The 72,089-nt window shown below is 41.6% G+C and overlaps 1 protein-coding gene across 1 annotated transcript; it reads right to left on the bottom strand.

Annotated features, from left to right (window-relative positions):
- Positions 1–48,065: 48,065 nt before the first annotated feature.
- LOC149280664 (homeobox protein HMX1-like) lies at positions 48,066–54,027 on the bottom strand. The gene is made up of 2 exons (XM_089500273.1): positions 53,681–54,027; positions 48,066–51,362 (listed from the first exon to the last, which is right to left on the bottom strand). The coding sequence occupies exons 1-2, from the start codon at positions 53,985–53,987 to the stop codon at positions 50,620–50,622; spliced, it is 1,050 nt and encodes a 349-aa protein (XP_089356399.1). The 5' UTR covers positions 53,988–54,027; the 3' UTR covers positions 48,066–50,619.
- Between the last annotated feature and the right edge of the window lie 18,062 nt (positions 54,028–72,089).

The raw sequence follows: 72,089 nt of genomic DNA, 5'->3' as shown, positions 1-72,089 counted from the left end.
AAAACATAACAGTGATGACACAGAAATAGTGATGACTGAAAGAACAGCAAGTGAAGTATTTGAAACAAGGTTGGGAAGAGATAATGCAAACATCACAAGACAGGGTTGATGACAAAAAGAATAGAAGTAAATGTTTAAATGTCTGGTTTAGAGGGTTAAAGGGAGGAAGAAAAAGGTGATACAGCATGTTAGATTTTATTATACAGTGGTTTAATATACTAAACCCAGAATTGGACCTAAGAAAGACAAATATTGGGAAAATCCAACTACTGGCTTTGCCAAGTGTTCACAGTAGAGAAAATTTGTTAGGATCAAGGAGGTAGAATCCTAAAAAAAATATCAAGGGACATCATAATGGATTGTGCATTGTTGTTGGTTGTTGCGTGCCTTCAATTGCTTTCCAACATATGGCAACCCTAAGGTGATCCTATCACTGAGTTTTCTGAGGCTGAGATTATGTGACTTGTCCAAGGTCACTCAGTAGGTATCCATGGCTAAACAAGGATTAAAATCCTGGTCTCCAGGGTTGTTTCCAGAGCTCAAATCCTACACTATAGAATGTGCATGCTTCCCCCAAAATGAAGTATCTACTAAGCTTTACAGTTGTTCCTCCATATTCACTAGGGTTAAGGGAACAAGACCCCCATGAATATGGAAAAACCGCAAATAACAAAAATACTGTTTTTACCTGAGAGGACACCTCTCTAGGAATCTCTAGGTCCTCCAGTGCAACTCTGTGGTCAATGTCCAACATACACTGACCATACAATGGTCTTTCCCCCAAGCTCTCTCCCATTCCTCTAACTGAATTGGATGGTCAATGTTCTGCACGCATTTTATCATGCACTCTTTCACCGTTTCTTGTTCAGTACCCAGTTTTAATAGCAATTTGTAGAATTTTGAGATAGCGCCTTTCTTAGTTTCATGCAAAATATTGTCTAATTCTGATTTGGTTCTGGAAATGCCTTCCGTTATGAGGTCTGTTCTAGTTCTTTCTCTTAATTGCATATATTCAAACCATTGACATTTTAATCCTTCTTCTAATTAATTCTCAGTTTTTATCCTTGGGTTTGATTCATCCCAGTTTAGCAAATATTGATATTTAAGCAATTTCTCATCTTTTCTTCTATTAATTTTCATAAATGCCTCATGTGGAGATGTCCAATTTGGTAGTTTTTCATAGAATTTATTTTTATATTCAAAAGGGATTGTTTAATTATGTGGTCATTGAAGTCTTTATTTACTTCTAGTTTATTATACAGTGGAACCTCGCCATACGCAGGGGATACGTTCCGGATCCCGCCGCGTATGGCGATTTCCGCCTATGCTCGAGCCCCATTGTAAACAATGGGGCTCGTGCACGGCGGCGCGGAGGTGCGCGGGGTGCAACGGGCGCGCACGCGGTGCAACAGGCACACGCGCCCATTCAACTGCAGGGGACGTGCCGGCCCTTCCGCCCCGCGCGCGCCCAGCGGCTTGAGCGCGTACGCTCAAAGCCGCTTTAAAAAAGTCCGCGTATGCGGAGGCCCCACTGTAACAAAGGTAACCATGCCACCCAAATCTCAGGTTAGTACTTTCTAGGTTAAATAAATTCATGTCTTCTGGTTGGACCCATTCTCTAATCCAGTCCATGAAATATGCATAGTAGTATATTTTGAGATCTGGAACACCCAGACCTCCTCTTTCTTTTGCATCTTTTAAGACTTGCCAGTGGATTCATGGCTTTTTTCCACCCCAGGTAAATTTTGAGATGTCTTTGTTCCACTGCTTGAAAGGCTGAGCATTAATTATTATCAGTAGGTTCTGGAACAAAAACACAAGTCTCAGTAATATATTCATCTTTATTGTTTCCATTCTTCCCATTAGGGACAAATTCAGGTTGGACCATCTTTCAGTCTCTTTCCTGATCTCGTTCCATAGAGTCTGATAGTGATTGTTGTATAGCTCCAAAATTTTTTTCGTCCAATATATTTCCAGATATTTTATTTTTCTCTGAATTGGAAAATCTGATTTCTCTTAAAGATCCTTCTCTTCTTCTTTAGTCATGTTTAAGGTCATCATTACTGATTTCTTCTTATTTACTTTAAATCCTGAATATTGTCCACATTCTTGCATCAGTTCTGTTAATTTAGTTATATTTTCAGATGGATCTTTCAGAAAAAATCATATATCATCAGCATAGGCTCTTATCTTTTAGTCACTTTTTTGAATTTTAATTCATTTTTTTGCTCTTCTTATTTTTTCATATAGTGTCTCTAAACAGAGAATGAACAGCAAAGGGGATAAAGGGCAGGCTTGTTGGGTACCTTTCATTATCTCACAGTTTCCTGTCTTCTCTCCATTATAATTTGGGCATTTTGTTTCGTATAAATTTGTTTGACCCAGTTTATAAAATTATCTCCTAATTCTCTTTTTTTCATTGTTTCAAACATGAAATCTCAATACTGTGTGAAATGCTTTCTCTGCCAAAAAAAAAATTAAGTTAAAATAAAACAACTTAACCAAACAAATAACATACATTCAAGCAAGCTGAACAATATTACAGCATTATTAATTCCATTACAGTTATCCATTCCAGATTATCTGTCATGCTCTCCAGACTATGTACTTGAATTAATATTGTACATTAAACATTAGTAATTGGTTTTGTTGTTGTCTGGGAGATATATTTTGTTAAGAAATTAAATTAGAAATTAGCAAAATAATATTTTATCAAAAACTTCCTTTTGTATTTTTGGTTGTATGATTTGTTTCTTTATCTTTCTCTAGTTCTGATTTTTGTCAGTTTCTTTTGTGTAACTTCAGTGTTTCTAGTGATTTTTAATTTCATTTTTGTTATCTACTAATGTCTGCTTTTGTTTGGCCTAGAAAATTATCTTGAGTTGCATTTAACACAGAGCTAGAGAACAGCCTTCACCAGAGCTAGATTTGAACAATTGAACTCAATGGTAAGGACGGTTTCAAAAAATACCTTATTATGAAAGATTATGTATCTGTGGAGCCCCAGCTATTGAGGATATGCCACATATCCTGGGGTTTTTTTTCTACAGAACTTCACATACAAGTTAGCTTCATCAGTTACTCAGCCCATAAAGGAGAATTAACAATATCACAGAAAAAGGAAGCACCAGCCCCAGACAAAAATCTCGATAGTATTAGTAATATCAAACTATATCAATGCTTATTTTTCCCGCAGTTTTGCTGTTTGTTTCCATTTTTCATCATACAGTTGAACTGTTCTGTTACTACCAAACATTGATAGCTTGTCTAATACAACTAGATCATTTAGTTTTTGATGCTTTTTCATTTAGCCAGCATGTCAATTTGTCTATTTCTATTACATCCATCAATTTTATTAGCCATTCATCTATATCAGAGGTGATTTTTGTTTTTTCGTTTCTGAGGTATGAATATCCTGGCCAGTGAAACCATATATAATATTTGTTTCCAATTCTTTTTCACAGATTGGTTTGGTAATGCATTTGTCATGTTAAGTAAGTTTATTTCAGGTTTCATATGACAGTTGTTTTTCGGTATTTAAATATCGTTAAGTGAATATATGTCCAGAATTTTTTTATTTGTGGGCAATTACTCTACATGTGGTACCAAGAATCATGGCTTTTTCACATCTCCAACATTTGTTCTTATAGGATTTATATATCTTGGCTAATTTTGCTGGAGTTAAATGCCATCTGAAAGCCATTTTAGATAATTTCCTCTGATGTTTTGGCATTTTATAAACTTAAATGTCTTTTTTCTTGCATCAGTCCAATTCTCTATGTCTGTTGATCTTCCTATATCATTTTATCATTGTTTATTTGATGACATCCTGTTTTAGCTTCCTTCTTAGTAGAATTTTATATAGCTTTGATGTTTGTTTCTTTTTGTTTCCTTCTAGTATTTTCCCTGGTTCATTTCTCAGTTTTTAAAAGCCTTCCTTCTTTTGGTCAGTTTTAAATTTATCTGATTCAAATCTATCTGATATTTAGCCAATGTTTTTTAATTTCTAGATTTTCTATTTCATCTGGATATTTCATTTCATATTGATTTTGATTATTCCTCTTCAAAATATATTTATATTTCAGCCACCTATTTGTCCCACTTCTTTTGCCATGGAAAACCTCTTGAGTTGAGACCCAGCCTGGAATTCCTCCGTAGAAATTGGTTTTAATTTGTGTTCACTTGTTTATTATTGCTTTGCATGTGTAGTGATGTTCAAACTCCTTCTGTATCTTAGACTTGCCACACCAGAGTGAAGGTTAAATTCTTCCAGGTTCAACAGTTGATTCTTTTCTTTTCTTTTTTAATTGATATTTTGACAACAATAAAGATATCATAAAACAAAAATAGTATTTAAATTATGCCACACATGTACTTAAATTATGCCCCTCGATTATTTTCTATTTTTATCCAATTAGTTAGCCAAGTCAGGATATTAGCCTGATAGCATAGTTCTAGGTCAGGAATGCTGACCTGGTGTTGATCACGTGGCTTTTCCCTTCCCATAGAAACTTCTTTAATTCATTGTGCCAGTATTCAAAAGATTTTCTCTTTGTTATTATTAGTAGGTTGGAGAATACAAAATTGAATTTAGGAAATAATGACATTCTTCTTGAAAAAGATAAATTGATTTTTAACCATTTTTCTAGGTCCTTTCTAAGTTCTTACCACATAATATTGTAGTTGTCAAACAGATGTGTGGTGTTGTGTGTGTGTGTGCAATTAATATTCCTAGGTTTTTCCACTTTTATCTCGATTCTACATTTTGTTTTTTCTATTAGTATATTTTGCTCAGCAATTAACAATTTTTTGTGATTTTTACTGACTTTTCTTTATTCATTTTGAATCCTGATGTTGTCATGAATCTTTGTAATGTTTCATTTAGCCTATCAATACTTTCCTAGGAGATTTTCTATAAACATTACTAAATCATCTGCATATGCTCTAAACTTGTAATATTTTTGATTGATCTTGTATTATTATATTGGTAAGCACTTCTAGTACAATTAAGAAGAGTAAGGGGAACAACAGACAGCATTGTCTTGCCCCTTTCTGAATTCTAATTGACTTGGGCTTTTTCCCTTCGTTTACAATTAGTTGAACCAATTGTTCTTTATAGATGTTTTTAGCCCAACCTATACATTTTGCTCCTGCTTCCATTCTTTCTAACATGCCCAGAATACAGTCCCATTTCACACTGTCAAAGGATATATCTGCATCAACAAAAAGCATTGCAGGTTATTTTTCTCATAATATTTGATTATATCAATCACTATTCTGATGTTCTCTTTCATTTGTCTGGACATTAAAAATCCAAACTTGGTCTGGATGAATCATGTCTTTTACTATGCTCTTTAGTCTTTCTGTTAAAATAAAGATGTATATTTATAGTCCAGGTTAAGTAGTGATGTTGGTTTTGGATGTGATGTTTTTAAAGAAAATTTATTATATATATATATATATATATATATATATATATATATATATACATACACACACACATACATACCTGGGGCCCTTCTTTTCCCCTCCCACTGAGTCTCACCCCACTCACACCATTTTGACAGAATTTTAAAGGGATGCAAGTGAACACCACTTTATGCCAGCATGACCGCAAACTAGGGCTGTGGTAGGGTGGAGTGTTCACACTCTCTCAAACCCTACTGCACACCCCGGGTGCCATCTTGGCACACACCTGTCCATATGGGGCACAGCATGGTGACACACGTGCATCACAGTGCCCAAACAGCGCTGGCCAGAAGGGGCATCATGATGGCACATGAGCGCCACTATGGCACCCCTTGCTCACGAGAGTAAGCGGATCATTGCCACGGCATGCGGTTGCAACCATCCGGGGCAAACAGGGCCAGCGTTTAGCTGCCCATCTGTCAAGCCCCTTAGTCTTCTTTGTAAGATATATAAAAATAGTTTCACTTATAAATAATTGTGCATAATAATACAGGTTCATCTTCTTAAAAATTGTAAGAAAATAAAGAGTACTACATGGTACGAGGATAGTTGGAGCATCTTACCTAGAGAGGATCTGATCACACATGCTTCATGGAGGACAGGCAGGGAAAAAGAGAGATGTGTGAAGGCAGATGAGTCCCTGGAGAACAAAGGAAGGCTACCTGATGCAGGAAGAGAGTGTGTGTGAACACACAAACAACCAGGAAGTTAACACAAATATGCTGTACCTAAACTAGAAAGTGATATGCAATCTAACTAAATATAGGCATGCAAAGACTGCTAGTGTAAACATAGCAAATATAACTCTTTGAATACTGGTGTCATCATTATCTTGCCATATCCAACATGATCAGTAAGTGATAAAAACTATGTCAGACTTACTATTCAAAACATAAGCAAGAGCAAGATGCAAAAATTAAAGAAGTTAATATAAATTTTAATATAGTTAATTTGGAGGCGACTGGTCAAGAGAAAGATTCTTCTTAAGCAATAGACTGAACAGCTTGTGATAAATTATTTGACCACTGTAAATTCTTATTTACAAAAATGAAATATGACTGATAATGAAAAATCAATGGGGTGGAGGATATTGTTAAAATAATGGCAACTATTTTTTTGAAACAGCTTTTCTATCACAGTGATCTATTTATTATATCAATATGTCAGTATGATAGCTATTCTGCTTCCCAACAGACACATTGCCAGCTGAAAAGAAATAGCAGTTAAGTGTGTGTTTCTCCTCTGGGTGGTGCAGGAATACCCTGCTCAATGAAAAAGGTAATGAACAGTGAAGCAGCTGCTAAATATGGCACAAAAATGCTCCAAGCAGTGAAAGGGCTAATCAGTTTGATGGAAATCACTTCCTGACAAGCCATAGGTTCCTGTGACAATAATTAAGAATCAGGTTTCTACCAAAGGGCTTTCCAACCAGAAGAGGTTGTAAATCAATAGGGAACAGTTTTATCACAGAATTGGAATTAATTATTCTATGTCCAACATGCTTTCTTACACTAAATGCTTCCATTAACCCTTGATTCCAATGAAGGCCATTAACATATAGGTCACAACAGCAGCTGATGGAGCTATGAATCAGAACATCTTTGGTTCAAATCTTGCCTCTGTTGTGACTTTGCTAGATAGCTTTAGGCAAACTACTCTCTTCAGCTTCAAATTGACCCCATCTGTAATATAGGGAGATAATAATACTAAATTAATTGACAGGATTGTTGTAAGGATTACAGATAGTTAAATGTTTTACACCAGAGGCAAATAATATTTAACACTTCTTTATTCCAGGCATTTGCTACAGAACTAGTGAAACCCTTCTTTAGCGAGGGTTCTTTTCACACTATGCAGTTGTAGCATTATGATTCTACTTTAACTGCCATGGTTGCATCCTGGGGAATCCTGGGATTTGGAGTTGGGTGCAGCAGTAGAGCCCCCTGGCTGAGAATTGTGAATAACCCTCCCTAAACTGACAGTCCTACTGACAACTACCATGGCAGGTAGAGTGGAATTGTAATGCTAGAACTGTATAATGTGAAAAGGCCTGCAGTCTTTTCAGCCTCCTTGACCCTTCTCTCCACTTTCTTTTGCACCTAGCTCCTTCAGGCCTCCAGAATGAACTAGGACTGGAACTCCCAGAATCCATTTCATTTACTACAATATAAGAATTTCTGAATACATGAAATAACTATACAGTTGTTGTTGCTATCATCATCGTCATCATGATCATCTATAAATAATACATACCCTGATTTTACATGGACATCTCAGTTAGTCCCTTGTCCCCCTCCTTTTCCCCCAGCAATTTTAAAAATGTCCCAGCTTCTCCTCTACATTCTCTATTTCCTTCAGCTTACTTCATAGAATCATAGAATCATAGAATTGTAGAGTTGGAAGAGACCACTAGGGCCATCCAGTCCAACCCCCTGCCATGCAGGAAATCACAATCAAAGCATCCCTGACAGATGGCCATCCAGCCTCTGTTTAAAGACCTCCAAGGAAGGAGAATCTATCACCCTCCGAGGGAGTTTGTTCCACTGTCGAACAGCCCTTACTGTCAGGAAGTTCCTCCTAATGTTCAGGTGGAATCTCTTTTCCTGTAGCTTGCATCCATTGTTCCGGGTCCTGTTCTCTGCAGCAGAAAACAAGCTTGCTCCTTCTTCAATATGACATCCTTTCAAATATTTAAACAGGGATATCATATCACCTCTTAACCTTCTTTTCTCCAGGCTAAACATCCCCAGCTCCCTAAGTCGTTCCTCATAGGGCATGGTTTCCAGACCCTTCACCATTTTTGTCGCCCTCCTTTGGACACTTCAGTTACTGCAAACTGAGTACAAAGTGCAAAAGGTGTTTGCACTCCATAAACTCAGCAGGAGGGAGAGAAGAAAAGGAGAGCAGAATCTTGCCCTTCCCTTTGTAGACTGAGGCCAAAGCAAACTGCTGCAGCATCTCCTAGCTTCTCTGTTCTTCCTCATTAATCACTGTTGGCATCTTGATCACACTCTCATGTTGCCTGGCCACATGTGTCCCAGTTTTCATTGGGGAAAGTTGTAAGTTATTATCATCATCATCATCATCATCATCATCATCTGCAAAAGGTCTTCTATGATTATATTTATGTATTGTAAGTGTTTCAACATTTCATCAGTAATAGTCCCACTGATGACAGCAAGAATATTTATCCACATGTGGCTATAAATTCTATACTCATCTGAGAGAATGGAGTCACACAAACCCCGATACAGAACTCATGTGAAAACAGGATTTATTTTTTTAAGTTAAAAAATTAATGAAACAACATGCAAAGAGAATCATGTGCAAAATAAAAAAAGTAGGCATTGTGAAGAAGGATAATGATAGGGCCCTGTTGGAGAAAAGCTCCATGATCTGCTTAATGTAATCATACAAAAGTACAAAATAACCCTTGTGCTTTCCTTTCCATTCATGTTGGTCCCAAGAGGTGCATATACAAATGGTAAATATAAAGCCTATATGCCCGAGGTCAAAGTAAAATAAGACTTTTTAGTCTGCCTCCAAGACCTACTTAATGTGCTATTGCACATCATTGGATTTTAGCTGGTGAACTCAGTTTTCTAGCTTGACTGTATTATGGATTGGGTTTATAGCTGGTCATTAAACCATTCAGTAAATGTCCAAAATATTGTTATAGATTTTGTATCAGATTTCTGTGAGCAGGGCTACCAGTGACTTGATAAAGGAATTGATAACTGGTGATGGGCTGCTGATGTATTGCCATGTCAGTCCATGACAGATAAGAAAGCTAAATGACAATCAGAGGAGATGACTCCTCCAGAATCTCTCCTTCTTACCAGGCTTACAGGGCAAGGTAAACATTTTGAAAAGGAAAACACAACAGAGGCAATATTAATGCTTGTACAAGAGATAAAGACAGCAAGCCTAATCCAAAATGTATTTATTTATTTTTATTAAAATATTCTTTATTACAATATATACACAAATGCATTTCTTATTGCATACATTACTGAATCTTGCTACTTTCTCTTCCAACCCCCCAATTCAAAATTTAGATTAATTTTCCCCACTTGAATACATGAGTTTTAAAGAAAAACACTGTCATTGATTCCCATGAATTTTAACTGCACCTGACTTTCTCACCCAAACTGTTACTTATAAACTTTAAAATGTAATGCCTTTTTTAATACATGATTATTGCCTCAAAGACATTTATTATAAGTAACTTCCTACAACTGATGTCTGCCTTTGCTGTGTCTCCTTTTATAGAGAGGAAACAATTGTTTAAAGCAAATTTCAGAAAGGAAATTATTGTTATTTAAAAAGTATTTCTTGCAAGAAGCATATGTGGAAAAATAAGCACTTTAGACATAGAACAGAAGCCACATGTTGGAAATTGACTCAACATATCCTTTAAAATCAATAACACACAATGGAAAAATAGAAATGTGATCCTAATCGACTACGAATTCAAATGCCAAACCAAAAGGTGAAAGATCATACCAATATGACCAGAGAGGGTCAAGACATTTCACAAGAGGCAGAACATTAATGGAAATATGATGATTAACTCTGCAAACCACAGATAATGCTATATAATTCTTTATAGCCTAGATTAAATTGTTTACTGTTATGCCTAGTCCTATCAAAGCATGCTTATAAAACTTAACTTTGAAATGAACATCTTTGTGGTGTCATTTCCCCCCCGTTTTGAATCAGTGTTGCTTTATGATGATGTAAAATTTGAAAGTACACAAATTTTCTATTGAACTAGCCTTCCAAACTGAAATAAAATAGCTGAATGAATCGATTGCCAGGCAGTTTACCATCATTTGCAATAATTTATTTGTTGATGTCTTCTTAGATCTTTCTACAGAAATAACCACTGGCAATTCCTAATTTTTGTCTTCAGGAATATGGAAACCTAGAAGGTAAATACCCAAAGGCTGAATACTGTTTGTTTGTTTCTTGATGTAGAGTGGGCCCTTGATATCCACAGTGTAACTGTTGCGGATCCCCCAGCGGATATCAAAATCAGTGGATGATCAAGTTCCATTGTCTTCAGTGATGGTACTGCCATTCGGCCATGCCACCATTGTAGACAATGGGACTTCGCTGTCCCATCCCCCTCAAAGCCCACCTTGTCGCTTTCATCGTGGCAGAGGGCTGCCTCTTCCTCCTCCTCTTCCTCACCACTCCCTCCTACTCCTCTTCTTCCTCCTCCTTTCCTGCCCCACTGCCATCGCCTCTGTGCTTCCTCCTCCCTCTTCTTCCTTCTTCCCTCCTTCTCCTCCTCCCCCCACTCTTCATCTTCCTTCCTCCTCCTCTCACTCACCCTGCCATTCTTGCTCTTCCTCCTCTTCCTCTTCCATTTCCTTCCTCCCCTTCTTCCTCCTATTCTCCAGCACCACCTCCTCCTCTTACCCCTCACCTCTGCTGCCACTTTTCCTCTTCTTCCTTCCTCCTCCTCCTCCTCTTCCTCCTCCTTCTCCTGTCGCTGCTGCCACTTTTCCTCCTCCTCCTTCTCCTCCTCCTCCTCCTCTTTCCCCTGACTGCTGCCACTGCCACTGCTCTCCTCCTCCTCCTCCTCCTCCCTGCTGCCTCCTCCTTTCTCCTCTTCCCCCTCTGTCACTTCCCCTATTCCTCCTTCCTCCTCCACCCCCCCCCCCCAGAGGCTTGCCATCCATGGATGCTCAAATCCACGGATGGCAGGTCCGCGGATAAGGAGGGCCCACTGTAACAGCAAAGCAATATAAACAATCACAAAATTATTGGTGTTAAAAAATTTGGATTGATCCAAAACATGACATTTCTCTCTTACATAACAGGCCCTCCTGAAGACTGAGAATAAAAGAAGGGGAGAAATTGCCCCTATCAGTCTCCTGAGGGCACAACTTGGAAGTAACACTTCACATGTAATATAGTTACCTGCAACCTGTTATTTTGGGGGATATCAAAAGCAGATTTAAGAAGGAATGTAACAAACAGAAACAAGTAACAAGTAGAAACAAAGTTATGTCACTGGTGCAATTATTATTTTCTTATTACAGTTGGCCCTTCACATTTGCGGCTTTGACTTTTGCAGATTTGGTCATTTGCCGTTTTGATTAATATGTTCTCTCGAGGAATCTATAGGTCCTCTGGAACTCTGCCAGAGGTTGACTATAGAGTTGTACTGGAGGACCTAGAAGTTCCTAGAGAAAACACTTCTCTAGGCATTTGTAGGTCCTCCAGCATGATTCTATGATCAATGTCTGGCAGATGTTGACCACAGAGTTGCACTGGAGGACCCTGAGATTCCTAGAGAGGTGTTCTCTTGGGTAAAAATAATATTTTTATTTAATAAAAAAATTATTTATAAATAAAGGTTAATAATAATAACAACAACAACAACAACAATAGTGTTTTTTTTATATTTGCAATTTTTCCACATTCATCCCTAATCTCAGTGTATGTGAAGGCACCACTGTACTTTCAAAGGTAAATTTTAAATAGCCTTTAAACATTTTAGGGATTTTTGAGCAGGGATTTTTCATTATTTTATCCCATTCTCTTACCATTCCTGTTTTTTTAGTAACAGCAACAAAAAATAATAATCAATGCAATAAGTAATGCAATAAATTACCTTTCCAAAACTGTAATGAGTAAAAATAGATAACTGGGATGAATTACTTTTCAAAGTACATTTCTGAACTCTCTTCAGAGTGGGTTAGTCACTCATACTGCATCTCATCTTCCAGTAATACATGAAGGAATCTGGATGCAACTTCTTATTGCCAGTGTATCTGGTGACCACAATACATTCCCCCACATATTATACCACACACAATATTTTTACAGGGGTTTGTAAATATTTTTCTGCCAAATGCACATACATAACGCCCATGACTGGGAACTGTCCTTTCTGTGTATTGCATGCAAACATGTGCAAAGAACCTATGTGTGCACTCACATACTTAAGCAGAACTTATCCACACAAGGAGGACTTGTGCTTCCTCCCATGGAAGAGCAGAATACAATCAAGCCTTGTGTGGATGTAGAGTGGGTTTACTCTGTGCTCCATGACTAGGAGAGTACTGCAGTCATCATTTCCCAGCATCCTGATCTGCAGGACCTCAGAAGCCCTTCCACTGGAGAGTTGCCTGGCTGAAAATATACTTTTGGGGAACCATCAATGTGCATCCCAAAAATTATGAGATCACAAATTCAGCTTACAGTCTCATAAAAACGGAACAGCATGCCAGCCAAATTCTTTATGAACTCTCAGATAGATGCCACTTGGACCCAGTGACTCTATTGTTCTCAATTTGTCAGCAAGATCAAGACCTTTATCTCTTGCCTCCCTGATTTGTCTCAGTTCCTCAGACTCCCATCCTGAAAATTCTGGCATGGATATCTGTTCTATATCTTCTGAACAATGAATTTGTTAAGCTTTTCTGAATCTGTTTTCTCACTCCTGTAACTCTGTTGTCATCCAGTGGTCTGTCTCACCCTCCCCCAGGTCAGTTTTCTACTTCTGATAGTGGGAATATGTTCCCCCAAATCCTTGAAGTCATGACAGCTTCACTGCTGATCAAAAATGCACATGATTTTAAATTTAATTGTCCCAGCTAGAGCAGGCCCATTGAATCATGAGTAAATTGATAAACTGACATTGTAATTTCCATGAATTCAATGAGTCTGTTTTGGTTGGGACTAGCAATTGGATTCAGACAAAGGCAGCTGACAGGTGAAAGGTGTATCCCATTGTCCTCATTCAAGCACAGTTACAATAAACATTGAATTCTTGGATGTAGAATAGCTGTACCTCCAACCATCGTGAATGTTTTCAAGATCTTACACCTGTTTCTGTCAATCCCACTTAGGGAAGCTTCATTATTTAAGGAAGGATCATACCATAATATTCTGCTATCTAGTGCCATACTGTAATCCAATATATACTCCTTTGCTTGGAGTACTCATGGAGAAATTTATCTTCTACTCCAATATATTTTTACCCAGGTGGATCACCAGCATGTGCAGCTATCAGATTCCAGGCACCAAAGCAGTCAAACCAGAAGATGTTTCCAAAGCACCCCACTGTGACGGGTTGTTCTGTTCCCATTTGTTTTCCAGCACCAATGATCCAAGCTATCCAGAAAGTTCAGATGATGGCTGATAAATCAATACCTTTTGGGAGTTCATATATCCTTAGGCCTGAGGGAGAAGTACATGTCCATAATAGGAAATGCAAACAGAGGGAACATTTCATTTCCTGGCCCTCAACACTATGAGCTTTATCACACTAGTGGGCAAATGGGATTTAAACGAGAGTTAAACTAGAGAAAACCAGGAAATGCCTGAAATTTATCACATGACTTTTCCTGGTTTTCTCTAGTTTAACTCTCATTTAAGTCCCATTTGCCCACTAGTGTGATAAAGCTCTGTGGTTTATCCACTATCACCAACAAGTGCTCAAACAGTGTTCAGTGTGTGGCTAAGGAAAGAAAGCCAACAAAACTGCAAAACAAATATGCCAAGACTGAATTTGTGTAGTATTTATTTACTAAAGATTCTCATTCTCGTCCTCCACATTCCTGCTTTCAGAAATGGAAGCTTATAACAAACTAATAAAACAAATTTATTTAGAAAAGTTACATTAAAAATACAAATGCAGCAATTAAAAACATAAACATACAGCAAAAAGAGTTTAGAAAGAGACATTAAAAGCTTATGGAGCTGTTATTAAGCACCAAGAGGGATAGTAAAATAGGGATAGCTGCACTTCATTTGGTAAGATTCCACATTGCTACATTTTTGCAATTATCTGAGTCCAGTGATTTTAGGCCATCAAGTGAACCCAGCTCTGAATAGTCATCATTGGAATCAGCTGGATATTTAAAATGATATCTGGTACAACATATTCCAAATAGATTTCAAATGGTTAATTGGTTTCCACTCAAAAAGAACATCAGGAGTGAGCTTTCAAATGTGTCATTCTGAGGTCAGCTATACACACAGGAGGGTACACTTTAACCAGAGTTACTGGCACTTACTCTAGACACATCGCAATGCTCCTGTCCTCTTACAGCCCGATCCTAAGGGGCCACTTAATTTGCTATAGTACAAAGAGCCACTGCAACTAAAGCATCATCACCATCATATATGGACATTGCTGTGTAACTTTGTTCTGCTTGCCATTTGAAAGTCCCTAAAGTCCTATTAGTCACATCCTTCTAGACTCAGGGGATCCAACGCCAGGCTTACAGGATTATTACAGTGATACCATTATGAAATTTAGGCAGTGGTTCACAGGACTCATTGCATTCTTTCTGTTTACCCCATGATTGCCCATCAGTTATACAGTCTTTGAACATTGAGAAATTGAAAGTCTTTCAGCATCTCTTTTGCCAGCAAAGGACCCTCTGAGTTCATTTGTGAGCTTCCACTTTTTTCTTTCTTTCATTCTCCATGTCTTGAATAGGTGGAGATATGGACACAAATAAATGGGATATGACTCCTGTTCATAAGAACTTGAAATCCCAGAGAGGAAAGGGTGAATTGTAATCCTCCATATTATAGCTGCTGTCAAAAAGAGGGAAGAGAAGGCAAGGAAAGTGGACTAACAAGCCAAACCTAACATATTTCAAGATGCAGATTTTGAAGCTGCCAAACAAGAATGAAAACAGATAACAAAATAAACAGGGGGCAAGACAAAACTGCCTTAAATTTAGCAATATTCCTTGGTTTCGAGCCACATAAATTACTAGCAAATTATCAGTTATTACTTGGGTGGGCAATAATTATGTAGGACAGAGCAGTCTTCAATAATAGATAACAATCATCAATAATTTAAAAAGGCCATCTATAAAATGATGCAGCTCAGCACCTGGGATGACGGAACTGAAAAAATGATGGCACCTATTACAAGTCTGATTGGATCGTAACTGTCACATGATCAGGAAGTATTGAGCAATTTGTGAGAGTGAAGGCTCACTATTCTCTCTAAGGGGCACAATAGCTTTAAGACTGCCACAGCAAGAGAGCAACCCACACAGTTTCCTTCCTACATTTCCAAGCGACAAGTAGATTATAGAAGTAAAAGCACATTGATGTCTATGCTGAAATAATTGCCTGGGCATTCCATCTACAATGTTGCAGTCATATAAAATACCAACAAACAGATTCTCAGTAACAAGAATGAGATTTTGACCTTGAAATTATTATGACAAAGAACTTTGGCTCCATTTATACATTTTAATTAAAAAATGAATGCAGATTGAACGTATGTTTCTGTGAAAGCATTTCTGTGCTGTTTTATAGTTTGGGTTTAAATATTGGCAACTCACAACATGTGTGGACACATAGGGTTAGATTTAGGACAGATATAACAGTATGGAAGTGGAAATTTCCAACAGTAACATTCTTCCTACAGAAGTCTATTACAAGATCAGGACTATTTGAGACATTCGAACAAATAGGGAATATGATACAGGAAGGGAATTAACATTATCATCTGTTAGTGTTGAATATATGTGTCTGTTTAAGCCAAGAATCAATTTTAAAGATTATTAAACAAGTTGGGGGAAATAAAATAGTATGGATAATAAAATACCGTATACCCAATTCCACCCTGAATTTATAAAATGACATAGCCTGGCTATGTACTTTCTTGCCACAATTTATCAAGCAACACATCTTTTTCTCCTGACCACTCCCTGTTCTTTAGTGCAGGATAGCTAATTCATTGGGTAATATTTAACTTATTTGTTTTTAAGATTTATATCCCATCTTTGTCCCAGAAGGAATTCAAAGAAAGTAAGTACTGGTAGCTCCACTAGCTACTTGCTGTTGAAATCCACCCTTTTCATTGCTGTAATAAAAATGACTGACTTCATCTCTGTCTTGCCCATAGCCATGGCATTTCCATGTGTTCCTGGACCACAAAAGCATGCCAATAGCTAGATCCAGGTCTCAACAATGCCATGTGAAGTTGTTCAGCTCATCCTAGTGTCACCAGGGGCCAAAGACCTCCTTCTTTAGAATCTCATTGGTTTGCCATAAAACTTTGGTGGGATACTATTCATGAATCTGCTCAGGGTGCTATCTTGAACAGCAGTTGTTCACTGAACTCTTGTCCTGGGCTAGGGATTCTTCTAGGCCAGCACATATTCCTGAAATGGAACAGCAGCAGTGTGGGGGATAGTTGCTTGGCCTGTTGTCTATCATTTTGCTTGCAGTTTGGGTCTGCTATGAACTGCCACTGTGTAGTCTGCCTCTGCACTATCAGGACACCCCCTTAGCTAATGCTTCCTGCCAGGGACACACATTATTTTTGCTGTGACATATAACATATTGGTAATTGTATGAAATATATGTCAACTATTCTGGGTATATGCAAAACCAATATGAGACTGTATTCCTGTGTGGTGAAAAGCAAGCAAAGTATAAACAATGCTAATTAAAAATACAGATAAAAAACTGGTTAGAAATTCCCCATGTATCTTTTTTCTGTTAAAATAAAATCACATCTAGAAGTACTTAATTAAACAGCACCAGCTGAAATTGTGCACAGCAGGCACCAAGCATAAACCAATGGTTCTTTAAAGATGAGTTCTTGGAGGAGTTGCAAGGATACACCAGTTGGATCTAAATGGGCAGGTTTAAATTATGACTAGAATCCTGAATTCTTAACAAGATCAGCCCTATCTCCAGATCAGTTTGGCCCCAGTTTGACATTATTTGGACAAGGAAGAAGGACTAGGCAGTGTGCCTCCAACAACACATAAGGAATGCCACATACACTGAGGGCAATAGATCATGTCTGATCTTGGAAGCTAAGTATGCTCAGGTCTGATGTACATGAGTTGTGTGTGTGTGTGCCTTGTTTTTCCCCCAACGTATGGGGGCAAACCTATCATTGGGCTTACTTGGCAAGATTTATTCAGAGAAGGTATATATACTACACACGCTTCCATGCCACCAACCTGTAAAGATGCCAGCCGCAGTTGCAGGTGAAATGTCAGGAATAAATTCTTCCAGAACACATCCACATAGCCCAAAAAACCCACAGAAAACCATAGGTATAAATTGTGACAGTGCTATAAGTTTCAATTCCCACCCCCAACCACAAATTCATTTCGGTAACTGCTCACATACTCCAGCGCCTGGAAAGCCAGTGCCAGGCATATTGATAGGCTCACATGGCAGACTCATTTATAGCAGTTGCAGCACAAAGGAAATTATCACATGGGAAAACAGGTGCGGGTTACATGCAGTTTGTATCCATCTCTGATGGATCTTATCACATTGCCCTATGCCCAGGCAGTAGAAAGCTTGTATGCAACCCAGGCTTCTCCGGGATTTTCCCATTCTTGAAAAGCTGCAGGAGAAGCCTGGGTTGCATACTGGCTGCCCACTGCCTGGGTACAGGGCAGAGTGATAAGATCTTTAGCCTGGAGAAAAGAAGGTTAAGAGGTGATATGATAGCCCTGTTTAAAATTTGAAAGGATGTCATATTGAAGAGGGAGCAAGCTTGTTCTCTGCTGCTCCAGAGAACAGGACCCGGAACAATGGATGCAAGCTACAGGAAAAGAGATTCCACCTGAACATTAGGAGGAACTTCCTGACAGTAAGGGCTGTTCGACAGTGGAATGCACTTCCTCGGAAGGTGATAGAGTCTCCTTCCTTGGAGGTCTTTAAACAGAGGCTGGATGGCCATCTGTCAGGGATGCTTTGAATTGGATTTCCTGCATGGCAGGGGGTTGGACTGGATGGCCCTAGTGGTCTCTTCCAACTCTATGATTCTATGATTCTATGATTCTATGATCTGTCAGAGATGGATACAAACCGCATGTAACCCATCCCTGTTTTCCTATGTGACAATCTACAGTATAAAGTTGTTCTATCTCTGATTCTTTGGGGCCTTGTCCCTATTTGCTAGATTTTTTAAATGTTTGTCACAATCTTTTTTTGTTATTTCTTGTAGTCTGAATGGAGTCATGTCCATCTTGACATTGTTTTGAAGTTAAGCTCATGTGTTCCTGTGTTTAATAATGTTAAGATCTGTGAATGAATGGCCAATAAGCTGACTGTACATTGACCCCACCTAACTCTATGCTCATGAAGCCAACGAAATAAGCACTGGTCTGTGAAAGTTTAGGTATTTTAAAATTACCTAATTAACATTTGGAAAAAATATATTATTGAAGGGGTTTTTTGGCGGGTTGATCTGCAACAACTACCCTCATGTTCTATAGGAGATAATAGATAACGAATGGGTGGACTCATATAAATAACGGGATATGTGGTTTTGTGAAACTATAAGCTAGAGGGTCCAAGAAGAATATGTTAAATCCAAAGCAGAACAAAATGTGGGAGAATTAACCTACTTCTTTTTCACTAGGGGAGAAAAAAAATATATCAGCAGCTATCTGTGTTTTTAAAGCTAAAATTGTTCCACAGATACTTTTTTGGTTTCCTCTCACTAAAAGATCTCTTGAAGGAATTCAAAGTCTCTCTTTTGGTGTTCCCAAGTATGTTGCTGGATCTGCTGTTTACCTGGAGTCTGGCTTAAGTTCCCTAAAATGTCTGGCTTGGACTTACTCAATTCACTTTTGGCTCCTCTGTTGCCTTATGTCTAACTCAAACCCCCTGGTACCCAAGACAATGTCAGACTCCTTCAAATCACCCTGAATGAAGGCAGTGGTGTGTAAAATCACATCAGTAGAATTATCTCCATCTTATCTTTTATCCATGGGCCTAGATGGGGCCAAATCAGATATCAAGCAGAGGTTAACAGATATTGATTTTCAAGAGCTACAAGGTGCTGCAAAGAGATCTTGATCCCTACAATTGCTGGGTTTACCATGCCCTCCTTACAGAATGTCTTACTTAGGCTGGCTAACAATCTCAAAGTAGAGAAAGGCTTTTTACTTGAAAAGGTATAATGTCCTCCCATTTAGCCTATTAACTGGAAATTTAAAAAAAAAAACTCCATTGAATAAGAGATGTTGCCCCTGGGATGATTATGAGATAGAAACCACATTGCTTGTATTTTTCCACAGCAGTTTTTACCAGTGGGCCAGGAAACATCTATTATATCCCACCATATAACATTTTCCTGGGTGCTCCCCTTGTGGCCATCTTACTCCAGGGCTCTGACAAATCACTCATTAATCAAGTGCAAAATTTTTAAACATGGCTGTTTTAACCAGATGATCCTTATCTATGCAATTTGAACTCATGTAACATATTATATTAATAATTATTGGTTAAACTTAACTATATCTATATTTATAGTGTTGATCTGAAATGCTTTAAAGCACTGTTTTAAAGTTTATTTAACATGCTGTTTTAGTGGTCTATTGACTGTAATAAAGGAAGGTATGTTTGGAACAGCTGCTCTCTCCTTTTTTTATAGAAACCAACAGCAATGCCAAGCTGCTTGAAAGAGTAGGCACAGGAAAGCATTTTTTCTTCATTTTATTTTATTAATATCCCACCTATCTCCCAACATGAGACCCAAGGTGGCTTACCCATTAGATTAAAACAATATACAGCTAAAAATCAAATGATAAAAAGTGTTTAAAAATTAAATAAGGTATTCAAGTTAAAACTTCACTATTTTGAAATGGAACAAAAGCATTTTAAAACACAAAAGTACGAGAAAAGCCCCTTCTGCACAATTAATTGCCAAGTGCCTGCTTAAATAAAATGATTTTATCTACTAGTGAAAGAAAAGCAGAGAGGGGACCAACCAGGCCTCTTGTAGCAGAGAATTGGGAGCACCCACCCTGAAAACCCTCTCAGATAACATGAGCTTGTTCACCTGGCTATCTTGAGCCAAAATGAGATAGACTATAGTTAATGTATCAGCTTTTTTTAATGAATATGCTGGGGTCTAGACTGGTTGCAACAGTAGTTCTCTTCCTGCAGAATCCTGATATTTTCTGTTTAACTTGGTCTAGTCAACTGTCCTTGCCAATTCAACGTAAGTACGTTTGTGAATAGAAAGTGGAAGCCCATTCTAAGATTGATGCTTCCACTGTTGAAACTCCTCTTATAGCACTCTGCAGCAGAGGAGACAGGGAAAGTCTTCAAATATTTTCACTCCAAATGTGAAGGGAAAGCCAGGATGACAGTTCTATGATATGTGAAAAGAACCTGAGTGACAGTCTAATGTTCTGTTAACAGACAAAGCATATTGTTATATCTGTCGCTCAGTGGTTTCTCTTCTGGGCACATCAAAAGACAGGAGAGATACACATGAAGGTTTGTTCAAAATGGCTTTGTACAAGAGAAGAAAGCCCTGAAAAGATTTCACAGTTGTAATAATTCTGACTTGCACTATGCTGACTTGCACTTGCACTGTCCAAGCTCTAACTTCTGTTAAAGGTGGGGTAAATGTAGAGTCAGTGTAGTGTGTTGGAGTGTTGGACCACAACTCTGGAGACCAATATTCCCAGCCCAGCTGAAACCCACTGGGAGACTATGAGCAAGTCACATGCTCTCAGCCTCAAGGGAAGGCAATGGTAAACCTCCTCTGAACAAATCTTGCCAAGAAAACCCCATGATAGGCTCGCCTTTGGGTCACTATAGGTTGGGAAGCACCTTGAAGGTGCACAACAACAAATGTACGTAGCAAGTGTTTAAGCATGAAACAAAAAATGTGAAAGTCATTACTGCCATTTTTCTCATTATCATCTGTCTGGGCAGTGCAGTGAAAGATTATGCTTTAGCTTTCTGAAGACCTTTTCTTCTATCTGCAGATGTTATAAAGTGTATTTTACTGGTTCAACTGATATAGCAGAAATAATCGTCAGTGAGTTTCATGGTGCCTACTCTCAAGTGATTATACGCAAGATTACAGTCATACTCCATAAATGTAATTATCAGATAAATAGTTTGTTTTCATAACTGTATTTTTAGTGTAGAATTTATAAGTAGTGTTTTAGAAAAGCAGGACATATAAAATCCCAGTCACATTGCTGAAGATTTTCCTAACTGCCATATGCACTTCACAGCTCTTAAGAATTGACTCAGAATGTGCTTACACTTGTTTATGCAAGACTTGGTTAAGAGTCTAAAGTAAAATGAAGATTATCACTACTTTGAACTCTGCACATTGCTCAGAAATGTAGTACTCAGCACCTGTTTTGTACTTTACAGTCAGTCAGAGACTACTACCATGTCTTTATCAAAGGCATCCATGATTTACTCAATTTCATATTACCAAGACACACTTCTGAATGAAGGAGAAATAACTGGACAGTCAGGTTTAAAATGTTCCCCTGCAGGTTCTTATGTGTTATACTGTGTCCATTCATTATTGTTCAAAGACTATTGAGTTTGCCACATTTACATTTGCAGACCTTAAAGTGAGCATCCCAAAAGTGAATTTCAAAAACAGGGCAAGCAACTTGGCATGCACACACACACACAAATATTCTTAGATATTGGAAAATGTGAATCCCTGGCATAAACAGGATTGAGCAATCAGATGACATGAATCATACAGTTGGAAGAGACCGCAAAGGCCATCCAGTCCAACCCCATTCTGCTATGCAGGAAATCACAATCAAAGCATCCCTGACAGATGGCCATCCAGCCTCTGTTTGAAGGCCTCTAAGGAAGGAGACTCCACTACACTTCGAGAGAGTTTGTTCCACTGTTGAATAACCCTTACTGTCAGAAAGTTCCACCTAATGTTGAGGTGGAATCTCTTTCCTGTAGCTTGCATCCATTACTCCGGGTCCTAGTCTCTGGAGCAGCAGAAAACAAGCTTGCTCCCTCTTCAATATGACATCCCTTCAAATATTTAAACAGGGCTATCATATCATATCACCTCTTAACCTTCTCTTCTCCAGGCTAAACATACCCAGCTCCCTAAGTCATTCCCCATAGGGCATGGTTTGCAGACCCTTCACCATTTTAGTCATCCTCCTTGTTGAATTGTGGTACCCAGAACTGGACACAATATTCCAGGTGAGGCCTGACCAGAGCAGAATAGAGTGGCACTATTACTTCCCTTGATCTATACTTCTATTGATGCAGCCTAAAATCTCATTGGCCTTTTTAGCTGCCGTATCGCACTGTTGACTCATGTTCAATTTATGGTCTACTTGGACTCCCATATCCCTTTCATACATAGTTTGATTTAGCCAGGTGTCACCCATCCTATATCTGTTCATTTCATTGTTCTGCCCTAAGTGCAGTACCTTACATTTCTCTATGTTGAAATTCAGTTTGTTAGCTTTCGCCCAACTTTCTAATCTATTCAGGTCATCTTGAATTTTGATCCTGTCCTCTCAAGTATTAGCTACTCCTCCTAATTTGGTGTCATCTGTAAATTTGATAAGTATGCCCCCAATTCTGTCATCCAAGTCACTGATAAATATATTTAATAGCACTGGGGCCAGTACAGAACCCTGTGGGACCCCACTGGTCACTTCTCTCCAAGATGAAGGAAGTATTTCAATTTTGGAAAAGGTGGAGGACATACAAAAATCCACAGAGCTACTTGATTTCAATGTGGCAAAGACCATCTACACAGAAGGCAATGTAGGCACATGTGTGATTTGGGATTTTAAAAACCCACTCACACTATTTTCATTTTTCAGTGCAAATCATGGGAGCCCAAAGAATCACATTTCCAGATCTCACTTTGGATTCAGTACATGCATTGGGTCAAACTGGGTCTGAATGGACTCAGGATCCAAGCTGAGTCAAGAGGTCTTGCATATTCCTGCTTATAATATTCTGCACAAGCTTTTGAAACAGAGCAGGGATATGTCAGGTTATGACAAGATAATGCCAAGAGTCTTCTGAGTCACTTTGGGAAAAGTGGCAAGCTTTATTTAAGCTTTAGAGCAAAACTGATATGTAATAACCTAATAGTTTTAAATACATTTTGTCAACATTGCAATATTTTGTTGACTCTATTTTTTTCCCCAAAGCTTGAGAGGGGACTGCACTACAACACCCATTCTTCCTTCTCAATGGACACACTGGCTGAGGGATTTAATGCCTAAATCCAATTACTAGTCCCAGCTAGACTATCCCATTGAATAAATTGCTCAGTAATAAGCCAATGCTTATGGAAATCCCATTGACTCAATGGATCTAATCTAGATATGATTAGCACTTGGATTGAGGCCTAACAGTTATAGCCCCAAATAGTAACTTTTTCAAGCTCTGTTGTTTTTTTTATTGGGTATGATTTGTTCAGTACAGTGAAGGAACTGCTTGTACATCCAGCAAAGATCCTCTTAAATGGGCTTGGATGTAAAGAAATGTTCACCTAGAATAACTCAGAGGGAGCTGAGGGTGTTTTTAAATAAACTAGAACACAAATTACATCTGACAACCAAAGGTTTTGTAGAATTTGTAAATCAAGTTATAAACCATACAGGTGATGTTCTGCCCTGGCAGTAGATATTTTTAAATGGTGTATTTTGCACTTAGCAGTAGTTGATCAGTCCAGTAGGATGAACAGGGCTAAGGGACTTTTGGGGCTAGCAAACTTGGTAACTGATCCTTCAACAAGTGTGCCCCATTTCTAAATAAAATAAAAATTAAAAAGAATCCATGAAATCTCTCATTATATCCATAAAATCCATAGGACTTCGGAAAGTGGTAAAACATTAGAAATCCATGCAAAGTAAAGAGCAAAGTAAGGAACCTAATATTTTACCATAATTTTAAGCAACTTTCCCCTCAGCTTTACAAAACACTCTTTGGTCTAAATCCAATTGTCAGTTCCAACTAGTGTAGACCTATTGAATCAGCTGCTGAGTGGTAAGTCAATACATAGGTGTCAGAGTGTGGCTATTTTGTTCTGTTCTTATCCAGAAGATTCATTTGCATATTGAGTATCCAGGATTTAGATTAAAGTTAATATGTTGACCTAATGGTTTAAGGATCACACCCAAGTACTGTTACAGTAATGTGAGTTATGATTATTCATGCAGACAGTACAGATAATGTATGCAAAATGAATCAATGAAGATAATGACTTTTGGATGTATCCAACACTTTCCATGCATACATATGATGAAGTGGAATGTGCTGCCCAAAAACGGATGTTGTAAATAATCTGTTGGTCTATCATGTGCTGCAAACCTCTTTCTTGATTTTGTTGCAACAAACTTGCTTACATCTCTGGAAATGCATCTGTGTTCTAGTTTCAGAGCACTTCAGAATCTCTGGAAGAAAAAGACAACAGTGCCTATTAAACTATTTTCAGCACTTTAAAAGAAAGTTGATTGAATGTCTTTTTAAGCTATTGCTTATCTCAAGGGGCTATTGAAAAAAGAAAAAAAAACACACAGAGAGAAAGAGAAAGTGCTTAGAGATTGCAAATGGGAAATAGGATGCTTAGATTTCAACGTGAACAGTATCCGGTGTCTATAATTGCCATAAATGAAGCCAATCAATAGTATGTACAAAATACCATTATAATGGTCCATTGTCTAAGCTATCTCTAAATGATTACAGATGGTGTGTCTTCATCAGGAGTACTTTGATCAGATGGAATATTACATAGATTTTGTCCCTAACAAACCTTGACTCAAAACAAGGCACAAAATGGACTGGGCCAGAAGGTCGTGTTAACCTTGTGGTTTTATAGCAAAGTGCAGCTGGAGACAAAAAAAAGGTCCCATGTTTAGAACTTTGTTCGTGGGCAGAGCCAGAGAGTCTGGCCACTATCTGTTATCCTAGCATTAGCAGCCAAAGGAAAAAGCGTTAATGGGAGTTTAAGGGGGAAAATAGTAACCTAATATTAATGAACTGGCATGTCTGTCACTTCTTTGTTCATTACTTTGATCAAACTGTCAAAACTTCTGGAGCCTGAATAATGGAAATAAACCATGGAGATCTCATTTAAGAACAATCTTAAATCTATTTGTACATACAGTGCATATTATTCATTAATTTTTTATTTTACATTGCTCGTTCAAACGTTGTTGTGTTGAGGACTGAGAATGAGTTAGAATAAAGCAAATTAAATTATTAATGCATGAAATATTGGCAAAAGAAATGCTATTATTTGTTGTTCTTGGAGGTACTCTTGATGCCAGTTCTAACATGCCATCTTTGCATTGACATCACATCAGACGAAAGGTTTTGCCAGATGAGCCTCTTATTGTGCAATTGCTTTCCTCTGCAAAAGAAATTCAGTGAAGAGATAGGGCAACTGCATATTTACTTACCTATTTGTTTGTTTATTTGTTTGTTTATTTAATATTCCAACCTTTCTCCTAATAGAGGATCCAAAACAGCTATAAAAGCCTTTTCTGGAAGCACAACTCTGATGTGATGTCAACAGAAAATAACTACTGTATTTACTCACCTACAAGGTGACCTCATCTATAAGTCAAGGACAGGTTTTGGGGCCAAAATTATGGATTTGGCTATTACCCATGGATTAGTCAAGAGTAAAACTTAGGGGCATGTAACAAAGGACATAAAGGAGAAGCAAAGGAAAATGATGCCAATAACTTACAAACTTCTGGCAGGCATAACTGTTTGCGCTCACCCTAAAGGCTGGATGGATGTGGAGGGAACTACGGTAAATGATGGCTGTGTTATGTGTAGAGAAGGTGGCCAGGCACAGGTAGAGCTAAGAAAATGAATAGATGGAAGGGAAAAAAAGGATGAAAAGGCGAAGCAAAAAAAAAAAGCAGCTATATTAGTAGTGATTATACCCTTTAACTTTTCTGTGATAACGTTGCATGATTCTAACCTAAAAAAGCTGAGAAACATACACAAATGTCTTATACAAATCCTTCATAGCCAATTCTTCTCAGCACTCCTAAGTCGACCCAGATTTAAAATCTTGACTTATACATGAGTATATACAGTATAGAGGAACACTCTCCATATATCCACCTACCTGCCTGAGAACTGAGATCTGCTGGAAAGACTTTCCTCTGGGTTTTGGTCTGGAACCAAACCCCAGTGGATACCAAGGGCCCACCGTAGACCAAATTACAACTGATACACAAACCAAACATAACCCATCCCTCAGGTAAGGCCAAAAGCTCTTTCCAGGGTTTTGCGTTTGTTTGTTTTTTCATATTAACAGATTTGGAGATAAAACTAACATGCAAAACAGTATGTCCTTTTCTACAAGACATGCTAATTTGAAGCCATTTGTATGCACAGGCAAAACGTTACTTCTTCCATCTCTGTTTTTTGGTATCTCTTTCAACATCATCCATCACTAATCCATCTGAAGAAGTAGGCTCCAGTCTATGAAAGCTCCAGCTTCTTTATTTCAGATGCTACAAGATCTCTTTGCAGACTGGTTTTGCAGACTAACACAGCTATGTCTTTGAATTCTATCACTGCAGTCTCTGTTACAGGAAGTAATGTCAGCATTTTTAAGCAGAAGAAATTCCCATTGTACAGTTGGGAAACACTTGCTCAGAGATCCGCAGATTGCCTAGATACCAGAGTAACAAGACTGCGCTCTATCTATGGCATTCTCTGCATGGCTTTCTTAGCTAAAGCCAGATGGAGAGCCTGACCCTGTGCTGAGCTTCACTGACAGCCCCAAGGAACTATATGGAAATACATAACTGCCATTTTGGAAAATTATCAGTGATCATTAGCAAATTGATACAAACAGGGACGTAGCTAGGATTTTAGTAAGGGGGGGTCCAGACTAAGTGCCACCATTATAATGGGGCTTGAGTGTGGCGGCGCAGCAGCACACACCATTCATTTTTCTAATGGAAGGGAGGGTCCGGACCCCAAGAACCCCCCCCCTTGGCTATGTCCCTGATACAAATATTCAAATCTCCTACAAAAGTAACAAATAAAGGTGGGACTAGAAAATAAGATAGTGGTCCAAAACACATTGCAGAAACAATCCAGTTTGCGACCACTTTAACTGCCTTGGGTCAGTGCTGGGGAATCCTGGGAACTGTAGTTTATTGTATGCTGGCTATTTGCTGTAGTGAAATGAATGTAGTTTATCATGGCACCATAGCGCTCTGACAGAGAAGGCTAAACACCTCACAAAACTACAGAAAAAGAGATTCTATCTCAACATTAGGAAGAACTTCCTGACAGTAAGAGCTGTTCGACAGTGGAATATGTTGTCTGAGAGAGTGGTGGAGTCTCTCTCTGGAGGTTTTTAAACAGAGGCTGGATGCCCATCTGTCAGGAGTGCTTTGTGTATTCCTGCATGGCAGGGGTTGGACTGGATGGTCTTTGTGGTATCTTCCAACTCTATGATTCTATGGCCCGAAATGCACAGGTCAAAAGAAATGGCTTCTGGCCACTTTGGGGGTATGGTGATCAGATGACGCACACCCCCAGAGCAGTCAGAAGCTGCTCTGATGCTGCGATCCAGGGCTGCTTTGGAAGCCATGGTCCCCTTTGCTTCTATGATTCTACAGTCTCTCAGCCTCAGAGGATGGCAATAGCAAACCTCCTCGGAAGAAACTTGCCAAGAAAACCCTGTGACAGGTTCTTCTTAGGGTCACTATAAACTGGAAATAACTTGAAGGCACACAATACACATACACAAATTTCAATAGTAATTGTCACAGAAAATAGTATTTTGATTACAAAATCCAAACGTTGATCAGAAGAGTTTGTTAACCTAAAATCAAATAATTATTGCAAGATTGATTATGAGTCCACATTTTGAAAGTCAGTGTACACTTTATGGGTGACGTTATCTCTAAATCCTTTCTTTTCTTATAATTTCAATGCAAATTGCATATATGCAGAGTGTGTTGGCTTGTTAACACATTCACATTGGTGGATGCATTTGCAGAATGGGAACATAACCAGTGGATGTTTACTTGAAAATACTGTGCGATCTGTAACACCTGGGGAAATAGTAAATATTCCTGTGCAGTTTTTCTGTTAAGCTGACATAATGCAGGTGTTTTCAGTGTTCCTACTATCTTGTAATAAACTCATGCAAATATAAAAGCAATATTCTCCCCATGGCGATCAAACCCTATACAAAAAGACTCAGAAGAGGCTCAGTGTCGAAACATAACACTACATTATTTAGGCTCCTAGTGTTCAAGAAAGTGCTGTAGGACATCTTTCTACTGAGGAGGAGGAAAAGAAGGAAGAAATAACAACCAATTATAAGCTAGGTTGTATTTACATGAAAGAACCTTTTTGTTGTATTCTTCAGTGCCTTGTTTGGGCTGTCAGCAGCAATTTGATAAAGAACGTTCCTGTCTGTGACCTGTTTTTTCAGTGGTAACCTATATTGTGTGCCACAGAAACCAATGACAAGATAATATGCTGTTCTGTCTCTTGCATCTTGAACTTAGCATTTAAAACTGTTAGTTGCTTGATAATTTATCTAATGCTATTTCGGTTAGGAAACAAAACATTGTTACTTTAATCTCACTTGCCCCTCCTCCAACACACACTTCAGAGGCCAAAGCTCACGACAACTGTTTTGTGGTGAATGGTCAATTGTTACAAAATTCTAATTGGTTATGGGTCAGTCCCTTTGAAATGACTGCTCTGCTCCAGTAATTTTTTCAATTAATTTCTTACAACTGACACAGCTTTGGATCTTGTCAAAAATTGTTGTAATTTTTAAAAAAAATAGCTATGAATAACAATAATGATTGAGAGTGAATTGAATTGCTAGTATACTGTCTGCATTACAATATCAAGTGGTCTATTGGCATTTTTTTTAAACTATCTGTTTGCATTAGCATCTTATTTATTTATTTATTGGTTTTCTTAGAGAACTATAGTGAAGTTTTATAATAGAAAATATTCCTGGCTAGCATTACATACTCAGAAAGTAGGAATCCTATTATGTACCCATAATTGGTGTTTTCATTGAAATAAGCTTGTTTATCTTCTTAGAGACTACCAGTCCACCCATCCATTCTCAGCTCAATAGCCAGTTTATATTACCTCTCTTTAGCCATTTTGATATGCCAGCCAAGTGTGGTTTCATGTCAAACTGCACACTTAAAAGTTTTCCACTTTAGCCAATAATTTGTCATTGATGAATAAAGCCCTCCCCGCTCCTAATTCAGAGTTACTACAAGGGAGTTGTATAGGACCAAAGAAATTTATCGCATGGGGGAAAAAACGTTCCCTGATGCGTTCTAACGAGCACGAGCGCGGGCGCGCACGGAGCGTGATGGGAACCCCAATGGGTCCCAGAACGCTAGTTTACCGCACGGCGGAACACCGCCGTCGCCACCGGGCGTTCCCATCGGGTTCCCAATGTGTTCCAGGAGGTGCCATTCTGGGAACGCTTTTGAAATGGACAAATGATCATGGCTATCAAATATTTTATAATTAAAGGTAAAAATAAAGGTAGTCCCTTGACATGAATGTCTAGACGTAACCGACTGTAGGAGGCGGTGCTCATCTCCGTTTCTAAACTGAAGAGCCAGCGTTGTCCAAGCACTGCTCTGGTAGTCATGTGGCCAGCATGACTCCACCAAATGCTGTTACCTTCCCACTGAGAAGTTTATCTACTTGCATTTGCATGCTTTCAAATTGCTAGGCTGACAGAAGCTGGGTCTAGTGACAGGAGCTCACCCCATCATGAACCACCCTGACACTGAACTGCCAACCTACCGATCTTGCAATCAACAGAGTCAGCATCTTAACCACTTGAGCCACCACATTCCTATAATAATTTTATAATTAAGCAGCAAGTAATCATCATATTTTATGATTTCCACCTTCTACATGTGACTGAATAATGCAGGTTGAGATATGTAAACACACTCTGTCCAGTGTGGGTAACACTGCTAAGTATACAGTGCACAGCAAGAGGGTTTAGTTATCTGGCAGCTATAAATTCTTCCTTAAAAGTAAGCTGTTTCCCTACTACTCTTGCTACTGCTGGCCAGCCTCTGCTCTTCTTTGCCTTTCAGAATAAGGTAATGCAGGAGCCTGTGCCTTTCAGGAGCACAGCCTGGCCATATGCATCCGTTATTGTGCAAAGTCCCACTGCAACCCACTCTTAGGAAAGGTACTATATTAAGAGCAACTGTGAGAGATCCCCTTCTAGATGAGGTTGGGGCAACAAATATGAAGTCATATAGTGGGGAGCAAAAAAAAAATTGCAACTGAAAATGAGGAGAGTCTGGGTAATTCAAAAAGCACTGGAAAGTTATGTATTTAATTTAGGAGTCCCTATTGCACTTTCTCTCTTCTGTAACCTCATTGTGGAAACAGAAAGCAACCATTGCATGGTTCTGAAGCACAGACAACCTGCTGCAAGCTCCTTTTCCCTCCTCTGTCCCCCCTTCTCCTCTTCCACCATTTTCTTTCATTCTCAGAAGCCTTAAAACTCTGCAGAAGAGGGGTGGATAGGCTTGCAGCCATAAGCCTCAACTAATTCCAGTAACCAACAGAAATTGAAACTCAGCCCATTATAGTCCCTTCTAGCAATTCTTGACTTCAGTCCTCAGAGGCCTCATTTTAAGCAAGGAGTGCAATTCTAAGCTAATTTCCTCGTATTTAAGTCTGATTGATGAAGTTTTATTGTGTTTATATAATTCCGTGCCTCATATGCCTGGTATGTATCAGACTCTGCCTCACACATAAGCTGATTAATTCTCTATTAGACTTTTTATACATTGCTAATTGGCCAAAACAAATGACAGTTTTGTATATGCTTGATTCTTCTGTGTTCAATTTAAAAACCTTGAGAAATAGTTCAAGTTACTGGAATATGTCTACAAAATATACCTGCAAAGACCTGCTACTTTCAAGGGTCAGCCTTGTATCTTGGAGTATGTACTGTTTCACATATGTATCGAGAGAGAAAAAAATCATTTACAGGTTACTTGGTTGAATGTTTGGCTTAATTTTGCTGTAGTTCACATTGCCTACAGAGCACGTATCTCAGTAAGGGACAGATTGGAATAACTTCTTGGAAAGAAGTTTACTGCTACAAGAAGCTAGTTCCAGGACATCAGGAATTTGTTGTTGTTGTTGTATACCTCCAAGTCATTTCTTGCTTATGGCAATGCTAAGGCCATAATCATAGGGTTTTCTTGACAAAGTTCTTGAATGCTGGTACAAAATTCAACCACCACTGTGAAGCCATCTGCTTGAGCACAGGGTCAGCTGAAGCTTGAACTTGAATGTGAGGCTAATATGAACATCCCTCACAAAATGACAGTGAGGGCTTACTAATTTTCTCTTGGAAGGATTCATCATAGGCAAAAAGAATGAAGCCTATGCAGCTGTTCACTTGAAGCATGTGAAGACTAGACATGGGGAGCAAACATAACCCTTAAGTGTATTCAGTTAAATGCACTTATAAATGTGCTCTCCACATTTGGTAGCCTGGATCTTATCAGGATTCCTGATCACAGGTGAAATTTGGAAGCATGTTCATCCCAATATATTTAGAAACACCTTCCAGGTCTTCCAAGATAAATGCATGAACATGTCCTAACAACAACATTGAAGGCAGGGCTTTTGCACATGCCTATATCCTCTCCTCACTTTAATTCTTATGTGTTGTAGTCTGTCAGCTGTTAAATCAAAGCAAGAATGCTTTCTCATCTTGAGTGAAGCAGAGGAAGAATGTGAAAAATAAATAAATAAAGAGACTCATGCCAGTTAAGGGATGTGCGTATCAAATGCAGTATTATCATAATATGTTTTATTAGGCCAAAGGAAGAATAATGAACACACATTATTTACAGTACTTTAAAGCAGACAATTAAGACATTGAGACAGCCAAAGATGTCCAGTACCTTGACACTCATTAATCAAAATGCAGAAAGGAAATCAGAAGACTAGAATTTGGAAGGGCAGCTATAATAGGACTAGACAAAATCCTCAAGTGTAAATATTTATCACTGAATACCAAAGGATTGTCCATCTCATCATTTTTCCAATTTCCATGTATGGTTGAGAAACCTAGACAGTGAAGGAAACTGATAGGAAAAACATGAACCCATCTGAAATGTGGTGTTGAAGGAGAGTTATGCAGATACCATGGACAGCTAAAAAGACAAATGAATGGGTCCAACAGCAGATCAAGCTGGAGCTCTTCCTAGAAGCCAAAATGACCAAACTGAGACTGTTGTATTTGGACATATAATGAGAAGACACAACTCAGTAGGAAAGACAACAATGTAAGGTAGCCTAAATACCCGAAAGGCACTATATCCCATCTGACCTTGGAAGCTAAGTAGGGTCAGCTCAGGTTAGTACTTGGATGGGAGATCACCAATGAATGCCAGGTGCTGTAGAATGCATTTCAGAGGGAAGAACTGACAAAACCACCTCTGAGTATTCCTTGGCTAAGAAAGTCCTGTGAAATTCATAGGGTCACCATAGGTTGACAGGCAACTTGAAGATGTAAGGCGGCAGGAGTACAAACAGAAGATACAAGGCAGCAAGAAAAAGGGAAGACCACAATGCAAGTGAATAGATTCAATCAAGGCAGCCAAGTCAACTTTGAGCATGCCTAAACTGAGAACAGCTTTTGGTAACAGGGCGACTTTGAGGCCTCTCATTGATAAGTGAAACTTGACTTGACTGCAAGTAATGACAACAGATTGTCATTATCTGGTATTTTGTTATAATAATGTAAATTCTTTTTATAACAGATTGCTATCAAAACTGCTTTTAGAAGTGAAACTGGTTTAGTCCACCTTACTGTATGGGAGAAGTGAGACTCAATGAATTTCTCGGACTCAGCCACTTTCAATACTATTGAGCATGACCTCCTTAGCGTAAAGGCTCCACAGTGTAATGCCGTCCCTCACACACACACACACACACACATTTCTGCACTCCACAAAGTTCAGGTCTGCCCTTTAAGCTTTTTAATATCCATAGGAAACCATTGGAAGATGTCTTCTGGATTTCAGGCACAAACTAGTATGAAGAGCCCTTTTCAGCCTAGGAGATAAAGTCCAATTTTTGAAGAGTCTTTAAGACTACATTATAGAAGTGGTTATGGCCAAGGCAGAGACAGCAAACACAAATGAAATTCTGACAAATTTGGGCACTTCTCCACCAGTAAAACACAACTCAACTCTGTTTGTGCCTGCTCAAGAGTAATTCCCAATGCAACAGCTCTTTGGCCTTTAAATACTCTCCTTCATAACTGGGGATAATAGCAGGAGAAGCTTGCATGGGATGTGGATCCCTCATGACTTGCATCCAGTTTATGGGCCAAAGATTCCCAATCCCTGCATTAACCTATTCTTACCTTTGAAAAACATATATACCATTTGGATTTGGAAATTTTAAAATTCATTTCCAAAATCTGCTTACTTGTCTCTGACAATGCTGACTCTTCGGCTTAGTAACGGAGATGAGCACCACCCCCTATGGTTGGACATGACTTGATACCCTTGTCAATGGGGAATACCTTTACCTTTATTGTGAATTTGTAAGCCACCCTAAGGTGGATGCCATGGGTGAGCATGTAAATGCAATACAATTAATGCTCCAGTTTTCACCACAGCGGCAATATTAAGGGTGGCTGAGATGGCAGACCCTATACCCTCAAGATGTAGGAGGGCCCCCCATTTTAAAATTATTGGGCTAAATCCAATGGTTAGCTCCAGCTAGAGTACATACATTGAATCATTTGGGCTTACATAATGTTCAGCAGTTAAGTTCTCAAAATCATGAAGCTCTTGTATCAAGTGGACTGTTCAGAAGAGGAAGCATAAGGTTCTCAACTCTACTGGGATGAGTGGACATCAGCTGTTGCTATAGAGAATATATTTGTTGTTAACTGCCCTCTAGTTGACTCACGGCGACCCTATGGATAAGACATCTCCACGAACCCTTGTCCTCCACTGCTCTGCTTAACTCCTGCAACCCCATAAAACCCATAACCTCCTTAATAGAGTCCATCCATCTGGCATGTGGCTCTCCTCTCTTCCTACTTCCTTCCACATTTCCCAGCACTATTGTCTTTTCCAATGAGTCCTCCCTTCTCATGATGTGTGTGAAGTATGACCGCCTCAGTTTGGTCATTTTGGCTTCCAGGGAGGTTTCTGGCTTGATCTGCTCTAGGACCCATTTGTTTGTCCTTTTGGCTGTCCATGGGATCCTCAGCACTCTTCTTCAGCCCCACACCTCAAATGAATAGGTTTTCTTCCTATCTTCTTTCTTAACTGTCCATCTCTCACATCCATACATGGTAATAGGGAATAGAATGGTTTGTATGCTTCTAACTTTTGTGCTCAGTTGTACATAGCATATATTCCACTAATGGTATTTGGGAAAGAATATGAATCACCAGGTGAGTGAAAAAATATGAGATTTTAAAAATCCAGTGTGTACCAATCAATAGAAGTATAGTGTCTAGATCAAGAGAAGTAATAGTGCCACTGTATTCTGCTCTGGTCAGGCCCCACCTAGAATATTGTGTCCAGTTCTGGGCACCACAATTCAGAAAGGACATTGAGAAACTGGAGCGTGTCCAAAGGAGGGCGACAAAAATGGTGAAAGGTCTGGAAACCATGCCCTATGAGGAATGACTTAGGGAGCTGGGGATGTTTAGCCTGGAGAAAAGAAGGTTAAGAGGTGATATGATAGCCCTGTTTAAATATTTGAAAGGATGTCATATTGAAGAGGGAGCAAGCTTGTTCTCTGCTGCTCCAGAGAACAGGACCCGGAACAATGGATGCAAGCTACAGGAAAAGAGATTCCACCTGAACATTAGGAGGAACTTCCTGACAGTAAGGGCTGTTTGACAGTGGAATGCACTCCCTCGGAGGGTGATAGAGTCTCCTTCCTTGGAGGTCTTTAAACAGAGGCTGGATGGCCATCTGTCAGGGATGCTTTGAATTGGATTTCCTGCATGGCAGGGGGTTGGACTGGATGGCCCTAGTGGTCTCTTCCAACTCTATGATTCTATGATTCTATGATTCTATGATTTCTGAAATGACTGGTTTCAAAAAGAAATCATTTTGCATTACTGGAAAGAAGGATCATGCACTCTTTCAAAAAGTGCTAACTTCCTTTCATGAGCAGTCCTTCAAATATATCAGTTTCTCCGTTTTAAAAACACGGGAAGGAAGGCTCAATGTCTCACAAAGCTACAGTTCTCAGAATTCGCTAGCATTGAGCCAGTTCAAGCAGTCTCAAACTGGATTATTTCTACAGTGTGTTTTGGAACATTGCAACATTTCCCTTCTCTCCCCCCCCCCTCCCCCAAGATAAATTACTCCTTCAAGTTGCTATTTGCTGCTAGTGTCTATGTTGTGATTTTGGAGGGGAATGTGAGCATATGTATGGCATTTCCCCTATGGGGGAAAAACAGCAATGGGAGGCATTTAGATCTACAAAAGTGGGGCTAGACAGAAAAAAACCCAGCCCCCCTCCCCCCCAGACCAACCATGAATATCTTCCCTGACCAAACTGGCTGCAGGTAAGCTGACTTTAGCCCTTTCTTTGACAAACTCATCCAGGGAAGCTCTAAAACAGTGGTCCCCAAACTTTAAGGTATTTTGGTCTTTGATTTTGGACTTCAGCATCTCAGAATCTCAGACTATTGGCTGACATGGCTGAGGCTTCTGGGAGCTGAGGTGCAGATTCTCTTAAAGGGCACAGTTTAGGGACCACTACTTTAAAACATCTGCATCCTTCTTAACTGGCGGGTGACATTTCCAGTAGAAAGCCATCTTTCCCACCACTCCAGAAAAAGAGAAAAGAACAAAAACACCTCCTCTCTGGAAAAATCTACCTCTTCATTACATGAGAGTTGGGCCCTGCACAGACATGAAGTCAAGAGAGTGCCAAGGGGAATCCAGGGATGGAGGGCCAAGCTCAAGGGTTTTCATTCGTAGGAGACAGAAAGAACCTGCATCCACACTGCAGACATAACCCGCTTTGATCCTGCTACAACTGCTAGGGCTCCATGCGATGGAATTCTGGGAATTGGAGTTTGTTGTGGGCCTAGAGCAAATGGCATGGTGGTGTGTGTGTGAATTTGATGGTTATGTGGTTTCAGAATAAGACTATTCTTAGTTAGTCATGTTGGAAAATTTCAGCATTCTCTCTCCCCCTCCTCAGATAGATGGGATTTTCTTTGTATGCAAACACTGCTGCTTTCCCTTTTTGGTGCTACTGAATCAGAGGGACAATAAAAAAGACTTTTGGGAAATGGTAAACAAAGCATGTGGTTCAGGTCACTTCCTTTACGAAGCTTTCTCACACACACACAAGAGATTCCCTGCTACAGTCCCTGCCTTCTCCACTTTCTTCAGAAAGATGGCGAGATCAATATTTCTTCTTTTATCTGAACTGTTCATTAGCTGGATTCACAAGTTCTACCTCTCCATCACCAAAATGTTCCTGATGCAAAAACATGAAGACTTCTTGGAGAAATCCGTTGTCCTCTGTCTACAGAAACCCGGCCAGTCCTGGCTGGCTGGGTTTCTGTAGAGAAGGTCTTCTTCCTAGAGAAGAAGATAGAAAGAGATCTGTGACCTCACTGGAATGGAGACATATTGGATTGCAAAAGAGGGGTCCCTGTTGAGATACAAATGGTCTTTACATTTCCTGGATTTTGAAAATGGCCAGAAAGAGGAGGAGGCTGCCTGCACAAAATACATCCTCCTCAGTATACCATCTTTACTAAGGACTGGAACAACATGCAGGCATCTGACTAACATCTCCAAGGCCTGTTACAGACTGCCAAAATAAAGCTGCTTGGGGTCTCTTTGGAGGTATGCTGTTTAAATGATGCATGCATCCTAAGAATCTGGAAGCTGCACCAAAGCTGCACTCCAGTGCTTAGGAATGGAGTGTGGCTTTGGCATGACATCCGGACTCTTAGGACCCATGCATCATTTAAATAGCATACCTCCAAAGAGACCCAAAGCAGCTTTATTTTGGCAGTCTGTAACAGGCCCAAGTGTTTTTCCCCCCTGCTGTTTGGTTGTAACATCTTGCCTGATGAAGAAGCCCATGGAGCTTCGAAAGCTTGCAACAAATATATTGTGCATTTCGGTTGGCCAATAAAGGTATCCCTTAGAATGTAGCCTCTGTGCATATGTAGATTCAAGCCGTTAGTAAACTTTTGTTTTTAAATTGCAAGCTATTTGTGTTGTCTTTGAGAATCAGCCTCAGTTCTTAGAGAAGCATTGTTAGACAAGGACATCTTTCTGCTACTCTGCTGATTTAAAGCTAGACCCTAGCAGGCTTGGCTTTGATATTTTTGTTGATATTAACAAATGGCTTTCCACTCCACCAAATGCATCTGAGGAAGTAGATTGAAATCTTTTATTAAAGCTCATGCTGCCAACTTCTTTATTTCAATTAGAGTCAAAGGTGCTACAAGATTTCCTATTAGAGGATTTTTAAAAAGAGTTTTAAATGTTAATAAGGTCATGTTTGTAATCTTTTAAAACTGATTTTTTTAACTTTGTATTTTTAATGTTTCATACTGCTTTAACAGACTGTTTTAAATTTTATTAGCTGTCTCGAGTCACTATACAGGGAAAGTGGGATATAAATAAATTGATTCATCATCATCATCATCATCATCATCATCATCATCATCATCATCATCTCTACATATGGCATCTCCACTGCAAAAGCTCATGCTACCAACTTCTTTCTTTCAGTTAGGCTCAAAGGTGCTACAAGATCTCTCTATCTTAGAGGACTTTTAAAAAGAGTTTTAAATTTTAATAAGGTCATGTTTGTAATCTTTTGAAATTGTTTTTTAAACTTTGTATTTTTTTAATGTTTCATACTGTTTTAACAGCTGCCTTGAATCCCTATACCAGGAAAGGGGGGGGGGTATAAATAAATAGAATCATCTTCATCTCTACATACTGTATCTCCAATGCATCTGAGGAAGTAGACTGAAGTCTACAAAAGCTCGTGCTACCAATTCCTTGCAGTTAGTCTCAAAGGTGCTACAAGATCTCTCTACGTACTGTCTTCTACTAAACAACATCTAAGGGTAGCTGTGTTGGCCATATAGCAAATGCAATAACATTCAAACAATGATACCTTTATTGGGGCAACCAAAATGCACAATGACATGCTGCAAGCTTTCGAAGCCACACTGGCTTCTTCATCAGGCAAACAGGAGAAAGACATTGAAGATGTTAGTCCTAGGCCTACATTTCTTTGTTTCTGGTCTTAGTTCAGATGGTAGGGAGGGCTAGCTGAAGGCTGGCATCTTCCCCTTTGGCCATGTGGTCCCTGATAGATTTTCAAATCCAAGGATTTGCAATTAAAGGAAGATGTTTCCTTGGAATCCAGCATGTCTTCTTCTTTTGTGAAGCCACAGGCTCCTATGTAGGTAGAGGACACTGAAGTTCTCAAGAAGTCTTCATGTTTTACAGTCAGGAAAACTTTAGGTGGTGTAGCGGTGAAGCATGCCAATTGGTGCCAATATTAGGGGCAGGGATGCTTTATCTTTTTGGAGGCAGAAGCCTCAGATGGCAAAGTCCCAGTGTACTGGCTCTCTCTTCCCCTGTGAGGGCTAAAATGCGGTATCTTGAAATCCAAAAAATATCTAGGCAGGGTAGCTATGTTGGCGATATAGCAAATCCAGTTACATCCAAGCAATGATACCTTTATCGGGCCAAACAAAATGCACAAGGGCGGCTCGTAGGTTAAAAGAAGATTTTAAAATCTCAGCAAAATTCAAAACAATTAAAATCATCTACGCACAACATGAAATCAGCTAAAAACAAAACCAACATAACGCCATATAAAATAAACAGAAAAAGAAACAGAATAATAAAAATCACATAAAAGACTTGCTTTTTTGCTGCCCAAGCGTTTATTATTCGCTTTGCCCAGTTTATTCCGGGCAAAATTTGACTCCTTTCCCTCCAGGGATCAAGGAGTCCTGGCTGGCCGGGTTTCTGTAGAGAAGGTCTTCTTCCTAGAGAAGAAGGTAGAAAGAGATCATGGTTTCTATCAGGGCAAGAAAAGCCATGATGGAGAGGTTGGATGTGCCAGCAGTTTGATGGTGGTTTGGGATTAGAATTGCTGACCTTCCTGGGAAAGATCATGGAACAGGAGTCTGAAATAAGCTTCCATCGACTATGGAAAAGGTTGAATTCAAAGATATAGCCATGTTAGTCTGTAGAATCAATATGTAGGGAGAGTTCTTGTGGCACCTTTGAGACTCACTGAAAGAAAGAAGTCGGCAGCAGGACCTTTCCTAGACTTCAGTCTACTTCCTCAAATGCATTTGGATATAATAATGATGGTGATTATAATAATAAAAATGTAGAGAGATCTTGTTGCACCTTTGAGTCTCGGTGAAAGAAAAAAGTTGGGAGTAGGAGCTTTCTTAGACTTACCTTCCGAATGCATCTGAGGAAGTAGACTTGAGTCTAGGAAAGCTCCTGCTGCCAACTTCTTTCTTTCAGTGAGTCCCAAAGATGCCACAAGATCTCTCTACATATGCAAAAAGTTGCGGCGGTTCTTTAAGGAGAAGGAAGCCCAGGATCCCAACCTGGGAGGGACCCCCTGGGCAACCTCCATAAAGGAACAACTTTGTAAGGAAGCCCCCGCTCTGGGCAGAGTAAGCCTGGCCTGTGTCCTCCAGATTTGCAGATATCTCTTGGAAGGGAATGTATACCAGTTCTGCAGACCCAGTTATGAACTGAGATTTGGGTTTGGGGTGGTCCTTGAATGTCAGAAGCCGGAACCGAGGATGGGACTCTCAGTTGTAGGACGCAACATAAATACTTATCATAGGCCTGTTACAGACTGCCAAAATAAAGTTGCTTCGGGTCTCTTTGGAGGTATGCTATTTAAATGATACATGGGTCCTAAGAGTCCGGAGGTCGCGCCAAAGCCACACTCCATTCCTAAGCACTGGAGTGCAGCTTTGGTGCAGCTTCCGGATTCTTAGGACGCATGCATCATTTAAACAGCATACCTCCAAAGAGACCCCAAGCAGCTTTATTTTGGCAGTCTGTAACAGGCCATAGAATCATAGAATCGTAGAGTTGGAAGAGACCCCAAGGGCCATCCAGTCCAACCCCATTCTGCCATGCAGGAACTCTCAATCAAAGCCTCCCTGACAGATGGCCATCCAGTCTCTGATCTGAAGGCGTTTTGAAAGTCCCACCCTGGCTTTAAATGAAATTTCGGTTTGGAACATGAATCTGGTTTGGGGTGGGAGGGGAACACCTGTCTAACTTAAATAAAATACAATCACATATACACCCCACCCCAAAACACACACACACACACACACACACACACACATACACACCTTGGGAGGGCCAATACAGCAACACTATGCTTCCCAAATGCCAGTCCCATTGATCCAGTGAGCAGGTTTCCAAAGACGTGGGCTCTGATCCTGGGCAGGCAAAGCTGTGTAAACCTCACTAAAAAATGTCCGGGATTTGGAGGACGAGGGGGTGAAGTTGGATCGAAAGGGGACAGAGGGAACTCCTGAATCCAGTACTCCTGGATCTGAAGGACGAATTGGAGCGCAACATTAGTTGAATTAGTTGAATTTTCTTCTGAAGAGTACAAAGTGAAAATAATTCTGGATGCGAAAGTGGTAAAGAATTTTGTTCAGAATCCCAGCATCCGTCAGAAATAAAAAGGACATTCTGCCTCCTGGAAAAATGGAAGATTTCATGCGATCCGCTGCTTGACTAATTCCTTTTGAGTACTGTATTTCCCATAAGCAGCATGTAGACTTCTTTTTATCTGCATCTGAGGAAGTAGACTTTAGTCTAGGGAAGCTCATGCTGCCAACTTCTTTCTTTCAGTGAGTCTCAGAGGTGCTGCAAGACCTCTTTCCGTACCGTCTTCATATGTGGTGATGATGATGATGATGATGATGATGATGATGATGATAGCAATAACAAGAGCATTTCTATACATTTCTATACCGCTTCATAGTGAACTCAGCACTCTGTAAGTCTCCCTCTAGGGAAGCTCATGCTGCCAACTTCTTTCTTTCAGTGAGTTGAGGAGGAGGAGGAGGGGGAGGTGGTGATGGTGATAATGATGATAATGATAAGGATAAGGATAGCAATAACAAGAGCATTTCTGTACATTTCTATACCGCTTCATAGTGAACTCAGCACTCTGTAAGTCTCCAAATGCATCTGAGGAAGTAGACTTTCCTCTAGGGAAGCTCATGCTGCCAACTTCTTTCTTTCAGTGAGTCTCAAAGGGGCTACAACACAATGCTACTTCTTTGCATCTGCATCATGAAGCCCGTGCCTATGTATATGAACTAGGCACAGGTTGCGGGGTGGGGGTGTCAAACTATTTTTAATTTCTTTTTAAATGAAGACTGATTAACTTTTTACTGGGCTAATTCACATGAGCGAGTTGGCTGTCCTTACTTTTTTCTCAGGCTCTGCTGCGCTATGCTAAGGAGATTCACTAAATCTCAATTGTGTTTTTGCTTTAAAGCATAATACCCAAGCAGGCCCTCCTTGGCTTCTGAAGCGCTGGTTCTCAAGAACAACAACAGCCTTTGGATATGCTTTGGACAGCTTCCCTGGAAAGCAGTCTACAAGGTAAACCTGGTAGGAGTCCAGCAAGCAAGCGATTCCTCTCCGTCAAGAACCCGATAGCCATCATTTGTTGGTCTTATTTGCTTTTGAGGGCACTTGAAACTACGTCTTTTATGTCAAACTCCACCTAAGATGGGCTGTAGTGCGGCTTCAGGATGATGATGATGATGATGACGATTATGATGATGATGTTACAATGAAGAATAAAACATAGTAAAATAACAACACAATCCCTAACCCACAATTAAAATAAGGCTGAGCCCTGAACTAAACAAGAAGTACAATCGGCTAAATGTGGCTTAAGAGAGGACTAGAGCGATCTTCGGATCCTGTGTGAAATGTGGGCACCCAGAGAAACCTGCACTTGGGACAAGAGGCAGAAGAGGATTCAGAGAAACGGATTGGTTCCCAATTGGAAAAGGGGTCAGGCAAAGATACTATTTGTATCATCCTATTTGTTCAACCTGTGAGCAGAAAAGATCACAAGGAGAGCAGGTTTAGACTCAGAGGAAAGAGGAGGGAAGAAGATACCAGGAAGGAACACCAACAACCCAAGGTCCAAAGCACACTGCAGCAATAATCCTTTCATATTTGACATCCCTTAGTCATTTTTCCAAGTTTTCCGCTAGTAGTATGGTGTCAGCATATTTCAGGTCATAGAATCATAGAATCATAGAGTTGGAAGAGACCGCAAGGGCCATCCAGTCCAACCCCATTCTGCCATGCAGGAGATCCAAATCAAAGCATCCCCGACAGATGGCCATCCAGCCTCTGTTTAAAGACGTCCATGGAAGTAGACTCTATCACCCTCCGAGGGAGTGCGTTCTACAACACACATCCAGTTTGAGACTGTTTTAACTGCCCTGGCTCAATGCTAGGGAATCCTGGGAACTGTAGTTGTGTAACAAAATTGTGTGACGTGCTTTAATTGTAATTTCCTGCATGGAAAGGGGTTGGACTGGATGGCCCTTGCGGTCTCTATGATTCTATGATTTAACCTTCTCTGTCAGAGAACGGTGGTGCCACAATAAACTACAGTTCCCAGGATCCCCCAGCACTGAGCTAGGGTAGTTAAAGCGGTCTCAAACTGGATTGTTGCCGCAGTGTGTTGTGGACCTAAGATATGCTGACACCATACTAGTAGCGGAAAACATCACAGACTTGAAAAAATTACTAAGGAATGTCAAATATGAAAGCAAAAAAAGGCAGACTGAATATTGAACGTAAAGAAACCAAAAATACTGACTATGGAAGAAATATATACATTCAACCTAAAGATGAAGAAATCGAAATAAAGAGTTCCCGTATCTAGGATCAAACATTGATGGGAATGGAGAATGCAGCCAAGAAACAAGAAGAAGATTAGGAACGGGAAAGAACAGCCTAGACAAAATCCTAAAATGTAAAGATATATAGCTGAACACTAAAGTTAGGCACCTGAATCTAAAGGGTTTAAGCAGAGTAGTGAAGGATGGGGGTCTTGGAGGTGAGGGCAGTTAACAACAACAGCAACAGCAACGAGACTGCATTTAGTCTTTACATAACTTTACTTGTAGGAAGGCACTGTTCCTTGACACTTCTTTCCCAACCCTAAAAGAGGACTTACTTGCACCAACTTACAATTTAGCTTTAAAACAAGGACGACGGAAAAGCTGTTTTCCCGACTTTGCTTTTTATAAACGAAGGAGTAGTGAGTGAAACCCGCTTCAGTCAATCTTTGGACTAAAGATATCCTAACTGCAAAAGGAGGCCAAGGCACCGCAAAATGTAGGACATGCCGGGAAAATGTAGGGCATTACCAAATCAAAGCTGCAAACGCTCATAGAAATGTAAGTCGCTGCTTCTCAGCCCAGGCTCGAAATGGAGGGCGTTTTGAAATGCCTCCTGGACGGAAGATTGAAATGTAGGACATGTAGGACACGTCTCCGAGGGGTCTTTATCGCCTGTTTTTGTGGGGAATTCAAGTTTCCTAAGGCTTCAACCTTTGGTAAGGAAACAAAAATATCCAAAATATCAAAGCCAAGCCTATTAGGAACTAGCTTGTAAATCAGCAGAGCAGCAAAAAGCGGTCTTTTCGTCTTAAGACGCTTCTATAAGAACTGAGGCTAACACATATATAGCTTTTAGTTTAAAAACAAAACTTTACTAATGGCTTAAATCTACATCTGCATAGAAGCTGCATCCTAAACCTAACTAGTGAGTAGGTCTGGTAAAAGAAGAAGTCTTTATCTCACCATCCTTTGGAAGAAAGTTGAGAGAGCATGGTGAAGGGAAGCAAGAAGGAAACTTTTTTGTTTGAGAACTTCCAAAGGAAGTTAGTTGAGTCACATGAACGATGTGTTTACCAACTTAAAAGGTATTTATTGCCCCTGTAATTTAGCAGGACCAAATGCATGCAGACAGATAGAACAGTGAAGGGAAATGCATGCGGGAAAAATCCTATCTGTCTGAGGAGGGGAAGAGCGAATGCAATGATTTCCCAACAGATATATAGCAGCTTCGCATGCTGAGACTTTTTAGGAATATAAATGCATGCCTATGGTAGTTTTATTACTTACTAACAGCCTCTCCTCCTTTCCTGATTTACTAAGAGCCCACCTTACCTTTTGTCCCTTGAGAGCATCTCTCTCCTTCTCTCTTTGTTCTTGTCTCTTGCAAGCTGAGGGACACTTTCTGAAGAAGCATGGAGTCAACATTTTCTATCTCGTTTTCTTTGCGACGTGAAGTTAGACACATGCTTTTTGTAAGTAAACTTGTTTTATTTTCACTTTAGCTAAAGACTGGGTCTTAATTGGGAGACCCCTGGGGCTGGGAGATAAAGAGGACCTAGTTTCCTGCTGGCTGTGTTTGCTTTGCTGGTGAGATCAAGCGATCTCTCCCATTTTCCTGAGTTTTCTAACGAATCTGAAGAAAGAAAATCCCAACAATTCCTCGGAGTGTAGTGGAGTCTCCTTCCTTGGAGGTCTTTAAGCAGAGGCTGGATGGCCATCTGTCAATGGGGATGCTTTGATTGAGAGTTCCTGCATGGCAGAATGGGGTTGGACTGGATGGCCCTTGGGGTCTCTTCCAACTCCACTATTCTAGGATTCTATGATTCTAGATCCTAATAGTCTCTTGCTAAAGGGGGAGGCAGCAGGGAAACAGGGAAGCCGCCTTGCAGGTGGAGGAGAGACACCCTGAAGGAAGCTGGGGAGCTTGCAAGGCCTGAGCAGGGAGCCTCTTGGAGGCCTCCCATCCTGAAGGCTTCCAGAAGTCCAAGCCCAGCTGGTGGACGATTAACAACAACAAATAGTGAAGATGAAACCGTCCTGTCTGGAGCCTTGAGGAGGGAAGCAACCAGAGCCCCCTTTCCCAAACTACCAAGGCCCTATAAGCCGTGTGGGGGGTTGCTGGATGATGGTGTGTAGAGTGCCGGGTGGGTGGGTCAACATCCAGATTTTTGTTGTTGTTATCCATCCTTGAGTCGATCTCGACCCGTGGTGACTCTGTGGAGGAGACATCTCCAAGGCTCCCTCTGCTCCACTGCTCTGCTCAGGTCTTGCAAAGTCATCCCCATAGCCTCCTTCATACAACAGTCCATCCATCTGGCATGTGGCCTTCCTCTCTTTCTGCTTCCCTCCACCTTTCCTAGCATTCTTGTTTTTTTCCAGTGAGTCCTTCCTTCTCGTGATATGATCAAAGTACAACAGCCTCAGTCTTGTCATCTTGGTTTCCAGGGAGGTTTCTGGCTTGATCGGCTCTAAAACCCATCCAGATTAGGGGGGGGGGGGTATTTTCAAGGGGCTCCTTCTCTTGGAGGAGGGGACGGTGAGGGGAGCAGCCCTCGGAAAGGCCTGGGCGTGGAGGACCCTTGCATCTGGCATGGCCCCAGGTGTTTCCTCGCCTACTTGGTCGGTAGATTATGCTGCTCCAAAAGGGCTGGCTGCCTCCTCGGGTTTCGCAGCCAGTTCTTCTTGAAGCCCAGAGGAGAGAAAGGGGGTCTCCAGGTGAGTAGAGGAGCAGGCAGCGCCCAAGGGTCGGCCGGATGGAAGCAAGCCCTCTCCTCTTGGCCCGGAGGACGCGGAGGAAGAGAGAGGAGGGTCAGTTGCAAGCCGACAAACAAGATCCCAAAGATCTGCGGAGAAACTGAACGCACTGAAGTCCTAATGTAAATGAGATCATTAACATTAATGTTTTTTTTAAATGTTGTAAGCCGCCCTGAGTCCCAGCCTTGGGAGAAGGGCAGGATATTGATGGTGAGGATGAGCATGACCATGAGCATGAGGATAATGATCCTGACTTCTCCGGCATGTGGCTCTTTATGGACCTCCGACGTAGCTGCCGGTCCAGAACGGGGAAGCTGGAGAGCATCTAATCCCATTAAGAGTCCATCACAACGGAGGAATTAATATCCATAATAATATTACCCATGTAAGAAGTGGATTTAGCCATAAAGGATGTTGTGAGAGGATTTGAATCTCCGCAGGCTGGGATCCGGACCATCCTCGGTTTTGCAGGGATTTAAGTTCAAAACCAGCAACAAAGCTCTCTTCAGGCTGCAACCTCCGTTCCTAAATGCCAGTAGACTCAGTGGAAACGTCTAAACTCTAAATGAACATATATAGGATTAGCAGAATGTCTTTAGGGGAGAGATTCAGGCAGTCTGGTAATTGTTTAATTAGATTAGTTCGGTTTTAATTATTTGTGAAGCAGAGGCATACGGTTAGATCATTATTTTTCCTTCATTCTTTGTTACTCTCAAGGAAACACCAGTACGAATGGAAGTTGAGGTAAACCCTCAAAAGAAAAGATGCAGAAAATCTGTGTTGTATACACTTAACAGTCTTCAGCATCCGCAAAACAAATCTGTCAACATCAGACTTGTTGTCAAGACCAGAAGCCATTGGTCCAAAATACACTGCAGAAATGATCCCGTTTGAGACCGCTTTAACTGCCCTGGCTCAGTGCTAGGGAATCCTGGGAACTGTACTTTATTGTGGCACCAGAGCTCTCTGACAGGGAAGGCTAAATGTCTCACAAGTTCCCAGAATCCCCTAGCACTGAGCCAGGGCAGTTAAAGCAGTCTCAAACTGGATTATTTCCGCAGTGTGTTTTGGACCTTTGACTGGTTCTCCTAAATCCGTGAATTCAAATCTCTTTCTTATCAGAACTGCAAAGCGGAGTCACAAGGAGACAATGGTTTTGGTGGAGGCCCCCAGTTTCAGAAAGGCCTCCTTTTAAGAAGGAGGCAGGGATTTCCTTTGCCATTTTTTTTTCCTGCAGTGGAGCACAGATCCAAAATAAATACATTTATATTTTACTGTGAACTGTTTGGTCTGCCTCCTAACCGTCATTTTTGTGCTTTTTCCTAATGCGGCTGTGCGCTCTTAGCGTTTTTTGCTGGCTGCGCTGGGTTTTTAAATTATGTATCTCCTTATCCTGAAAATCTGACGATGAAGCACTCTTGGAAGGATTAAAATATTCTAAATAAATCATACCTAAAACCGGAGAAGACCAAACAATAAACGGCGAGGTTGGAATATATGAACAAATGTTTATTGAAATAATCAGAACGCCTTTTTTAAAATAAAATTAAAAAAAAAAACCCAGCAAGAAACATTTTAAGAAAACCGTTCCCTCTTTACTTGGAGCTGCCAGTTTCCTGCCTTAAAAAAATATACTTGGGAGGACTGCCCTCCAAGAAACTGCATTTTCTAAGGAGGAGAGGGAGGCTGTGGGTCAGGTGCATCAGGGGAAAGAGCCATTGCTCCTGGGGTGATGCTCCTGTATCATTTACGCCGGAGGGGTTTGGGGGGAAACTTATACTGTGATGGCAAGGAAACTAGTCTTTCCTCTGTGTTCTCCTCGATATGTGTCAATATTGGGATCAATGGGGATGGGAGGAAGGGAGGGATGAGTCTCAGTAAAACCAAAGCCTCACAAAGCTCTGCTTTGCTGAGAAGTAAATCCCAACTTGTTCCAAGAGGTTGTGGCTTCCTAACTGTGTAGCCCCAAACCCTCTGCAAATAATGCTCTGAAGGGTCACCCGCTTTTCTCCTCTGAAGGTGCTTTTGTAGAAACAACAAGCCATAGAATCATAGAATCGTAGAGTTGGAAAAGACCTCAAGGACCATCCAGTCCAACCCCCTGCCGTGCAGGAACTCCCAATCAAAGCACACCCGACAGATGCCACCCAGCCTCTGTTTAAAGACCTCCAGGGAAGGAGACCATGAGGGAGTGTGTTCCACTGTCGAACAGCCCTTACTGTCAGGAAGGTCCTCCTAATGTTGAGGCGGAATCTCTTTTTCTTTAGCTTGCATCCATTGCTCCAGGTCCTGTTCTCTGGAGCAGCAGAAAACAAGCTTGCTCCCTCCTCAATATGACATCCTTTCAAACATTTAAACAGGGCTATTATATCACCTCTTAACCTTCTCTTCTCCAGGCTAAACATCCCCAGCTCCCTAAGTCGTCCCTCATAGGGCATGGCTTCCAGACCCTTCATGATTTCCATGATTTCCACCATCCCAGGGTCACCAGGGAGATGGAAGACTTAGGAGACCCTCCAAAATTTCTGGACAGAGACCATTTCTGGGCCTTCTTGAACAGGTGAGGATGGGGCAGCGGAGTCAGATCTACTGTCTTCCTATAAATAATAATTTAAGCCTCGTGATCTTTCAAACACCAAACATCCTGCGTTTTTCTCGGTTTCAAAATCCTCCCCTGACAGTGCCTATTGAAGCAAGTCCCCCTTGACTTACATAGGACCCACTCCCAGATCAGGGTCTATGAGATTGCGCCCTAAGATTATTTATATTCCCTGTGTCAAAAGGAAAAGAATTTTAATTTTATTTATTTATTTATTTTGTACAAAAGGAGGAGGCAGTTTCATTTAAGAAATCCAGGACTTTAAATCGATTTAAAAAAAAATGAATGATGACTGTCGTCTGGAGGAGAGACTCAGGATGTTAACTGAAAATACCAGCCAAGATCCGTTTTATTTGGAGTGTGTTTTAATTGCCATCTCTCCCTGAAGATTAACTTCGATTCTGCAAGTATTAATTCAAGACTTGGAAACCGGGCGAAGCATGTGGTTTAGAGCCAAATATCCTGAGATGTTGGCTTTACATGTTTAAGTTTTATGGAGGCTATCCCTGCTCCGTTATTAGTGGGCTATTTCATCCTCTAACCAGAAGTGGTTAGTTTGTTCCACATATAAATTAGATCTTTTAAAAATAGCAGGCTCTTTTTAAGAAGCGCCGAAGAGTCATCCGTTCCTACCAAAAACCAATAAGTCAGTGTTAACAGGGGCTGCACCCACACTGCAGCAATAATCCGGTTTGACACCGCTGTAACGGGCACAGCTCCAAATACACTACATTTCCCAGAATTCCAGAGCATAGAACCGTGCCCGTTACAGCGGTGTCAAACCGGATTATTGCTGCAGTGTGGATGCAGCCAGGCTAAATTGCATCTGAGGGTACCACACCATTACGATCAAAGGCTCTCATCCAAAAGTTACTTTCTTTGCCCCTCCTCCATTAGACTTGTAGGACAGACTGCCGGACGTTAGGCTTAAATTCTGTGACTTGGTGTTATTATTATTATTATATTACTGAAATGTTAAGGTAGGGAAAGAAGTTTGTTAAAGAAACATAGCTTAAGCATGCATAATACTTCATATAATATCGCGTTACAGTCGCTAAAAGACACCAACTGCAGTTTTGACTCTGAAATGTTTGGAACTTGATATACATCATTCCAGCTTTCCATAGGAAACAGAAAGTGAGCGCGTTTCTGACTCGGAGAAAAATCAAAACCATTGGCCCATATCACCAATCTTCATCGAGTATTGTTTTAACAGAACGAAGCAACAATCAGATACTCTCAAAGGGGGAAGGGGTCTCTGAGAAACGGGTGAAGAACGCGAACCGTCCTCTAGCGTTATTCAAATGGTTTTGCACCATAAAGTTGACACGGAATGAATCATTACACTTGGTGCTTTCTCTTGGTTGCCTTCTTTCAAAGAGATCCTCAGCCCGAAGCGTGGAATAGAGGAACAAACCGGGATCGGGGTTTTTAAACAGAACATTCCGCAACAACGGGATGAACCCGGAGTTCTTTCCTTTCACTGGAAGCAGCTTAATTATCAATCATTATTTTTCCAGACTGGACAAGAAACCTCTTTAGGAGGCGATCGTTGCAGTTTTGTTGAAAGAAGTTTTGTTGGAAGGGGGGGGAATCAAAACAGAATTTCGAAACCGCTTTTGAGACCCTTTTCTAGAAACGAACGGGGTGTGTGTGGAAAACATACACTCTCTCGTCCAAGACCCTCGTATTCCTAAATGTCCCTGGTGCTCCTCCCGAGAGGAAAAGGCCAGATCGATCCGAGGAGGGACCGGGAGCAGGAAGCTCTGGTTTTTGCGGCCAGCAAAGTCAACCTCTTACATTCTCGCTTAAGGAATGGAAGGCGGCCTCGGCGGTGCGGGCAGAGAAAGGGGCTTTAGCCGAAGAAGTGGTCCCTCTTTAGGCCTGGTGTTTGTCCCCGGAACCGGGAAGATCTTTTGGCTTTGGGTCCCGGTCCAGAAACGGATTGCGCCTGGGAAGCCCTCTATTGCACCGTGAAGACACGTTTCTCCACCGAAAAAACGAGCAAACACCCAATCCAGCAGGTCCTCGACTGCGCGGAAGGCAGGAGAAAGGGAGTGACTCCGGATCAGACGAGTCCTGTCACTTGCGACCTCAGGAAAGGCACCGAGGCCGGCGGGAAGGCGGAGATCGGGTAGGCCGGGATGCCTCCGCTTCCTCCGCCGCCGCCGCCGGCTCCGTTGCCGCCGGAGACGGGAGATCGCGGGTGGTGCGGCGGGGGCGGCGGGATCGGGAAGCAGCCCAGGGCCCCGGCGGCCAAGGAGTTCTCGTGGTAGAGGATGGGGACGCGGACTATCCTTTGGGCGGCGTGCGGGAGGCTGGCTGCTTCCAAGTCGGCCGCCAGCTGCCGCTTCCATTTGTTGCGCCGGTTCTGGAACCAGATCTTGACCTGGGTCTCGGTCAGGTGGAGGGAGGCGGCCAGGCCGGCTCTTTCGGAGCTGCTCAGGTAGCGCTTCACGTCGAAGGTGGACTCCAGCTGGAAGACTTGGCTCCGCGAGAAGACCGTCCGCGTCTTCTTCTTCCGACCCCCGGCGGAGGCCGAGGAAGAAGAGGCCGACGAAGAAGAAGAGGCGTCGGGGGCCCGCGCCTCGCCCGAGTCCGACTCCTCCACCGGGTCCTCCTCCGGGCCCTCGCCCCCCAAGGCCGCCTCTGCCTCTCGCGGACCCGAGGGGCTCGACTCAGACCCCCATCGCTCGCCCCCGACCCCGCCGATCCCTCCTTCCGACGCCGAGGGTCCGGCTCTTGCCGACGCCGAGGGCTTCTTCTCCCGAGCAGCCTCCTCCGAAGCCTCCGGAGAGTCTCTGTCGCTGGCTGAAGGGGAGAAAGGGAGAAGAAGCGGGACTATGGCGGTGCAAAATATAATATGATATATAAATATTATATATATATATATATATCTTCCTCGTCTATGCCGCTGCATTTATATGGTCCCCTCAGGATTTGCAAAGGAACCTCGGTGGAACTCTCACTTTTTATTTTGATATTTTACAAACATCACCCCCTTCCCCTCACTTTACACACAAACACCCACCTTTCCTTGCTCCTTTTTGCTGCTATATTTAAATGGTCCCTTTAGGATCTGCCTTTGCAAATGAGGGGACCCCCACTCTGCCTTTTTACTCTTCTGTTTTACAAACTTCCCTTCCACCACCAGCCTTCCCCCAAATCCTTCCTTGCCCCCTTTTTGCTGCTACATTTAATAGTGCCATTAGGATCGGCGCTGGCAAATGATGGGACCCCCTGCTCTGTCTTTTTATTCTTCTATTTTACCAACTTCCCTGCCACTACCAGCCTTCCTTCAAATCCTCCCTTCCTCCTTTTTGCTGCTAGATTTAAACGGTCCCTTCCGGATCTGCGCTGGCAAATGAACCTCGCTGGTGCTTGCCAGGGCCACTGGGGTCCTGGGTACCCACTGCCCCTTTTTTCATATTTTATTTATAACATTTATGGCATACAAATAAAACATAACTAATGATATTCCTCTCCTGCTCCTCCTGGAGACCCTGAAGGGCCAGGAGCCGAAGGCCTTTGCCTCCCTGAGCGGAAATCCTAAGCAAACACAAGTAAGCCTTACTTAAAAGCAGCCTCTGAAACCGAGGCGCCTTAATCCAAAGTAAAGTGGGTTCCAATGCCAAGGTCACGATATGGGCTGGGGAAAACCTGGGCCTCCGTTGGGAGTTGAAAGACAGAAAGTGGAGCAGACGGCAGAACCAGAAGCGCACTAAATATATATTGTGGTGTTTTGTTTTGTTTTTAAGTCTTTAAAAAAGCCATAAAAGTTGCATGGCAATATGGTGGCCTTGGCACAGTCCAAATCTCGAACTCCTTCTCACTTGAGGTCTGGATCTCTCCTTCTGAATCAAAACAATGCTGTTTCAATCGAACGTTACAACTTCGTTAAACCCCAGTTTCTGGATTTAAGCAGAGAAATCCCTTCCCATTCGCAGAACCCGCGATGGCTCCAAATGGATCCTAAACAAGATGAAACAAATGGATCCTAAACAAGATGAAAGTCGAAGGCTTTCATGGCTGGCATCCATAGTTTTTTGTGGGTTTTTCGGGCTCTGTGCGAAACGTCAGGAATAAACTCTTCTAGAACAAGGCCACAGAGCCCGAAGACCCCACAAAAAACGATGGATCCTAAACACTTTGACCCAAACTCCAGTGGCTAGTCTCGCCGAAAAAAGATCATTGGATTCAATGTGATTTAGAGAAGTGTTTATTTACAATCCAGCAATTAATTCAGTGGATCAACTCCGCAGCGAGGGCTTGCCATTGGATTGAGGCCTTTATTTTGGGGGCTGCTTCTTTCCAGGCATGGAAATGTTCTTCAGACCCAAGCGCTGGCTGAGGTCTAAGACTCGCCGGGAATTCAAGCAAAGGAATGGCTCTGATGATGAATTTGAGCTGCTCCCCGGTTGATCTAAACCTAAGAAGCCGTGCAGGGGCTCAAAATTTGACTGGCAAACAAACACTTTACCATGAAGTCGAAGGCTTTCATGGCCGGCACCCATAGTTTTTTGTGGGGTTTTCGGGCTCTGTGGCCAGCAGAGTATTATTCCTAACCTCTGGCCAGCATCTGTTTCTCTGAAGATGACAGCCACAGATACAAAAGGTCAGGAATAAACTCTTCTAGAACATGGCCACAGAGCCCAAAACCCCACAAAAAGCACTTTATTTCCTCCCCCGTCGCAGGAGATCTTAATTTTGCCTTGGGACCAAATCCATCTGGATGTGAAAACTCGACGGCTGGAAGGAAGGGGCTGTGAGAGGCGCAGGTGCCGGACGAATAGGTCTCTCTCTCTTCCTTATGAAGAGGCACTAAATGCAATGTTTAGGAGCCTCTGGCCGCTGCCTGCCTTAATGCCGAGCCGATCGTGGATTTGTGGCGTCTGCTTGGAAAACCACAACCCCAAAAAGCCCTGGGGAAACCAGGTGCCAAAGATGCCTCCAAATAACCCGGTTTGGCCCCGCTTTTTGTCTGGCTCAAAGCTATGTCATTCTGGGAGCTGGAGTTTGTTGTGGGGTCCAGTCCCGCTCTGTTAAAGCGGGGCTAAACCGGGTTATTTCATCCTGTGTGGATGCAGCCTTAGGTTTGGAGGCAACGATCCCCGACGGCCGGGACTTACTTTCGGGGCTGGCGCAGCCGATGAAGGCCACCTGGGCCCTTCGGTACCAGTCGAGGGCGCTCTCCCGGAGCGGGTAGGCGTGCAGCCCCAGGCCGAAGCGGGAGACTTGGCAAGGGCAGCAGGGCAGCGAACAATGGCTGCCGGGGAAGCCTCCGCCGTGCGAGCGCCTGGCTTTGTGCTCTTCTTCTTCCTCGGCTCCACTGCCGTCCGGCTTCTTCTGCTCTTTGGCTTTGGCTCCCAGCAGATTAGCGATGAAGAAGGAGGAGACCCGGGCCGAGGCGCTTTCCGTGGCTTCGTCCGGCATCATCGGAGGGAGGCGAGGACTCTTGTGGCGGCTGCGGCTGCGGCTGCGGCTGCTGCTGCTCCCGGTCCTCCTCCTCCTGCTTCCAAAGGCAGCCTCCCTCCCCAGGGAAGAAGGGAAGGGAAGGGCCCCTTTTAGGAGGCGATCACTCCCGACCTGCCCTCATCTCCTGCAAGGGCAGCACCGAGGAAGCCCCCCATCGCAAGGGAGTCGGAGGCTGGGATGGGACGGGGCGCCCCTCGCCAGCTTTTTTTGTTTTTGGTTAATGTAGGTCAATTGGGGAGCAAATCACCGCGCAGAAAGCGAGACTCTCTGGCCGCCACTCCTGGAGGAAGGAAAGGGGGGGGGGGGGAGGAAGGAGGGAGATCGGGACGCCCATTGGTCAGCCCGGATCCAGAGGACAGGCGGAACGGCCAATCAGAGGCTGACCCTGTGAGGATGCGGATGACAAGAAGCTCAGAGGAGGAGGAGGAGATGGAGGAGGAGGAGATGGAGGAGGAGGTGCATTCCTTCCAGCTTCCCCCCCCCCCCCCAGTCCTTCCCCTCCCTGTTAACATTCCTTCCTTGCACCTCTTGGGTCCCCCGCCCGGATTCCTTGCAAGGCCGCCTCTGGGTCTCCGACGTGCCCTGAAGCTCCAGCTAAGAGAGCACCCCCGACTTCCATGGACAGCGAAAGGGTCCTGGCGCCGGTTTGGGCGCCTCTGGTCCGCGACCCAAGCCCCCTCTTGCTGCCTCTGCCCTTCCCGGGGATGCGGGGGGTAGGATGGCAGGTCAAGGGTCCCGATGCCTCCAAGGGCCTCCATCGCCGGCCAGGAGCGTCCTCCGGGCTCTGATCTGAGGCCACAGAACTGGGATTTTCGGACACCAAACAGTCTTCAGCAGTCCAGTCCGACGGGAAGGCAGGGATTTGGGCTGCCGAGTGGGTGGAAGGGCCGGGAGGTCCCCTGGCTCCGGATCTGGGGGCCTGCCCTGTCGGGGAGGAGGACGCTTTGATTCTCCCCTTCCTTCTTGATGGAGCCAGAGCAGGAACTTCGATTGACTTCAATTACGTGTGATACTGCAAAAACGTGAAGCCTCGGGGATCACACCGCATTGACCTTTCCAATTCCCCCCATTGTCGGGAAGGGAACTAAAGCCCTGAAGATTTCCTGGCTGGCCCCTTGCTTCGCAGCTGCCTCGGCCTGGAGGGAGACTGGCTTTCCTTCCGTCCCTTCGATCCCGAACCAGCCAAGTCTTCGTTGCTGCGGCCAATGACCTCCCTTTAAGGCAGACAGGTGGAAGGAACCATGTCCAGCGGGAGCCTGCAAGACTACAACTTCCATCACCCTTGACCTCTGCTCAAATTGGTTGGGGCAGGTAGGAGTCTTTGGGGAAGGGGCACAGATTTCCCCTTCAGGCTTTGGAACAGTTTTCACTCACTTTAGTTCAAGTCCCTGGAGAACATCCCACTCTTCTGGTTATTAGGGAAGCAGCAGGGCTCCTGGAAGGGAGCTGCAACGAAGACTCACCAGAAAGAAGAAGGGAGTAATCCTTAGAATCATAGAATCCTAGAGTTGGAAGAGATCCCAAGGGCCATCCAGTCCAACCCCATTCTGCCATGCAGGAACTCTCCATCAAAGCATCCCCATTGACAGGTGGCCATCCAGCCTCTGCTTAAAGACCTCCAAGGAGGGAGACTCCACCACTCTCCCAGAAGTGTCTTCCACTCTGGAAGCTTTCCTTTGTCCTCTTACTAGCCAGAGTGTGTGCTGTGTGCCATGGAGTCCTTTTCGACTTATGATGGCAAACTCATCCTGGGGTTTTCTTGGCAAGATTTGTTCAGAGGAGGTTTGCTATTCTTTTCCACCTGAGGCTGAGAGCATGTCACTTGCCCAAGGTGGGTATCATGACTGAGGCCCACTTAATTCAGTGGGATTTGCTTTAGGGGGAAAAAAAACCTGCATTAAATGGGATTGTGGAATTGCTGCCTGCCAAAGTGTATTTCGGCTTGCAAATCCCTCCTGCCTTCCCAGGTCACACAATATATATATACCCAACTCCTTTCCAGGCAAGCATTCTCTGAAGATGCCAGCCACAGATGCTGGAGAAACAGCAGGAAGATGGTTCCATAGACCGAAAAAACCCACAAATGTATTTAGGCTCATAGTCCAGAGGTTGGCTCCTTCCCCTCCAAGGATGGCTGGAGCGGAGTCCTCTCACGTGTCCTCTTTCAGATCTTTATAATCCCATGGCCCTCCTGCACCAGGGACCGGGACAAACGGGACACAATCTTAAACTGAGCTGCCCCCTGAATCTGAACCCCATTTTCCATCCTTCGGGAAAGAGGCAGAAACAGGTAAAATACGACGCTTTTTACTACAAAGAATAAACAAGAGCAGGCGCCAGACGAACTGAAACAGGGAATAGGAGAGCACAACCAACCGCACAAAACCTCATCTCGATGATGATGATAATGATGATGATGATGATGCTTCATTTATATAGTGCTGTAAATTTATCTATATGCGTTTAAGGCCCTCTCTAGGAAGGGTTGCTTTCACTGGACTGAAGAAGGGGCTTATTATTATTATTATTGGCCCTATACAGACAGCCAAAATAAAGCTGCTTCGAGTCACTTTGGAGGTATGGTGTTTCAATGATACATGCGTCCTAAGAGTCCAGAAGTCGCACCAAAGCAACGATCCAGTCCTAAGGACTAGAGTGCAGCTTTGGTGCAGCTTCCAGACTCTTAGGACGCATTCATCATTGAAACACCATACATCCAAAGTGACTCGAAGCAGCTTTATTTTGGCTGTCTGTATAGGGCCAAAATTATTATTATTATTATTATTATTGTTGTTGTTGTTGTTGTTGTTATTATTATGTAGGACAAATATATGGTTACTTATTCGATAAATATGATCTTTAAGCATTCCGGGGCTTCTGGAGGCCTTTCTTCCCGCTGAAGGCAGGCCGGGCTTTGTTTCCCTGCCTTCTGTGGCCTGTCTATGCAAGTGTGGGGTCTCCCAATGAGACACAAATTGTCCTCCATGTATTAACCACACTTTTTAAAAACAAATAAAGACCCTCTTTGGAGGCTAATGCTTCGACTGTTTCTTCCTAGCTGCGGCGGAGAGTTGGCCTGGATGGCCCTTGAGGTCTCTCTCTCCCATTCAAGAAACCTCTTGGCGCCCTCAGGATCCTCCATCTGTCCCCCGACTCCCAGGTGAACTCTTCCCTTGACTGCTGGGGAAAGGGAGCAGTCCGGGCCCTCTGTCCCAAGGAATACCGGACTTCTCCTGCTTCATTTAAGGCCCAAAGACTGAGGCACCGGGGAAGCCAGAAACCCAGGGCTCACAGCAAGACCAGACTTGGCCTCCTCTGATGCAAGCATCTAGGGCAGAGTGGTCCTTCAGATGTTGAGGAAGAGCAAGAAGTTCTCATCATGGCTGAGGCGCTGATGGGTCCAGCCCAATAACAGACGAATGGGGGGGCCCTTTGATACTATTCCGTGGTAGCAGTTGTTAGCCGCCTTGGAATCGACCTCCGCTCATGGCGACATTAATTGTGGACCAGACATCTCCAAGAGCCCCTGTCCTCCACTGCTCTGCCTGTGCCACCTCCCTAACCGAGTCCATTTGGTGTGGGGGCTTCTTTTCTTTTTCCTTCCTTCTTTCTTTTTCTTTGCCTTCTACCTTTCCTGGCATCGTTGTCTTTTCTAATGAGTCTCCTCATGAGGTGCTCAAAGCAGGACAGCCTCACTTGCAACACCTCGGAGTCTACCTGAACTGCCATGGCTTCAGCCAGTGGAATAATCTGGGGAGGCACTAGAGAAACCCCCCTCATGTAGTGTAGGAGTGTGTGGGTTGGACTGGGACCCTGGGACGCCTGGGACAAGTCGCAATATCACTTGGGAGGCGTTGCAGACACCCCTTGAAGTCCAAGGCCCTTGATGGTGGTGGTCACTGAGCCCCCCTTCTTCCACTCAAGTGGGGTAGAGGGGCTCCTACTCCGCTCTTCCCGCCAAAACCAAATGTTGTCCCAAGCTCTGTCCAGAGTCCAGTTCCTCCTTTTGGAAGACGGTCAAGAGGCCCCAGGAGCTGCTCTGCCCACACAGACTTCCAGGCCTGTGGAGAAATGATCCGGTTTGCCACCGCTTTGAATGCCCTGGCTCACGGCTATGGAATTCTGGGAGTTGGAGCCAGTCTCCTCGCCTGGCCTCGCTTTTCCTATTAATTTCAGCTTAATTTTTGCCCCCCCGCTCCTGTTTACCTTCCTCTTGAGCCTCCTGAGGGTCGAGCAGGCTGCCCACCTAAGAGCTCATTCCCACTTGGAGGTTAATTCGGTTCCTGACTCCCCTTTTGCTCCATTGCTCTGAAACAGGGGGCAACCAGCCCTCCGGACCGGAGGAAAAAAGGAGCAGGATTCAAAGTGGAGGGCATTCCCAAACAAAAGCCACCAATGGAAGTGGCTGCTCCTTGGGGATACACAAAATGGAGGCCATTGTGAAGGTTGAAACGTGTGTAAGAAAAGGAGCCCAACTGCCCCTCTGAGGGCTCCCTTTGTCCTCCACTTTGGGAGGGGGCTCAGGGGGGGCGGGACCAAGGCTTCCTTAGCCAATGGGCTTCTCCTTCCCTTGACTGGCGGGCGCGGGGGCTTATAGCTGGCCGCCCATCTGCCCCCCCCACCTCCTGAAAGGGAGAAAGGGGCCTTGGTTGGGACCGGCCGACCTCTGCCAAAGCCCTCTTGGAGGGGATGGACTACAACTCCCATAGTCCCCAGCCACACAGCTGAAGGGTGATAGGTTGAGGAAGGCGGGCTGCAATAGTTCTCCTTCAAGAACTGGATTTGTGGACCGTGGGGGCAACCGTGGGGGTCCACTGCCATATACGAACAGCAACGTTTAAGCAGCCACACTATTAGCTTTTTGTGGGTCTTTCGGGCTCGGTGCCATGTTCGGGAAGAGGTTTATTCCTGAGGCTTCGCCAGCACTTTCTCTGAAGATGCCAGCCACGAATGCTGGCGAAACTCTTCTAGAACATGGCCAAATAGCCCCCCCCAACCCCCCCCCCCCCACAAAAGCTATGGATACAAGCCTCAGACGCCCTTCCACTTCACAAGCCCATATTATTATTATTACTATCTTTGACTACACAGGCCCACATTATTATTATTACTATCCTTCCACTTCACAAGCCCATATTATTATGACTATGCTTCATTATTATTATTATTATTATTATTATTACTATCCTTCCACTTCACAAGCCCATATTATTATTACTATCCTTCATTATTATTATTATTATTATTACTATCCTTCCACTTCACAAGCCCATATTATTATTACTATCCTTCATTATTATTATTATTATTATTACTATCCTTCCACTTCACAAGCCCATATTATTATTACTATCCTTCATTATTATTATTATTATTATTACTATCCTTCCACTTCACAAGCCCATATTATTATTACTATCCTTCATTATTATTATTATTATTATTATTACTATCCTTCCACTTCACAAGCCCATATTATTATTACTATCCTTCATTATTATTATTATTATTATTACTATCCTTCCACTTCACAAGCCCATATTATTATTATTACTATCCTTCATTATTATTATTATTATTATTACTATCCTTCCACTTCACAAGCCCATATTATTATTATTACTATCCTTCATTATTATTATTATTATTATTATTACTATCCTTTGACTACACAGGCCTACATTATTATTATTACTATCCTTCCACTTCACAAGCCCATATTATTATTACTATCCTTCATTATTATTATTATTATTATTATTACTATCCTTCATTATTATTATTATTATTATTATTACTATCCTTCCACTTCACAAGCCCATATTATTATTACTATCCTTCATTATTATTATTATTATTACTATCCTTCCGCTTCACAAGCCCATATAATTATTATTACTATCCCTCGACTACACAGGCCCACATTATTATTATTATTATTATTACTATCCATTATTATTATTATTATTATTATTGCTCTCCTTCGACTTCACAGGGCCCTATTATTATTGCTATCCTCCTCTTCCTCCTCCCGCTTTGCCTCCAAAATGGGACTCAAAGCGGCTCTCAGTTGAAAGACACAAAAAGTGAACATTAAAAGAGGATGAAACTTTTACAGTCTGAAAACAACCATGCAACAAAAGCATAAAATGGAGTCTGGAAAGACATTTCTCTCAGGATTTCGTGGAGTGAGCCCATTTCTCTTCATATTCAGAACGGTTTGTGGCAAATTTGGCTGCGTCCACACAGGAGAAACCACCCGCTTTGCTCCGCTCTGGGACCACAGCAAGCTCCAACTCCCAGAATTCCATAGCCTTGAGCCAGAAAAGAGTTAAAGCGGTGCCAAACCCACATTATAGAGATCAATTATGGGAATTAATTATGGGAAAACATCAGGGGGAAAAGGCTTTCTGGAAAAACCAGCGGGGTTATAGAATATTTTATTTTAAACTGATGGCTAAAGCAAGGTATTCACACATTTACTTCCCCAAATCAAGTTTTAAAACTATGTAAGAAGAAGAGATTCATGAAAAGCTACATACATTATCAGACCACTATAATTTCTGGGCTTGGTCTCCTTTTCTGAGTGCTTTTTATGGAGATGAATTTATTATGCACAATGGAGAACTAGTGGAGACAAAGTAATTCCCCCCCCCCCCCCCCAGTTTTATCAATGTTGAGGTTCTCTTATGTTTTTTATTTATCTTATTTTGTTTTGTTTTTGTCATGTTGTTTGTCAATTTTAACTTGTATGGTTTTAATTCTCTATTAGATTTAATACCTTTTTAAAGGGGGGGGGAGGGTACCAGGGATTGGATATGTTTTGCATTTTTAACTTGTTAGCCGCGATTGTTCTCAGAGGGATACAAATAAATTATTATTATTATTATTATTATTATTATTATTATTATTATTATTTTGTCCATTCCTTAAATTAGCAAGACAAAGAAACTTGTCATAGTTTAGGTGTTCCTTACAATTCAGGACCTTATAGTTACATTTTCCACGAAAAGCAATTTTAAAAAAAAGGTAAGTTCAATTTGTAACTATATTCTTGATGTAAGAACTTTTAATGTATTAAATATAAATATTAACATGGGAGGAGAAGTTAAATGAATGTATGTTTTATATATTATTATGTGTTTATTTTAATGTTGTTCTTTTTGGAATACTCTTTTAAACTATTCAATAAAATTAAAAAAATAAATAAATATTAAAATGCCAAACATATAATGTCTCCCCCCTAAAGTAGCAAAAGATATTTTTAATCTGCAAAGGAGGGATTAATATTGCATTAATTGTAATTTTTATTTTTTCTGATATTTTATTCTTTTCATCATTGTACTCAGCCTTGATTCCCCTGGGAAAAGGTGGAATATACATTATTATTATTATTATTATTATTATTTCCTTCATTTGAAGAAATAAAAAAAAGACAGACAGATAGAAAAGAAAATGCAGATGCAGAATGGATATTATTGTGTTTTGTTTATGTTTAATGTTTGTTTTTGTCTTTTTTTAAACACTTAATAAACTTTATTTTTTTAAAAAAGAAAAGAAATATAATGGATTTAAATTTTCCAGAAATTTTACATTTCTATTTAGTTCAGTACAGTACTAATAACTTCATTGTGTTGTCATCTATTACTATTGTAAACCGCCTTGATCTTTTTGGAAAGGTGGTATATACATTTATTATTAGTATTATTATTACTGTTATGAAAAGTCACTGTATTTATTTTGCACCCATACATGATTTAATTATTTTGTCACCATCTTTATTTATTTTATTTCATTTTTCTTTGAGTCTGCTGCTTTCAAAACCTCACCCATCTTCATAAATAAGTGTGTCTGGTATCCATTAGGATAACACTTTGTAGATCTGATGAACTCTGTCCACAAAAGTTTATGCCATAATACATTGAACCATAAGTAGTCTTTAAAATGCAACAAGGCAATCACAGTGTTTGTAAGCTCTGTTTATAAACTCTTTTTCTTATTGGTCTTATGTTGCTTTAGTACCAAGTGTGATGCACCCCCAAAAGGCACTAGCCCATTTAAGGACCCCAAAATAAAAGATGGAGGAAAAGAAAAAGAAAAGGAAAAAAACCCACCATCCTTCAGCTTACAATCTTTTTCTGGTTTGTGACTTCACTACCTATGTCCTTTAAAGACTAGCAATGTCTGTCATTCTCCTGGTCTTAAAAAGACAATATGATCCTAGGCTGCATCAATATGAACGTAGTGTCTAGATCTGGGGTGACAATTCCTGGCATTCTGCTTTGGTCATCTGGAATACTGTGTCCAGTTCTGGGCACCACAATTCAAGAGGGATACTGACAAGCTGCAGCATGTCCAGGGGAGAATGACCAAAATGGGGAAGGGTCTGGAAACCATGAAGCCCTATGAGGAACGACTTATGGAGCTGGGGACGTTTAGCCTGGAGAAGAGAAGGTTAAGAGGGGATATGATAGCCCTGTTTAAATATTTGAAGGGATGTCATATTGAGGAGGGAGCAAGCTTGTTTTCTGCTGCTCCAGAGACTAGGACCAGGAACAATGGATTCAATCTACAGGAAAAGAGATTGCACCTAAACATTAGGAGGAACTTCCTGACAGTAAGAACTGTTCAATAGTGGAAGGTGCTGCCTCAGAGTGTAGTAGAGTCTCCTTCTTTGGGGGATTTTAAACAGAGGGCTGGATGGCCATCTGTTGGAGAAGCTTTCGTTATGTCAAAACAAAGGGGTTGGATTGGATGATCCTTGTGGTCTCTTCCAGCTCTATAATTCTGTGGCATTTCTGAGGGAGGCTTTACAAAGACCTCAGGTTCATTTGAGAGATGGCAATTAGTCCAAGCTCAGCCACTGAGCTTCATTGCTGAGTAAGGACCTGAACCTGGGAATCCCCCAGACCTCAACTGACACTCTAACCAGTGTCTAACCATCATGCTGGATCAGTTTAGGCTGGGGGCCTGAGAGACAGAAATGAATTGTAGCCTGAGAGGGCCAGAGGGTAAAGAGCTTTAAAGGTAATAGACACAACCAGTGCATAACATGGGAAATGCAGGGTGTGTAGTCTGCACCTTAGGAGGGTGTGTGGCACCACTGCTCCTCAATTATCTGCATTATGGCAGAAACTAGCTGCGACATTGGCTTGCTTCTGTTTGAAATGCTGTAAGAGATGGGGCAAGTGGGGTGAGGATCAGTGAAAGAAGAAAGGAGAGGCCACAGCTTTGTTGTTAAAAAAAATTAAATGTCAAATTTCATTTTTTTAAAAAAAAATACTTTAAAAATATTTTTATCCCTTTATAATTTTCTGTAAAAACATCCCATTTTACCAAATTTTTGCTTTAACCACATGAAACTATGATTATGTAAATACACTTAGGTTGTAAATGTGATGATGTAATTTAAAGGTATAATTCTAATTTTGCTAGGTTTTTTATGTCGCAATTAATTAATTAATTAATTAATTAATCAGCATTAGATTCAACAATAAATGGGAATTATGATTTATGAGTAACATTAGTAAAAAAAAAACATGATAAGGAATCGCTATGGTGTGGTATGGGAGGAAGAGAAGGTTAAGAGGTGATATGATAGCCCTGTTTAAATATTTGAAGGGATGTCATATTGAGGAGGGAGCAAACTTGTTTTCTGCTGCTCCAGAGAACAGGACCTGGAACAATGGATGCAAGCTACAGGAAAAGAGGTTCCACCTCAACATTAGGAAGAACTTCCTGACAGTAAGGGCTCTTCGACCGTGGAAGACACTCCCTCAGAGTGTAGTGGAGTCTCCTTCCTTGGAGGTCTTCAAGCAGAGGCTAGATGGCCATCTATTGTGGATGCTTTGATTGGATTTCCTGCATGGCAGAATGGGGTTGGACTGGATGGCCCTAGTGGTCTCTTCCAACTCTACGATTCTATGATTCTAAGAGGTCAATGAAATGGGGGTGACACCATGGTTTACCGCACTGGGTGACGCAAACCCTAGTGACAACATTGGACCCAATCCATCAAACATTAACAACAATAAAATCCTGTTGAAACCAACAGGGCTTAACATTAGTCCTGATTTGTATTCTGCTATTTTCAACAGGATTTAGTAATAACTAAATAGTATCATGTAGCCAGCAAATCTGGAAATTATTAGCTCCAATATGACATGTGTTTGCTGTAAAGTAGCCTCTACTTTCCAACTTTCAGCTGTGGCCCTGATTAAAAAAAATTGCTGTCTAGGTGCTGCTAATAGCACCTAGTGATCTTTTTCATGATGCTCAGAACAGTGATCTTTTTCATGATGCTCAGCTTATGAGCTATAAGGAAAAATGGCCCAATTTTGCAGGCCTTATGTGGAGTGAGTGGCCAATGGCTGTATGTATCAGAGTTGCATCCATTTACGGAACAGAAGTAATTTGTTTCAACGAAATGCTGTAACATAAGCTATATACTGTATTAATGGATGAATACTCTAATAACAATGTAATGAAGAAGCTCAGACATGTAATGCGTAAGGTTAGCATGGTAGCGTTTAATGCACTAAGCAATTACTCAGTGTGACTGTTTTGTCTTGCATGCTGTTTAACATCTTCCAGTATGTCACCAGTGTGCTGATGACACCCAACTCTCTCCTTCCCTTCCAATTCCAAGGTACTCTGTAGTGAACCAATATCTGCTGTCAGTAATGGGCTGGATGGGGGAAAACAAATTGAAACTTAATACAGACAAGACAAAGGCGCTTCTGGTCAGTCATAAGGCAGATCAGGGAATAGGGACTTTGTGATGGACAGGGTTACACTCCCCTTGAAATCTCAGATTCACAGCTTGGGTGTGCTCCTGGACTCAACTCTGAGCCTGGATGTCCAGTTTCCAGCAATGGCCAGGAGTGCATCTGCACAGCTAAAACTAGTGTGACAGCTGTGCCCATTCCTTGAGACATTAAATCTTGCTATGATGACACATAACTCGCTGACATCACATTTGGACTACTGTAACGCAATCTACATGGGGCTGCCTTTGTAAACTGGAAACTTCAGCAGGTTCAAAATGTGGCATCCAGAATGCTGACCGGGGCCAGTTATAGGGAGCATATAATTCCTTTGTTGAAGCAGCTACATTGCCTACCAGTCTGTTTCTGGGCACAATTTATAGTGTTGACCATGACCAATAAAGGCTTAGATCCAGACTATCTGAAACAATGTCTTCCCATACAAACCTGCAAGAATTCTACGATCTTCAGGGGCAATGCTTTCTCTCTGTCCTGCCATCATCACAGACTCACTTGGTCAGCTTTCTCAGTGGCTGCTCCCACCCTCTGGAACTCCTCTCTGTGGGCTAGATTGCAAATAGTGTAAAAACCTTTTCATTTGTCAGCAAGCTTTCTATATTTGTTACTGGAGTGTGTGTTTTATTTATTTATTTTAACTTCTGTATGTTTAAAATAATTTTATATTGTTTTAATTATGACTTCTAAAATTATTTTAAAAATTGCATTGTAAATTTTGATTGATTTCATTCTGTGAGCTGCCTAATAATAATAATAATAATAATAATTATTATTATTATTATTATTTATATCTCGCCTTTTCCAATTGAGGAGTGAGGCGGATAACAACAAGAAAATACAATATACAACAATAAAAACAACAAGCCCCACAAAACCCCGACCCAACCCTCCCTCCCAACTATAAAATTAAACAGTAAAAAAAATGTTTAAAAATGCATAACAATACATCAAAGTTAAAAACAAATCACAAGTAAGAAAAATAATAAAAGGGGGATTCAATTGGTTCTGGACATTATTAATCGGGGAAGGCCTGCCGGAAGAGAAAGGTTTTTGTCGCCTTTTTAAAAGCCTCGAGTGAGGGTAATTGGCAAATCTCTTCTGGCAGGTCATTCCAAGTTTTTGGAGCGGTGACAGAAAAGGACCTCCGGGAGGTCACCTAGACTGGCCTTTCTAGATTATAAGAGGTTTTCCCCGGAGGATCGGAGAGTATGGGAAGGATTATATGGGAGGAGGCGTTCCTTCAAGTAGACTGGACCCAGGCCATGTGGGGCTTTATAGGTGATAACCAACACCTTGTACTGTGCCCATAAGCTAATAGTCAGACAATGTAGTGATTTCAAAATAGGTGTAATATGGTTGAACTTGGATTTTCCGGCGACCAGTCTGGCTGCCATGTTTTGTCTCAATTGGAGCTTCCAGACGTGGCACAAAGGTTGCCCCATATAGAGCGCATTTTAGAAATCGAGACAAGAGGTTACTAGAGCATGTACGGCCATTTCTAGATCCCGCTGCTCCAGGTAGGGCCGCAACTGGTGTATCAGCCGAAGCTGATAACAGGCACTCTTGGCTGTCGCATCAATCTGAGAAGAAAGTTGAAGCGACAAATCCAGGAGCACCCCCAAGCTGCGGACGCAGTCTTTCAGGGGAAGTGTAACCCCATCTAGAACTGGCGAACTTATCTCCATACCCGGATTGGGGTTACCTATCACGAGTGCCTCCATTTTATTTGGATTCAGCTTAAGTCTATTTTCCCTCATCCAATCCATTACCGACTTCAGGCAGTCATTCAGGGGGGAGTCTCACTTTGGGAGAAAGACAGAATATTAGATGGATAAACAGATCATAAAATCATAGAGTTGGAAGATACCTCAAGGACCATCCAGTTCACCCCCTGCCATGCAGGAACTCACAATCAAAGCATCCCTGACAGATGGCCTCTGTATAAAAGCCTCCAAAGAAGGACATTCCATCATACACAATGACAAGGACTGATGGGCTCCATCTGTTCAAAAAAGTACCTCCAAAATTCCTCCCTCCCTCCTACTCCTTTTTTACAGTGTGATGCACTTGCTTATCTGCCTTATATTTAAATGAATGCTAGAGAAGACCTTTAGGAGATGTAATGTTTGAATTGGAGAGACAGTATGATGGGTACAATGTAGTGAAAATTGATATCACTAGTTACCCCACTAGCTTTTTATACAGAGAGGGGATTCTGCCCAGATTCAAAATTTGCCCATAACAAGGCCTGGTAACAAGAATAGCTGCCCCTTTCCCCTTCACTTTCCTCCTGATTTGTCCCTTCCACACTGCATGAACAAGAGGAAGTTCCTGTTTCTCTCCCTATCCCTCCTCCTTCCCCTAAATTGTTTTGGGAATCCTAGAACTCAGCCAAATGACCAGATCAAAGATTGTTCCTACAAAGGACGGTCTTGTGAGATTAAATTCCAAGCCAATATGAAGTCGAAGGCTTTCATGGCCGGCATCCATAGTTTTTTGTGGGTTTTTCGGGCTATGTGGCCATGTTCTAGAAGAGTTTCTTCCTGCTTTTGAAGATTTGAAGATGCCAGCCACAGATGCTGGTGAAACATCAGGAAGAAACTCTTCTAGAACGTGGCCACATAGTCTGAAAAAAACCCACAAAAAACTATCCAAGCCAATACTTGATCCAAGGCAATAACGTGATACTTAGCCCTCCCATGATGGATATACAGCATTCTAAAATATATACTGTATTATCTTAATAATGTTCATTGCATATGGGGAAGCAGGCTCAAGTCTATGACAGTTCATGCTACCGGCTTCTTTCTTTCAGTTCAAAGGTGATACAAGTTCCCTTGGTATACTGATTTTCAAACTAGCATGACTATCTCTTTGAATTCTTTATAAAGTGAGCTTTGACTGCAGATTCAAAAGAATATTCAGAGGGGAGTACCATTGCCCTTGATCATATTTTTTCTGGCAGGATTTTTTGTTTACAGTTTGTTCCTGCTGAAGTCAATGTAATCCTTCTCTAACCCTTTTGCCCTACATATGGTATCAATGGGCATGTTTACTGTCAGTACAGGGCAGATGCATTATAGGCTTCAGTTAGCCTGCATTATGTGGTATAAGATACCAAACATCCTGGCATTTAGAGAAAGCTGTGAGAGGCAGACCTGGGGCATTTTAAAAATCCCTCTATTCTGGCTGTAATTGTGGCAGTTTGACAACTGTCAGTGCAGGATTAGATGGTTATCCATGAAGAGTCCAAGTAGGAATTAATTTTCCTGTGGTCAAAACTGGCTTAAGAAATTGGTTACTTTTTCTCTTCTCTGTCTTCACTGTACTACCATGTTGTCAGATGACAGTACCTTGAACCATTTGTCCAATTCACATATAGGTCATAACTGGCAAGGTCAGAGAAGATATAAGAAGGACATAAATTATTGGTAAGAACTCAGCAGCATTGGTTGAATAATGAAGGGCATTTCCCTAAACCATCCTTTCAGGGCCATTCAATTTGGATGAAGGGGACCAGAGCTAACTGAGGGCTTCCAGTTGCACCTTCTCTGAGCTAAACTCTAGGGGAAGAGGAAAATGATAGGGACAGGACTCCATCAGTACACCTGAGCAGGTATGAGTAGATGCTGCTTAAATACGTCTATGTACCAGTCCATGGTGCTGAGGCATAGCCTGGATGTATCTTAATTGTTGAGCAGTGGTAAAATGGTAAATTTCAGCACAGACCAAATCATTACCTGTACTTGGAACTGAAATTTAGTAGTAAGTCACATTACATAACTGTTGCAGTTCCATATGACAAGAAAGTTGTGGGTCTTATTTAGCCCAATAGAAGTATATTGCTTTCTTTATTACTGAGCTTCAGAACAAATGCTCTCATCAATGTCAGTGGAAACAATCACATTGGTGCGCTCTTGATTTTAGTAGGAGAAGAGCAGACCAAAATTCTAAAATGTTGGATGCTGTGAGTCAGTGGATAGAGAGTAAGACTATGAATCTGGAGATCAGGGTTCAATTCCCCACTCGAGCATAAAATCCTACTGGATAACCTTGGGCAAATCACACTCTCTCAGGCACAGAGGATGTCAATGGCAAACCCCCTCTGAAGAAGCTTGCCAAGAAAACCTATGAACCTAGGTTCACCTTAAAGTCACCATAAGTTTAAAAAAAAATGATTTAGAGTCTCACATTAACAACAAAAATTGGAATAGTAATCACTATTTTATAACCTAATAAATGGCTTAGAGAGCCCACTGCTCAACCAGCAATGAATTAGAAGATGCAATGAAACATACATTCTGTGCAACTGAAAAGAAAATGTCTTTCTTTATGGCCTCTGTCTCTTTAGCAGTATTAATGGAGGCCTCAGCCAGTTTTGAAGTATTAAAATGCCCGGATTCTTCTAACCAATTGCTGACTACAGAGATGCTTTTACTTCTGTCTGGGAAAGTTTCCCTTCATTACACTCCTGACAAAATAGGGATAGACAGCATTAGAGATGCTGGTTTAAACTCCAGCCCCCAAAGGAATGTTCTGTGCACAGCAGAAAGGGGCTCACAACACATATTCCAGCAAATATACCAAGAGTCTCTAGTAAATCTGGCTCTAGGAAGGAAGGGATCCCCTATCCTTCATCCCCTTGGTCCCATCCCCCAGCTGTGTTCTTTCTGAATTATCAGCTTTTGTCATTTATGCCCTTTCCCAGGAATACAGGAAGAACTGTGATTAAGAAGAACACATTCTGAACAGCTTTCCTGACAAAGAGCTTACAAGGTCCATTTGTTTAACCTTTCCACAACAGCTTGACCTTGTCAAAAAGAACAAATCATGTTCAAATAATGTCTGGTGAGAGAGGAGGCAGGGGAGGGAGCAGAGCTTTTAGCAGAGCCTTTCTGCTTCAGTCACTGCTAGATAAATAAGGGCATTTGGTTGAAGGGACGGTCCCTTCTAACTCTGAGTTCTCCAGAATCAGGGACATCCATATGGATTTTTCTGGGTTGGGTGAAGAAATACTTGCTGATTGCCATTTGCGTGCACAGTGTGTGCCTACAAAATACACCTGTGCGTTTGCCTTGTGTGTCTGCATACACTTTGTTGTTTAGCATCACATTGCATGACATTAGGAAGCCAACAAAGAGCAGAAAAAGATCTTGTGAATTAGACAACACTAATGCAGAAGAGTATCATATTCAAGCTTCACGCAATAAACTGAATGATGACAAAACTTTATCTGGAGTAAAAGATTCCATAACATCAACAGCTTCCATGACTGGTCAGGAAAAGGGTTGCCATGTATTAGAATGATTTCTTTCATCTTGGAAAGATTGATTAGTGAACACCTTGTTGGAGTAGCAGAGGAAGTTGCTAGGAGTAACTTTGGGAGTAGCATGTAAAATGGGTAAGCTTAATCAGGATTTATGGTTGGAGAGAAGCTTGGACTGATCTCTTTATGGTCCAAATAGTTAGGAATTATTCTTTGCATCCACTAACATAATACTGTACAACTTTTGCATTTCAGGTATATCTCAATTAATGAAGTAGATGTGTTTCTGAGCATTATTTCTTTAACAGAGAATTTAATACCAGAGGCAGAAATAATGTGTTCATATAACAGAAAAAAGAAGAACAGTTCAGTATGCTTCAGCACAGTTTTTATTCAAAAGTAATAATATGCACTTGTCAGGTAAGCCTTGAGTAAGTAGACAAAAAACATTTTGAACCTTCTAGAGATCACTTGAAAGCTTCTTTCAAAATGCAGGTAAGGTTACTTCTTCTCTTACCAGCCTCCATTTTTTCTATGGTTTCTATTTTGGTGACCAAACTTACAGGTCTATTTTTTAACATTCTGGGGAGAGCTGACCAGCCAAGTTTATCTGCTTTCCTCTTTCCTCTTTGTTTTGCTGTTCATACATGTTCAATAAGGGATTTTGGAGACAACTGCTATTTACCTTTCCTGTTATATGCAGGCACACACCAGTATGATCAACTAGAACAGAATCCCAGCCCTTTCCTGTTCAAGCTTTATTGTATTGTTTACTGAAAATACACTGCTGCAACTTAACACTAGAAGTTTGTGTTTCTCCAGCAGTCTTTCACTATCTTTCCAGTAGCAAGGCTGCTAAAATACTTTGCAGCTAGACAGAAGATGAGGAAAAATTGAGCTGGATAGGTGTAAAAAGACTTTGTAAAAAGGAGCTTCCCTGTTAGAGGTTGTGTTAACTCAAGTATATATCTGTACTTGAATGATTCTGCACAAAAATAATTTTGGAACTGCACTCCCAAGCACCACATTTTTTGTCTGATTGCCTTTTTTAAAGTCCTAGTAGGGGCCGGAGGAATATGTGGTGGGATACAGACCTCACAAAAAGGGTGGTCTGCTGCTGCCACCTTTTCCGCCGGCGAGAAGCTGGAGCGGATAAACCGCGTGGCTTCCCACCGCTGGAAAAAGAACCCGAAAAAAGTGGATTCTTTTTTCGTTGCGCTTGCGATGCCCGAGTGCGCAAATGGCACACTCATGACATCGCAAGCACAACATCGATGTGTGGACACTATGCATCCATCACATTGTAATGGCGGCGCCCATGTAGTCAGGGCGCCACCATTTTGACGCTGCCAGTATGTACTAGGCTAGCCCTAGTACGTACTAGGGTTAGGGAGCGTCTGAATGGTGCGTGCTCCCTAATCCTACTGCCGCCGCCACGCTACATTTTGCTGGTATGTATCGTGCCTATGTTAACCTTTCAATAAGCATGTAAAGCAAAGGTGGGCTCTGAGGCCAAAAAGTTGCAGAAAAGGCTATAGCTCTAATCCAGGCCGATGCTCTTAGTACACAGAATCGCAAGGGAGATCTAAATTGTCAACTAGTGAATTATTTATTTATTGTACTCTGTCTTTTTTATTATTATTTAAATTGCATAGTTACCTCATTTTTCTTTTCTTCCTTTCTTGCCTTTTCTGTACTAGCTGTCATAATTTCATTAGTATTTTTAGCAGTGGTCTTTTTAGCGGGCAGATAAACATTTTAAAACTGTACACAGCTGGAATACATATACTGATAACAGTTTAGAAGCAGAATCCTATGCAAATTCCAATGGACATATTAGAGTTTATCCCTGTGTAGATTAGCACCAATACTGTTTATGAACAGGTGAGAAGCAAACCTTGAGTCAGAACCTTGCCTTTAAGTACAAGCTAGCAGCCGGGACATTCCTATAAAGTTATATTCCCAGTAGATTGAGCTCATTGCCAGAGAGTGGTGAAAAGGCCAGGTCAGCAG

This window comes from Sceloporus occidentalis, unplaced genomic scaffold (assembly GCF_023333645.1).
Source record: "Sceloporus occidentalis isolate IW3139 unplaced genomic scaffold, rSceOcc1.0.p SCAF_150, whole genome shotgun sequence".
In the NCBI taxonomy this organism is placed as follows: domain Eukaryota; kingdom Metazoa; phylum Chordata; class Lepidosauria; order Squamata; family Phrynosomatidae; genus Sceloporus; species Sceloporus occidentalis.
The sequence above is the reverse complement of the archived record's forward strand: the minus strand, read 5'-3'. Positions and strand labels throughout refer to the sequence as shown.

What these genes read in the sequence shown, in the direction of transcription:
- LOC149280664 (XM_089500273.1), bottom strand. Translation starts at nt 53,987, where the DNA reads ATGATGCCGGACGAAGCCACGGAAAGCGCCTCGGCCCGGGTCTCCTCC. An exon ending in CGGCTGCGCCAGCCCCGAAA is followed by an intron (nt 51,363 to 53,680) that starts GTAAGTCCCGGC and finishes TCTCCCCTTCAG; the next exon opens with CCAGCGACAGAGACTCTCCG.